The 72,089-nt window shown below is 38.2% G+C and overlaps 1 protein-coding gene across 3 annotated transcripts; it reads right to left on the reverse strand.

Moving 5' to 3' along the window:
• Positions 1–9,205: 9,205 nt before the first annotated feature.
• Positions 9,206–57,255, reverse strand: LYPLAL1 (lysophospholipase like 1). Of its 3 annotated transcripts, XR_009485697.1 has the most exons (9): positions 57,062–57,254; positions 52,739–52,838; positions 41,759–41,928; positions 31,428–31,543; positions 29,272–29,414; positions 15,461–15,623; positions 12,951–13,001; positions 10,513–10,615; positions 9,206–9,360 (listed from the first exon to the last, which is right to left on the reverse strand). XR_009485697.1 is itself a non-coding variant. In XM_059841010.1 (6 exons), the coding sequence occupies exons 1-6, from the start codon at positions 57,144–57,146 to the stop codon at positions 27,523–27,525; spliced, it is 687 nt and encodes a 228-aa protein (XP_059696993.1). In that variant the 5' UTR covers positions 57,147–57,255; the 3' UTR covers positions 27,215–27,522. The 3 variants fall into 3 exon arrangements, 2 of the variants coding, with proteins under 2 accessions (XP_059696993.1, XP_059696991.1); XM_059841010.1 differs by lacking the exons at positions 9,206–9,360; positions 10,513–10,615; positions 12,951–13,001; positions 15,461–15,623 and adding an exon at positions 27,215–27,595 and having other exon boundaries at positions 57,062–57,255; XM_059841008.1 differs by lacking the exons at positions 9,206–9,360; positions 10,513–10,615; positions 12,951–13,001; positions 15,461–15,623; positions 29,272–29,414 and adding an exon at positions 30,570–30,823 and having other exon boundaries at positions 57,062–57,219.
• Between the last annotated feature and the right edge of the window lie 14,834 nt (positions 57,256–72,089).

The raw sequence follows: 72,089 nt of genomic DNA on the forward strand, positions 1-72,089 counted from the left end.
TTGCAGATGGATGGGACAGTTGTCAGTCACCAGCTCTTGAACTCCCCCCTACACCACTGGCACCGGGATGAGGCTGAAATGCAAAGCTCCTGATGCATTTGGAGAGCAGATTCCAGACTTGTCTGACCCTGGGTTGATGAGACTCAAAGGAGTGTGCACTCACAAGATCAGAAGAACAGGTGCTGGGATGAACTCAAAATAAAGGCATCTTTGTCAATGACACCTTAGGCGTCTGCCACGTGCCTTCACATGTGCCTTTTCCAAATGCTGGCTCTGCTGGCAGACACTGCTGCCTTCGATGTCCCAAACTGTCATCAAGAGTGGCATCTGTGCTTTCTAGTGTTTGATGTTCATCATCTCCTGCAGGGCAGGAGAGTGGTGGGCAGAGCAGAGTGGTGGGCAGAGCAGCTTGTGCTTGGTTTGTCAGCAGCCTTGCAGCTGAAGCACAGATCAGCTGACAGCAGCACCAGCTTGCAGGACCTGCTTGCAGAAAAGCATTTCAAACAGCCCCACACAAAGGCAGCATGAGGCTGTTTGTTAGCTGGATCTCAGTCTGAGATGCTGCCAAGTGCTACACAGCTCATATGCACATTACAAAACAACAGGGTTTTGCTGTTCTCCTGCACAGTCACGATAGATCAGGTATTTTCCTGCTCAATCTCAAAGAAGAATATTTGCAAATATAGGAAGCCATCTATTTATTACGAATTTAATCTTTTTTTATTGCAATATTTCAACAGGTTTTTCTCCTTTAAATCTGTCAGTGTCACACACATGTGAATTTGTGTGTATTTATTTTTTTCACAGAATTCCAAATCATAATTTTGATGTAAGGCCATCAATAACCCCATGAGCTTCAGAGAGTAGGTAATCCTTTAGGAGTGGAAACAGAAGACAGATTTGCTTCCAATGGTGAGCTCATTCCTAGGTCACCATTGAAAGCTGAGAGAGAAACATGCTCCAAAATAAACAATGGCTTGAACTCAAAAGCATTTTTCTTTTAGGGTGCCCAGCTTTGCATGAAGGAATTCCTGCAAATTCCCCTCGACTGTTTTGAGGGTTGTTTTGCTTTCTCAGGTCATTAGCGTGCATTTCCAAAAAACACTGCAACAATGCACTGACTCTGTGATACACTTTGAAGAGGAGCATTTAAAAGAAATATGTAAACAGATCCCTCACAGGTTCGCAGCTGCAGCTACTTGGAGGAGTGGAGAACAGGGGGGTGGACACAAAACTAGTTAAGAACAACGCAAAGAAGGACCATGGCATAGTGAATGAGACAAACCCCAGTGAGTGCCAGGCAGTTTAATTTCTTCTAATCTAGAGTTTAGCAGCACCTGTTGGCTAGCAGATGACTGTGTAGACTGCATTTGTAGACACCTGGAATCCTTTTCCAATAAATAAACTATAAAATAAGCTGTATTAAATAAAATACAGTCCCAGGTAGGCAGCATTGAACCGATTAATGAAAATTCCAAATTGGTTGCCCTTAATAAAGCAAGAAAAGGCACCTGCTTGTGAAGGCCACACATGTGAGGAGTTATCAGGTTGAGCAGTACCATGTGAGGACTTCCTGGATGGACTCCTTACCAGACTGAGTGATTTCTGTGGCAAAGGAAATCCCAGACATGAAAAAAACCAGGCAGTTTTCCAGTGACCTGGCTTTCATTCAAAGGGATATGTGCCTTTTGGAATTCCAGGTCAGTGCCTTGCAGGATATGGGTTGCCTCTGATTTTATGGTAGATAGTTGACAACTATCTGCAGCAAGAAGCAGCAGGAGAAACCCCCACCAACAGAATGAAGTATTTGGCTTATAAAGGAGAATAAATAATTGGATGAGGTCAGATATTCCCAGTGGAGTGTATTCTCAAATACAGAAAATGGATGGACTCACCTGCAATGACCAAGCAAACCCATCCTTGGTAAGTGAGGTTAGCCAGGACCAAGATTCACCTCTAGACAAGCACATAGAGAGTGATTGTGGTGGAGTTGTGGTCCCTTCTCTGAAGGGATAGAAGATGGCAAGGAATCAACACACAATTAACTAAGTGAAAGGATTTTTATCTGTGTTCTTGGTGTTTAAAAATTAGGGCACTTTGCTGCTGTTGGGAAATAAGCAGTCTTCAATTTTTCCTTAGAGTTGGATGCCAAATTATGGGAGAGCTCCTTTCAGAAATAAGAGCAGAGATTTAATATGATAGGGCTCCACAAATTTGTCTTGGCTTTATGAAATTTGTCTTGCTGATTTTTTATGAAGTTGATGTATTTCTTTCCTTCATTTTTTGAATGAAAATGTTTTATTATTTGATAAGCAAAACTGCTTTTCATTTCAAATATCACCTCCTTTTAATAAGCAAACAAAACCAAAGTGAATTTGAAACAATGGAAAAAGAAGAGGTCAATGAATAAGAAAAGTTATTCATACATTTGTTTCAGAGACCTAAATCTCAAAGTACCTTCCTGATTCATGCTCAGCATTGTCCTGCTTAGGCAAAATATGCTCCAGGGGTTGAAAGCTGGGTCCACTGGGGGCCTCCTTCCTCCCTCCTGAATGGAGGCACAGGAAACTTGTCTTAAATGCATTTCCTCCCATCCATCCATCTGCCTCAGAGACAAGAGGTGGCCTCCATCCAACTCATTCAGTGATCTGCTCTCAAAGGTCTTTTAAAATATGCTGTCAAATAAACAAATTATTTAACTGCTGCTAATCAAATTAAAAAACCCCTAACTATTAAAAAGAGAAATACTTTCTCACATAGTGATCTTTTCATTCCCAGCTCTCTAACTACACCTACCATCACTATCTAGGACTTTATAACAATAACCTTTTTAAGAATAATTGCCATGATGAAGATAATTTTAACAAAATAATGCAACTATGGATAAAAAGTAAATCATAAATGCATAAACATTTAATTCAATAGGCAAGTCCTCAATGGAGATATTCAGAAACTATCTGGACAAAATCCTGTCCAAGTGCTCTGGGATGACCCTGTTTGAGGAGGGAGGTTGGACCAGTGCCCTACTGTGGCCCCTTCCAACCTGACCTATTTTGTGAAAAATTGTTTAAGAAAAATTAAGAATTGTTAACTTGCCTCCTCCCACCCCGCCCCCAGCTTCCCCTTCCATATTGGAGTTTAGACTCAGAGAGATGGCAGGGGACCTGCTGAGACCAGACAGACACTCTTCGGGCAGAGGATGGCTTTCCTGGCTAGTGACTCCCCTGGTTGAGACACACTGAACTGCTGGGAGGAGAATGGCTTGTCTTTGCAGTCACTGCTGGGACAGGGAGATGTGTCACTGGTGTCATAGCAGTCTGCACTGTCCTGGATGACTTGCCACCTTGTCCTAGACTTTTTATTCTTCAGGGCTTCCTTTGTCACCAAGGTCCTGCACATTACTGCCGGTCATGATTAGCTGCTTTTTTAATGCCTCACTTTGGACTGCAATCAGCCTTCTTTGAATCATTCTGATCACAGGAATGAAAACCTGTCATGTAAGCACTGGGGAGACACACTTTGAATTTCCCAGTATATGATATTTGGTTGGGTTTTGTATCAGTTGCCGTTCCATGGGGTTTAATGAAGAGGCCAGCCATGACTGATCTTTTTGTAGGCTCTTGGTATAGACCAACTTTGGCCTTGAGACCTGGGCTTCAACCTGAGCTCTCATTTCTCATGCTGCTGTGCAGGTCTGGTCTGCACCCCAGTGGGAATAGGCAGAGGCAAAGCAGCTTCTCAGACAGGCAAATAAAAATGCAGTTTTAGGACATGTTTGAAACAGATTGTTACTGCCACAATCTTTGGATGATCATATAGAGGATTTAAGAAGCTCATTAAGTCTAACAAGCAGTACAGGGAACATCATGGTGAACACTCAAAAACCCATTTTAAATATGTTTCTCTGTTCTCAGAGAAGACAGCAAGTAGGATTTTTTGCTTTCTAAATCTTTCTTTCTTCATTCTCTTCCCTGACTACTGTGAAAATACATTGAACGCTTACCTCTGTCTTCTGATGCTGGCCTCCCTCTCTCCAGAGAGTCCAGCCTTGACATTTGTACCTGCCTTTCAGCAGAAAGCTGGACAGTCAGCTGAACAACCCATGTTCTCTGTTTATTTACCACCAGAGTGCTCTTGGCAAGGTCACCACTGAGGATGAGGGGAGAGAGATTCACCCTGGAACCTCTGGCAAATGGCTTTATGGGTGATATAATCCAGTTGCAGATCCTGATTTATGGGAGGGAACTGGGCTGTGATGAACAAATTACAGCTCCCGGCACATATTCCAGCTTTTGCACTTAGGCAGGAACTTTTAGGGATGAATTTGTACTTTCCTGAAAGTGGTAACATTTATTTGATGGGGAATGGAGAGGAAGAGAGGACCGAGGACCTTTTTCTCTTACATTCAGATTTTTTTGATAAGGGGCTGGTAGGATGAAGAGAAGTTACTACAGTTCAGTTTTGGGGTTTTCCTTCTGTCCTTTGTAAGTTCCCACCAGTCTGTTATTTTTTCTCCTCATTTCCGCCTGTTCCTAAACTGTTCCTGTCTGCACCAGAGGATGAATCAGGCTTTTCCTTTGTAATTACATCTTAATATAGAGTCATGGGTACATTGTCTCATACTGTCCAACATCACTCTGAATCAACTGGCAACAACTTCTGTAAAAACACCTGAGACACCTCTAGGAAATTATGGCATGACAATGATAATAAGGGGATTATGTTCCAGTTCCATTCTGAACACTGGTGATACATAAGGGGAAATAGATCAGATCCTGTTTTACCAATTTCTGCAACCTCAAGTGATTTTTACAATTTGTTTCTACCTAGGTTCAGGACCAAAGATGCCACTATATAATGTAAAATTAATTTAAAGGTATTTTAGGCAAGGGAAACTACAAAGAAAAAGCCAGTCTCTTTTCAGCTCAATTACATATATAGTCTTAAAAAATCCATTCCTGGCTTAAGGGCACCTGATTCAAAAGGAGATTTAAAGGGGTGACAGACATAGTGACTACTTCAGGTTAGGGATAAGATATTAAAAATGAGAATATTTTTTAAGATTAAAAAATCTTGTACATTCACATATTTAAAAAAACCCTCTGAGAATTACTCATCACTAGTTCTGAGATCTACAATACCTGAAAAAATTAATATTTTCTACAAAAATATAAACATGTACTTAAAATTCAACAGTTATTTTCTGAAAGACAGAATTTGTAATGTGCTATTAAAAGCATACAAATATAACCCAAACCAAAACAGCAGAACCAAAGAGGTTGTTATTGCCCAACTCACTGTAACTATATTTCAAAGCTTCAGCTTAGCTATTGTACCATTGGAAGGTCAATATCTGGATTACAAAAGAAAAGGAAAAAATTTGAATAGTGAACATGGTTTCTTAAATGAAATTTTGCTTCAGATAAGAAATGATTGCATACTTTTTTAACATTTCTGTGTAGGAAGAAGTAAAATGATTACTGCAGCACTTGAAAAATAGCCATATGATATTTATTTTGGAAAAGAATCTTAATTTGATTTGAGCAATTAAATTGTGGTGGTAGCTCTGCCTAAGGTTAGTACATGGAGCTGTAACAAAGCTCCTGGTTTAAAAACCTGATTCCTCCTATGACTCACAGACAAGTCCTCCCTTAGTATTTTTATTCCCTCAGGAAATTTTGTAAAACCTTCCTTGTTAACAGCAGCTCTGGTAGCTGAGTTACTGGTAATTCCCAGGAGGAGGTGCATCTGTACCTTATTTTCCTTGTCTGCAAATTATATTATCATCTACCTCATGCAAATGTTTTAAAACTCAGCAGATTAATGATGGTATAAAAAATGAGGCAAAACAATTTTGAGTAAAGGTCAGATGAAAGCTACCACATGTGAGGTAGAAGGTGTTAATCATGTTTTATCATTAGTACTTCATTATTCACTTTGAAGTTTTAATAGTATAGAGCCCTCTCACGATCAAAGACACTATGAAGAGTTCAAACTGAGAAAGTCTTGTGAAGAACAGTTCAGGTATGGTCTTTAAATGAATGGAAAGGTTGGCAGTGAGTGGCTAAACCAAGACACTCAGCTTGCCTTGCGGACCAGACAAACGCTCAGGAAATGACTAAAGTGGGATATTCCCGCTCACAGGAACTGGCAACAGGGACAGAAGTCAATGGGCAAAGCTTCTGGGGTTTGGGTGACTGGCTGTGGTCACTTCACATTGTTTTCCATTACACTCACCACTTACTTTCAAAATACCCCATGGCACGCAACAGATAAATAAAAAATTAAGTTCAGAGCCTTTACAATAAATTCTAATGGTTAAACCAGTCCCTTGAGGTTAGGAATTTATTCACATTAGTTGGGGGCTGAAAATCTTCAAATGTTACTCTGTTTTTCTGTAATGTCTTCAGAAAGAATATGAAATTGCAGTTTCTGTAGGAAGAATGCAGTTTTTTGTTTTGCATTAATCCATTGTTTGTCAATACTGTACCTGTTCCCAGTAAACTATTCCTTTCACTCGCTGTCCTTGAAACATGCTGCTGAGAAGACAGAACAAATCAAAGAAAATGAATGCTGTTTTTTAAACTTTTTACATTGTAAGAAAATTCATAGCTCTGCATTACCCAAACAGTTTCAGCCTTTACTTTTTGAGAGTCCTTGAGAGTACTCCCTGAGGTGGGTGTTTTAGAATCCGTATCACCTAAATGGATTTTTCTTTTACCACAAGCATTATAGAATTAAACTCCTGCCAAGGCTGTCGGATTTGCATGAAAGTGACGCTGCTTTCCTTTTTTTATCAGACTTTGTAACAGCTCCAACAATTATTTGAAGCATTAAATACATGCTTGCAGCAAATATACTCCCATTGAAACAAAACATGTTCTGTTTGGAAGGTGGCAATTTTCTGATCATACAGAAAATCAATGCTACATTTTCATGGAAATATATAGTGTTTGTGGGAACTAGATTTTGAACATATTAGAAGAACATATTAGACTTAAATTTTAATATTTTTAAAGGATGCAGGCATGTTGGAGTAGGTTTTTCAAAAGTGTCTAACCATATAGGATCATTTCTCTGACAGAAAGTTTCATCAGTTAGTTTTCACTATCTCTGTCTCCATTAGTGATTGAACACAAAATTTAATCCATAAAATCTGGATCAACTGGCTCTCCACATAAAATATCTCAAAATATTTTGTAAGATACAAAATATCCTGTTCTCTTCCTCCACCAAAATTTCCTAGCTTCTGTGACCAGCAGAGTGAAATTTTGGGCTGAAAAAGATTTTCATCTTTATTTTATATTGACTGGGTAAAACTTTTGTTTTTATAAAAAAAAAAAGACAGTGATACTTAAAAACCTCAGCCTCACATAAATCCTATGTAATTTCAGCCTCTAAAACCTAAGGGAAGGGAGAACCTAGAATCAGAGAAGTGAGATGTGGTGTTTTCAAATTTTTTTCTTTAAATCATTGAATTAAACCTATGGGTGCCTGTCTTGAGACATTATGGATGTTTTGGAAAGATTTAATCAGGGAAAAAGGTTTATGGCAATACTACAACTGGATCTATGGCATGTTTTATTGTCTCTTCTTTGTCACTGTCTCACTCCTCCTTGGAGCTTAAGCAACACTCGGCAGTGCTTTGTCAAAATCCTGCCTGCACAAAGGCAGCTATGTCCTATTGACTGAGAGACTGCAGATCTGTTTTTTGTGAAGCTACTAATGAGCTAATGTGTTGTTGCTCCTTTAGAAAGTTGATATATATGCCCTGACACAGGCTTCAGCAGAACAGCCATGGGACTGAAGCTGCTTTATTGCCCTGATCAGAGGCTTTCCCAGGAAGGAGGCAGGCACACAATGGGGATGCTAATCTACTGTACTTCTGATCTCCTCTGAATGACCTAACTGCTACAGACAAAACTCTCTGCTTATTAATCCTTGCCTATGCCCAAATCATGCTTGGTTTTGGCTAAAACTGCTTTGAAGGGTATAAATTAGCATTTTGCAGATAACTGAGTTCATGATCCTGCTATTTAGCAGATTAGAAAGAGGATTAGGACCATCAGACAGAATGCATCTGCCATACTAGATGGAGACGATCATCATTCACAATGCAAATACAATTTTAGTAATCATAGTGTTGAAAGTTTTCATTTCACACTCTGCAAAAAAACATAGGTCAGGAAAATATCTTTGACTCTTTTTTTTTTTTAATTTCACCTTACTAAAAATTGAGAGCACTTGGCCAACAACACAGGCTCTTGGCAAGTTAACAAATATGCACAAGGCACAGAAAAACTTGAGGGAAAAGAAAGACAGCTCTCCTATCTTTTTTTCTTCCTTCTTTCAAACAATACTTTTGTTCATTGTGCCTTTATTCAAAAGTTTTGACTGTAAAATAATGAAGTGCAATGATTTTGTTAATTTGATTTTTTTGTTTAATCAAATAAAAAGATACATATGAAAAGCAATGAGAACCATGAAGAATGCAGTAGGCATCACCACCCCTGTTATGACACTGCTGCTGTTATTCTGCTCTCTTTAATACAGACCACAGACTGGGGAGGGTCTTCCCGGGCTCTTGGGCCACTCAATAACTACATTATATGAGCTCCTTTCGTAACTAACCATGTTCCCACTGAAAGTAGGTCAGTGTTTCACCCATTTCTCATGACTGTTCCAGACCCTGTATTTAAGCTTCTTCCGAAAGCTTCGTTTATTCATGAATTGTTCAAGCTCATTTGTTCATGGGCCAAGAATAACCTCTAAGTAATTCTTTCCTTTCCCCTTAATCCCCATGACTGGCTCTCGCAGATCAGTCATCATTCTCATTTTTCTGTGCTGGATAAACCAGGCCTTACCCTCCCCTCCCACAACATGCATGCTGTAATTTAATTAATCTTTCCAGAGCTTTGGAGTGCAATATTGATGTCAACTCACCAGAAACCTTCACAGTGCTGGTGGTGGTGTTTCTTCTATTTTTGAAATCCTGTGAAGCAAATAAGGTTGAAAGCTTCCCAGAAAAGTTTAACAAGGGTATCAACAGCATCCAGCTCCTTACAATCTAGGAAATTTTAGAATTGTGAATCCCTACTTTCTTGAAAATACTTTGTATAGGAAAGGGACATGGTCCTAACCAGACCTGTACTTAACTAAATAACTACTCCCATTATAGGCAATTTAATGCCTTTTTTCAGTCTTACCTGTCATTTAGCTGGGGGCCAGGAGCTGGAAGGCAAGTTTTGCTTCCTGATGTCTCAATGCTCCAACAGCAGCATTGTTTGAAACAAGTTCAGGGATTCATCTGAAGGTAGTTGCACAGCAATACTCAAAAATCCCTTCTGCATCAGCTCTCCTCTTAGCAGTGAAATTAAGGACAAAAAATTAGTTAAAAGGCAAATATATTCCAAGAAAATACTAAAACAATCAAGAAAGGTATTAAATAAAAAATAAAAAAATAGGATTCATAAAGATAATCCAAGTTCCACTGAAAACCTTTTCTCCACATAAGAAGCAATGCGTGTTGCTTCATTCTTTAGCTAAGTTTTTAAGACGTTATTTTTATCTTAAAGCTGAGATAAAATTTTAATTGAACCTTGCTGATGATTTAGTCATGAAATGTGGCTGGCAATGTAAAATGCAATGTAAAAATACATAGTATTTCAAAAAGTGACAAAAATGGGCATTTCTCAAAGGAAATCTTGCATTCAAAAATGTCTCATTGTGAAGTACTTCAATGTTTGCTAAATCATTCTTGTCCTCCTTGGGGTCTAAATTGTGTGGAAAAAAAATACAGCTGCTTACTTATCAAGAGGGCAGGAAAATGCAACTCAGCTTCAAGGTCATAGAATACACTGCCTGACTCTAGGCACTGACTTTGCTGCCATTTGAAGACCTCTGCAGCTGGAGAAGTTTGCAAATGTGGTTACAAAGCCCTCAGGCTTCTACAGGCAGCCTGCACAGCTGGGGGTTACCCAGAGAACATGGGGAAACCACTCATGTTCTGATCAGTGAACTGCCTGCTGAGTCAGGATATGGATTTTCTTCAAAGCCTGTAATCGGGAGAGCCAGTTCTAGTCTATGATGAGAGACCTAGCAAGATTTCAACTTTTAGTTCATTCTGGGGCTTTAAAAATATTTGGAGGGGTCTGAAATTTGGTAGAACCTTATCTGGAAGACAATTTGTTCTCTCATTACGTTGGAAAAAAAATCTGTATAATGTCCCTCAGTTAAATATGTATCCTCAATTCTTGTAATCTTTTGTTAACACTCTTCTAATAGATGTATGATAAAAACACCCCTAACCTGTAACAATAAAAAAAAAAAATAAACAAAAAAAACCCCCAAACTACCCCCCACCCCCGAGTTTTCTATTTGGCTCTCTGGTGTTCATGAACACAGGTTTTATGAAAACTGCTTGGTCAGTATATAAGTCAGGTTTGATTAGGTGTCAGTGAACAAATGGAAAATGAACACAATTTTACACATGTAGAAATCAAAAATACTCACTGTCAAGACTTGCAGTTGCAGTGTGACTAAGAAAAAGAGGTTTAAATAATCCTTTTTTGGTTTGGTTCATCTTCATCTGTATTAATCTTCATCTCAGATGAGGCTTAAAAATAGACAGAATTATATTTCTTGATAATTTGTGTTTTTTAAAGCATCTTGCCCTTTGTCCCCTTCTTTCTGAATTTACTGGAAAAAAGCCCCAGAAGCCATGGACTTCTACTCTCTTTATACCTCCATTATTTTCCTGGAGAGAGGCATTTCAACACAGAAAACTTTTCATGGGTTTCAAAACTTCACATCTTCAACCTGCTAAATATTCCTTTGTGGTCCTCGAGGAAAACACAAAGCACAGATTTTCAGTCATAAACTCTAACACAAAGCAGGCTATCACAGTTTAAAAATGGAAGAGAAATGAAAGCCAAAATCAAACATGGCTAAGCTCATGTCTAAGCTTGCCTCTTGGTGAAATGAGGTAAAAGAACACATGACAAATTAAAATTATGTCCTCCCTCACCATTTTTAAAGGACAGGTCCTGATCAGTCCTGGAATGAGGGGAAAACAACGGGATCCAAATTCAGTCTGAGGACCATCACTGTTATAGAGTCTATGGTGATGCTTCTGTGCTTGCCAGGGTTTTCTTTTACATGTCTATGTTGCACCAGAGCTTTATGGCAGAAGAGAGTGTGACTACTTTAACCTAACCAGGAAAGATCCTGTTCCGCAGACCTTAATGTTTTGAAGGGTTGCCGTAAGTGGATGAGTGTGGTTTTGTTTTAAAACACTGTTCCACAGTAATCAATGGATGAAAATTGGTTGTGGTCAAGAAATTAATCATAGAATGGTTTGGTTTTGAAGGGACCTTAAATATCATCTAGTTCCAACCCTCCTGCCATGGGCAGGGACTGCCTTCCACTAGACCAGGTTGCTTAAAACCACCAACCTGGCCTTGAGCGCTTGCAGAGATGAAAGAAAACACCCAAGCCTCAGAGTTGCTCCACTCATGCTTAATGCTGGGAAAAGATTTCACCTATGTACATATGTTTGGTAACATGGCTACTGCAATTAATTAGATTTCATTCTAATTTCTTTATTTGCTGGAGAAATCCTATGCATAAGCCATGACTCTGGCTTATATTTGTAAGACCAATGACAAAGAGAATAGTTGCTTAATGCTGACCCAAAGCAATTAAAAAAGTGAAATTCCAGCAGTAAGGAAATGATGCAGCTAGAGAGAGCACACAAAATATTCAGTACAGATGGGTGCATTACATGGCAGAAAGGGAAATTATATGGAAAACTGAAGCATTTATAATCCCTGCTTTTCTACAACTTAAAAAAAAAAAAAGTGATGTGTTTATAGCGATGTTCTCTAGTTCTCTTTTGAAATATTTTTTGCTCAACTTATCCTTCGTTTACACCACTTATGTGTAAGTCTGCTTCAAAAACATGCAGAACCAATGTGCTAGAAGGTTTTTTCTGCATCGTTCCAAGTAGTTACAGAATTATGGTAAGGTACAGTGGCAAATCTAATTAATGATTTTGAGGGAACATGTGGATTTCAAAGGAGTCAGAAGGCAATGTGTGCAACCAGCTGGTTCCCAGGGCAACACAAGCTTATTTAGTTTAGAGAAGATATTGCTGATATTTCAGAAAGACAAAATGAAGGTGACTGATTTCTATTATCAGTACAGAGATCCACAGAGACTGACAATTCTGTGAAGTTCCCAGAATTTTCTTCCTTTGGAGAAAGCAATTGAAGCTGCACCAAGCACACAAATCAACAACTGTCTATCACATCCAGGATGAAGTAAAATCCACTGAATAATAACCTAAGTACTCAAAACTAGTGAGAGATTAAGGAGCCAATGGACATATTAAGCATCTTCTGAAACATTTCAGAGCATCAAAGCACACATCAGAGGGCAGAGTTTATCAGTGCCTACTGCTGCGGATCCACTTCCAGAACTTGTTTTCTGTTTCTTTTGATTTTTGCTCCCTGTTGTCAAGAATGAACTCAAGCCCAGTGCCATGGTTCTTCTTCACTGGCCTTTGCAGTAATCAATCATCCTGTATTTCTTATTTTTCCACTTTGTCAAAGCCCCCCATTTTTGTTTGTTCTCAGCCTTCATTCTGTAACTGAGGGCTCCCCTGTATGCAACATCTCAGCCTCTATAGCCATATTATTTATCTTTCTCCTATTAGTGCACCCACCTTCATTGCAACAAAATTTGAAATCTGATCCTTTTCTCAGATCATAAACTTTGTCCTTTCCTCATCAAAAAGGCATTTGGCTGTATGCTACCTAAATCCATTCCTTTCTCAGTTACTGGAATACATGCCACTAAGTACTGGGAATAATCACAACTACAATAATTAACTGACATTCCAGTAAGAGTCTGGGTCATCAGACTGTGAGATAACAAAAGACAAGTCTTACCTGGTGGAGCTTGAGTCGAAGAGTTTAGTGAATGACATTAGGTAGCAAAAACTGCAGAGAGTAGAAGCAGAAAAGTAACTAAGGTTGTGATGCTGCATTAGAAGCAGTAATCTCAGAATTAACATTTCTGACATAGAAGGACAAATCTTGCTCTTATAGTTACATCCTATGTCAAGACTGATGAACCAAGAAAAAATTTGTGGGAAATTCTGTGGAAGAAGGTACTAAAGAGTCCCGGACTAATCTGGGTGTATCAGCAGAGACGCTGCAATGGCCACCAGAGCTGAAATGGGAAATGATGACCTGACACCACAAAATATAAGGAAGCCTAGACACAGACCAAGTTTGCTCTGTTTGGTCCAGAATAAATGCAACAAAGGGGATTATTCCAAAGTATCTTACTGTCATCAGGTAAATACTTTCAGGCCACAAGATCATGCTTTGGAGAGCATAAAGGCAATAAAAAAATAGAGAAAACTCTGCTGGCCTGTCCCACTGGTGTCTTAAGCTGACAACAGGCAGGCTACAAATACACATAAATCATATGAATACCACCTTTTATAGATCACTTTTTGCTGTCCAAGGGAAAAGTGAAATCACAATGAGGATCCCCATCATGAATGAAGGGCATTGAAGCGGCCTACACGTGCCCTGGTACTGCCGGATGACATCATAGCATAGCTCAAGATGGATTTCACATTGATGTAAAGCACTGCTTAATTTCAAAAGTGTAGGTATCTAACAACTCTAAGACTTGCTTCATGGATGTGAAAAGAAATGTTTACTTTTGCTAGCAATTACTTGACTTTCCCAATTATCCAGAAAAATGACCTCATTGTAGCACATAAATGTGCATTGGAGACTCTGTATGTAAGCTATAAAAAATATGGCTTTTAAAAATAGATATGCAACAGGACTGAGATACTTGAGCCCTAGACACATGCAGTAGTGTGAATAAAAGGAACTTTTCTAGAGTTGTTACCAACCAAACCACACTGAATACTTACAAAAACATATCTCCCAGAGTGTTTATAATGGTATCTGGCTTATTTGCAGATAACCAGCCAGGAAGGAGTAAAAAGACCAAGCTTTTGCACTGTCTGAGAAACAAGTCTTCCAACTTCCTCCTACAGCCCTTAGACAGCTCTCACTGTCTGCTTTGTGCTGGCACTTTGTTCTGCTTCACCTTGCCAGCACATAGATAAGGTTGTGGGATGGGACTTCCTTGGATCAGAAACAATCTGACCTACTGCCTCTCTCAGGCTCTAAACTAAACATAAATAAATAACCTGGGGCTTTCATTAATTCAATTTACCTTTAAAACTCTCTGCAGGTGACATTTAGTCATTCCTTGTTGCAGATTCAGTAGGAAGGCAAGAGCTGTAATGTTCTCCTGTGGAAAAGTATTTGGTACCTCATACACAGTTTGAAAGGTTGACAGGGCTTCTCTATTTACCATCATGGCAAGTGCTGTTTGAAAGTACATTTTTTGGACAAGAGGCTTGCGATAGAAACTACTACAAGTCTAAGTGAATGCCTGCCTGAAGTAAAATGAGCTTACCTGTGTATGAGCTGCCATAAAGTGAAGAGGCTAACAGACATTACCTATACATTTCTTTTTCCTTACTTGCAACCCTCCATCCTCCTCCATTCAGCCATAGCCTGTTTTGTAAATTCTATGGATTGAATCTGTGCAAATTAGGAAAGAGTGGGCAAAGGCTGAAAGACAATCACTGATTCCAGCTAGAAACTCCTCATGGTCCTCAGCAGCCTAAGAGAGCCACGTAGGCAGTAGGTGCCTGCATGCGCAATACGTGTGTGTGAAAAAAATGGGTTATGAATCAGCCTACTAAATATTTATAGGGTTCAGATCAGTCCTGTAGGTATTCATTCTTGCATGAGACATTGCATATATTTTCCCAAATAAAATAATACAGTGGAGACTGACGGGATAAACTCATGGGTGGCACTGAAAAGTATGATGCAAACATAAGCTTTCACTACTGTCACCTTCTAACGTCTCTCTGTAAAATATTAAAAGGAAAAATTATCATCAAAAGAAGTTTGCATGCAAGGTTTTGACAGAGCCGGTTAATATGCACAGTTGTCCCAATAAATCATTAAATGTGCTTGCAGTGAATTCGTAAATCACTATGTAAGGCATTGAAATAACTGGCACTACTGTTTTGGCTCAGTTACCAGTTTTACATCAGGGAATTATTTTCCAGTTTTTTTCCTCTAAGTCGCTGTAATCATGTGCTGCAGTTGAATCTAAACTGAATGGCATGCACAATAAATGTGGTCCCTCACTGAGATCATGCAAGCACTGTAAAATGTAAAAGAAAACAGTGGAAGGCACTGAAGTGGTTCACACTGTGACCTTTCATAAACCAAGAGAAAAATAGCAGAAGAGCAAAATTTGTCAGATTTATCTGCTCCTTTTGGCTCAGTAACAGAGACTATGTTTGCTTGTCTTGTGAGGACATCTATGGTGCAGGAAGAAGCCTTACCTGAGCAGAAAAGAAATCCCAGCTAGCAGTCTTCTTTCATCCACTCACAGATGCAACCCTGCTGTATCTTTTTTCACAGAATCTTCCATCCAAAGTGATGACTCTTTATGCCAAAGGAGTCACTGAAGAGAGCAGACACTGACTTGCAAAGTAAGCAACTTGCCTGGAGACAAAAGACTCATTCTGTAACTCAACAGCAATCCTGCCTGTCACAGCTCTGTTATTGCTTGATCTTATGCTATGCAAAATCCACAAATCTTAGAAAACAAAATATCTACAAATGCCAGAAGGGACATTAGCATCTCTCAGTCTCTTCCAAATGTAAACAGCTATAAATCAAAAGCTAATCTTACAAAGTGCTCTTATCAGTGTTTAAAAACAATCAGGATGCTATAACATAAGGTTATCTGTGTTCAGTTGATTTTGGTTCTTGTATTAACAACAAATACACAGAGCAGGACAGAGGAAAGTGAGTTGGACCAGCCCAGAGAAGACCTGGTTTCTGCTCCCAAATATGCTTCCTGTACAAGACAGGCTCTACCATGAGCACCATTGAGCAACTATTACTGTCCCTGATTAATTATTAATCTGATCAAGTCTGACTGTTTTGTAGGACAGGTGATCTCTTTGGCAAGCTTTAGAGTAAAACCAATGCAAAGTGACAAGGCTGATTGCTGTCATGAGGAGGTATTAGCAAAAGCCCAGTTCTCCATGTTTCTTACCCTCCACAACTGTCCTTCAGCTGAAGCAAACAAAAAAACCCACCTTAGTTTTCATAATGCTATATAATCTTTTGAGAGTTCTATTTACCTCAACATCCTATTTGACATCTCCATGCTCACAATTTTTAAGATGTAAAATTATGTACATTGACTGAAAATGCATACATCAGTTTATTTATATTTAATACATACACATTTACACAAAAGCTTGCAGAATTTAGCCTTTTTAGTTTTCACTGCATATTAAGAAAACATTACAATCATTCTCTGCTTTGTAATGGAAATATAATCATCTAAAACAATGGTTTACTTCTGAAAAACAGCAGCTAAAAATATTAAGCTCTTCTGATTTAACTGTATTTCTCTCTTTCAGATTATTCCTAATTTTATTGTCCAAAGGAAAACTAAACCACTAAAAGTAAATAGTTGGAAGCCTGTTTTTCTCATTTGGTCATATACATACCTGCCTGTTTCTCAAATCCTCAATTCTGCTACTTCTTTTTCTTCCATACTGATGCTCCCTTTGGTAAAATGAACTCATAGGAAAAAAATAGGTTGGAAGGGACCTAAGGAGGTCACCTACTCCAACTTCCTCAGAGCAATACCTTTTTCAGTGTGGGGTCTGGTCTGGTTGAGGTTCGAAAAGCCCCAAGGAGGGATTGATTTTTCATGGTGCTTTGCCACTTACATGATGAAGAATACATTCCTTGCATCCAAACACAATTTCCTTTGTTACAAATCATGATCATTGCCTCTTGTCTGTCTGCTATGATGTCTTTCAGAGAGTCTGAAAAAATCTCCAGAAACTCTCTTGGATAATGGAAGATGGCAACTAAATCCCCTCAACTGCCCATGACTAAGGAAACCAGGTTCCATCTGGTTCTAGTAGTTCCTAGAACCTCTCATGCTCTGACCTTCTAACCATCGTAACAGCTCTTCTCTGGACTTGATCCAGTTCATCACTTTCCTTACTGGGGTCTAGACACTACACAGCTTTTCAGATGCAGCTGCTGGAATTCACCTACAAAATTAGCTGGAATAGCTCAGCTCCTCGGTGAGGTCTAAAGAACTTTTCCTGCAACAGGTTATGGAGTTCTCCTGCACTTCCATCCAGTGAAGACCTACAGGTACTGTAACTTCTGGCAAAAGATAGGTACAACTTTCAGCCATGTCTGGACAGGAGTGTTTATCTCCTGATCTGGATCCTATTAAAAGGGTCTTTATGACCTTAAGGCTAACGTTCACCTGTCTCTTGTATCTTGATTTAAAATCATTCCCATTACAGTACAAGGAAGTTTACCTGCTGCTCAAGGAGAACTCCAGAAGTCCAACTGCCCCAAGAGCCTGCGGAGTTGTTACAGGGCTGAAGGCAAAACTGCCCATATAAAATAGCTAAATACAAACCTGCTAAGAATATACCATGTCCCTGACTTGTTCATGCCAGAAAGCACCACAAATCCATTGGAATGCAGTAAAAGCAATAATAATAAACAAAACATTTCATCTTCAAGGAGGGACTCAAACCAGAAAAGCAAGGCTGCATTATTTGCCTATGCCCTGGCCCCATAATTTGTAACAGGAATACCATGGGGCCAAATGAGTGGTGTTGCAAGTCTTGCCCTAAGGACTGAAGTAGCTAAACAGATCATTTGCAAACGGCTATAAATAACCCACATGTTGATCTTCAGCTTCCTGCAGCCTGCGCCAGTATAAGAAATGGCTTCAGGAATAATTCCAGAAAAAAGCCATGTCCACTTGCTGACATCCATTCTGCTTTTTGCTTTCACATCCACTTTCAGATAAAATTGCTCCGGTTGGAATACTCTAGCATATTGCAATGCTGTGAAAAATCACATTGCTGCTCTGTTTCTTCTGCCTTGAGAAAGAAAAACAATCCTGATATTACCATCTTGAAGTGCTTTTCATCCACTTGGTCAATGGGTTTGGATGGAGACTGACACAGTTTCTATTCTGCAGAACAATATTGTAAGAACCCTTATCACTTCACGTATTTTGTGAGTCCCGTAACGCTCATTCCAACCCCATTTGCTGTAAATTTCTTCCATAAATCTTCAGTGTAACTTTCCTCAAGCCAGCATTACATTCCCCAACACCCTCTGCCACAGAAAACAACACTTTGAGCATCCCCATTGGTAAATCTACCGATTGAATGAAACCAATGCAGAGTCAATATGAAAAAGTCCAATGGCAATATAGGAAGTCAGGAAACACGGGACAGATCCACCAGAAATTACTGAGGGGAAAATCAAATGCCTGTATGGAAAGTGTTGTAATTTAGTTTTATTCCAGGTCTAAAAGTGGAAAAACTTAAAGCTTCATACTACTTTACAGCAGTGCTGTTCAGTGTCTGCCAGTGTTTCCATTATGAACTGCAATTTTCAGGGGTTTATAACACAGCCATAAAAATTTGCTTTGGTATGAAGCTAGAAATAAAAGCTCTCCACCCAAAAAAATAATTCTCCTCCCTCCCCCCAACCCCCTTTTTTTTAAAGCAGAGAGTTAAAATGGATTTTGCTATTTTTAAGCCAACTCACTTAAAAAAAGGTAAATTTTTTTGTTACTTTTTGTACTATCACAAACTATAGATGATCTTGAGGGATTTGTCATACACCATATGACAAACCACATACAATTCACAATCAATACACTGCAAGAGGGCAAAACTCTTTTTGGTTTGCATTAAAAATGCGAACAACATTCCTAAGAAGTGGGCAGTGGTTATTCTGTGCAACTTTGCTATTGCAAGATCTCATCCAGGGGCCTCTAACCCAGTTAAAGATTGAGCAATAAAAATTATATAGACCTACAAAACATGACATAGGGCAAGGTGGAAGAACTTAGATTTCATCTAGGACCTGAATATCAAGGAATAAGTGACAACCATTTCCCTAATATGAAAAACAGAAAAAAAAAATGAGAGGAGGATGGTGATCAGGTTCACCTCAAAAAGCGAAGTAAAAAAAAGGTTTATCTGCAAGAATGAAGTTTTAAGTTACATGTTGTGAAATTCACATGGCAGAGAAGTCATGCAGTGGAATCACCCTCATATTGACCTGGTCATATTACTTAGCAAATATTCCTCTTGAGGCTGGATAATCACTTTGAAGCTGGTGGTGAAATGTAGCACCCAAACACAGGTTACTCACATACAGCACTCAGATACATACCCCGAGGTTTTATGACCAGCTTAAAAAAAAACCCAAATTATCTTTTTTACTAAAGATAATTCGTGTTTGTTTTTTTTTTTCTTTGCTTTGGATTTCTAGAGTTTTTAGAGCATATTTTCAATTTTCATGCAATTCAGATTAAATACTTGGAATGTCAATAAGTAGAAATTCTCACAGAGTCATGACTTTAAATGAGCCACAGCTTTATGAAATACATCACAGAATCATGACATTTGCAATGGAACAACACAAGTTTTTAGCTCTGCATTTAGTCCATTATGCAGCTGGTTTACTTTCCACATTTTATTTGGGACAGAGAAACTAAACAGAGCAGTTTCCTTTTTTTTTTACAGTGTATCTTTTGTTTCACTTTGCTAAACTAACATACCTTTCAAGTGTCTTTTTACCACCAACTTCTCAACTTTTCACCAAAGAATTAAACCCTATATATCCAAAGAGCAGTTATCCACACCAGTTGAACTGAATTTGGGAATCAATTTTTTCAGTCTTTTGGGAAAGAATGAAGAACTTCTTCTGAAATTTTAAGCAAGAAATATTTACTGGCTTCTAGTTCTTTATTTGGTGGCTTATCACAAAGGCTGGGAGTTTAATACAGTGTAAAAACACTGATTTAAAATTTGAAAGATTACAAAGCTTTGAAAAGCTTCTGACCATGTTTAAAATTTGGCTGAGGGATCAGCTGAAAATGCACTTTATTTAATGCACATCACATAAATTTTAAATATTTCTGATTCTTTCCTAAAGAGAAGCTTATCTCCAAGTGGTGGCTGGGGAAAAGATAGTAACCTTCCGTCTCTCTCAAAAGCTTCTGACATTTTCTACTGCTTCTCCTGCCCCTTAAGTATTACATCTTCTTTGAATGTGGTTATGTCGCCCAGAGCCTTTCCTCTGAAGGTTATTCACCATCTCTGCTGTCCTCCTTCACCCCCTAAAGCATCATGCCTGGTATCTCTGATATCTGATTCCCAAGTACTGACTTCCAACTTCAAACACTGTTCTGGCTTCCCTCTTTATTCACTGCTTTAGATACTATAAAACAAACAAACAAACAAACAAACAAACAAACAAACAACCCCCAAACTAACCCACAAAACAAAACAGTAGTACATGCCATTTGTCTTCCAAGAAGGTCAAATCCTCTGGGATCCTGTTTTATATCCATGCATACTGCTATGACAGCTCACCTCTCAGTGTACATCAGGTCTCAGGTTGCAACACCAGATCCAAACACACTTGAGACCTGGAGGTTTTGTCTCTGCATCTGGGCTGTGCCAGGAAAGCCCTGCTTATCTCTGAGTGAATGGGCAACATCACCACCTACCTGCAGCCTCCCAACCTCAAAGCATGTTAACAGGCTAACGTTACTCTGGTGCTGACCTCATACGTGACACCTTGGTCATCCATGTGCTAATTCTGCCCCTGCAGGTCGAAGAAACTTGAACATTTGGCTCCTGCCGTTCCATTCTCAGTTCTACTCTGAGTCCAGAACACTGTTCACACAAAACAGACATGAAGAGACCTGGGCTCCAAGCAGAAAACACTTTGGGAAGGGACTAGATAAACTCTTCCCAGAAAAGACCAAAGGGAACCTAGGGTGAGCAGCTAAATAATTTGGCTTAAACAATCTTTGACAGTACAGACTACAGTGAAAGTTTGGGTTTGCCTTGAAACAGTTCAGTCAACTGCTCTGAGACCAAAGTTCTCTTGCAAAAACATGGGTTTAAGTATAAGGCGCCAGACTTGGTGCACTTACCGGGTAAAAACAGAGCACAAAGTCCATGTGCCATCAAACACATGATGACTAAGCTTGGATTTCCACAGTGAAGTCACAGAGCTGCACAGATTCCTCTGCTGTGGATCTTGCTTTAGAAAGTGCTCCAGAGAGCACAGTGCTGCAGTACCCATACTGCTCCATGCTCCACACAGGACTCAGTGCCCACAGGCTGCCCCCACTCCTCATTCTCCCCTTCCCCCCAAGATTTTAACAAAATAGACAGCAGGCTGTAGTAGCTGCACAAAGCTCTGATTTTTTAGTCTAACACTTGAGGTTCCCTAGACCACATCTCATCTCCAGCTACGGAATTTTCAAGACAAGTAACAAAATGAAGCAATACTATTATAAGCAGCCTTTGGATGTGTTACAAGTCATGCTGCTGATGACTGAGTAACTTTAATCACCTTCAGAGCCCTGCAACTTCCCTGAAATAATGCAAAATGTTATTCTAAAATTGAATTTTTATGCAGAAAGCAAGAAAAACAGACTTTCTAATTTACCAGACTTACAACTATGATTAGGACTATAATGGTGGGTCAGAATGTTCTCATTACATCAGTGAGTCTATAATTAGCCCCTAACTCTGTTTGTGAGGGAGTAAGAACATCTTTCAGCTTGCCAGTAGTGGCTATATGAATTTGAACACAAATGCCCCCTCTCCAGCTGTCATCATTATGCCACCATTTCACCTACATTCTTTTGAGGCTTCTAAGAAAATAATAATTAAAAGCATACTACTGAACTTTTTGACATCATCTGTACTATCCAGGAGAAGCAGATCCTCAGATGACACGGGGTCAAGCCCCCAGTAGCTCCAGTTATGTAAGGACATTGTATTTTGTATTTTGTATTTTTGTATCTGATGTATTTTGGCACAGTTCAACTGGTCCTAAATGAGTTCCACAAATTAACAGAAGGAACTGGCACAGACAACTCTGCTCTGCTCTGTATAGCATTAACACGTCCTCCTAATTATTTATTGAAAGAACATTTTATTTTCCTGTGGCTGCCCTAAAACCAAGTCCCTCCAAGGTGGTCTCCATCCAGTGCCTGGAGCTGGATATTAAGCTGCTTTTGAATGCCTGAAAGTTCTGCGTGCCGCCATCAGCTAACCTTACCAGGTCTGGCCGGCCAGCCAGAAGCTAAATGTGTTCAGAGCTCCGGAGATTATGTTGGGCACAAATGTAGGAATACAGTTTGTGCCATTTAGTTGTCTCAGTAAGCCAAAACACAGCTTTGACTACAATTAAACTGTAAATTTAAGTAAATTGTTATAACACACTCACTGGAGGGAATTTGACAAAGTCAAATGAAGCCCATCCTTCTTTGCACCACTTCAGCATTTGATTAAGTATAAAGGGAAGGTTTTAAAGAAAGTGCAGTGAGTTAAATTTAAGTTACTTGAGGTAATTACAGTAATTTTTAAAACCTACTTTAATAGTGACTACTATGGAGGAACACTGTACTAAGCTTTGACCTTGAGTTTCACTACGAGAAGGGAATGACACTGATTTCAAATACTACTACATCCAGCAAGCAAAGCAAGTACACACAATAGCAAGATCATAGATGAGGATCTATGCTATAACTTCTGCTGTAAGTGTAATGTAATCTGTTGTGGCAGCCCACTAAAGTCCTGTGCTTAAAAATATGATGTCTGAAGCAGCTTTGTCAATACCATTTCCTGTTAAAGAACACAGACTATCACAACTAAAAAAAAAAAGAGCCAGTATTTTCTGAAAAAATAATTTTTCCAAATTCATATATTCCTAAAGTAATAATTTAAATTATTGTAAAGATGTGAAGACAAGAATATTTACCTGTAATACTCTGTCTTCCATTTATCTCCCCTTATATCAATTTTCCCTGGTAAAAGGAAAGAGCTAGAAGAGAAATGAAGACAAGAATCCCCAAAGGAATCAAGAACCTTTGTGGCTTTTGAAGATAAAATAAAACTTTTCCACGGTGAAAGGACGGTTGTTGGGAGGGAGTGATAGAAAAAAAACTTTAGTGAAGCAAATTTAAAAAAACCACCCCAAACTGACAAAACAGAAATTGTTGCACCATTAGCTGCATTTCAAACCTCATATAATAAGGGCAGCCAGCCTGCAAATCTGGAATGGAATTCGGCCCATGTTATTGGTGGATGATTTCAACATAGCCCCAAGGGAAACGCATTTAAAGATCCATATGTTTGCTTGGCACCAAGCCAAGTTCCATTAAATAACACTGTATTCAGCTACACAACAAATTTACTTACCATACATTTCATATGAGAACTAATTTGTTTGATACCAATATTGCTGATGTTTATATTGGTTTACTGTAATGAAAACAGTATTTTCCAAACTATGAACAAATGCATACCAGTAGTTTTACAGTGGCTTAACCAAAGTACTAGTAGTACTTCAAGAAGGGAATTTATACAATATGTACATTTCTCAGTGCTGCTCATACCAAAGATTGTAAGGGGGTTCCACTATGAGGATGGAACTTGCTTTTGTCACCAGCAGAGCTGATCTAAGTCCCTTCGTGAGCCATGGGGGGAGCTGCTGAGGCCAGCAGGACTACAGGCAATTCCAGGCTTGACAGCTTGCTGGGTCCAAAAATGACTTCAGGAAAACAAAATATTCAGAGCTGGTGGAGTGGAGCATGACACAAGGCTCTCACTTCTCATGACATTACAGAAATTATGAAGGCAATCACTTAACCGCTCTTTCAAGTGAATGTTAAACCCCTAACTGCAAATATGAAACCAAGGGCCTTTATATAAAATATGAAATTCATGTACCATCATCTATTTGGTCAACAAAGCTGCCAAATATTTTCATATACACAAAAACATTGACAACCGAGTTGTGCTATAAAAACACTAAAACATCTTGAGGATTTCACTCTGTAATTTCATGCGGTCTGGCATTAATCAGTTGGACATCTTCAGAAAAAATATATTTTCTTAGTAAGGAAAAAATCTAGTTCTTCCAATAAAGTCACCTTCAGTGCTTCACATGTTTATATTTTTGCTTAGAGAGGCATCGTTTAAAAAAAAACCAACAACTGAGAAGGAGCCAAGGATGATTTAATGATGCACTTACTGAAACCTCTGCAAATTGTCTTTTTTGTCAGCTTTTGATATACAAAACCTGCCCTGGCACTTCAATATTAATATCCATTCTTTTCACCAGCACAGTTCTGACTTTTGGTTATCATTCATACTAAATTAAAAATACAAACAGAATAAGAGGCCATATTGTTTCCAAAAAAACATATGAATATATTATTATAAATTCTGTCAGCATTATTTGCCATCCAGTTCATTTCTCAGGAAATTATGTTAAATTAGCATGTAGCACTCCCCACCACCTCTGTACATGGTGGAAGTGACCCCAGTACGAAAATCTGTATGGTTCCAAGTGTAAATCTGATGTGATGTGTCATGAAATGAAATGTTTCTCCACAGGCTGATTGCTTGAAAGGAGAGGGAACCTACTTCTAAACAAGCTTCCTGCCCCTCCCCAAACCAGTGGGGAAGGAAAGGGGGCAGTCAGACCTGTAAGTCTTAGAGTAAACGCAAAGTCCTAACTGAAAAATACTCTGTTGCAAACCAAAGAAAAGTTTAATTCTATTTCTGAACCCTGAGTTCCTCACTGACCATTTATTTAGCCAACTTAAGAGTAACCTGTTCAGTGGAAACAGTGCAAAACATTAATTTCTTTGAAAAAAAGCAGGCTCGAGGCTTAAATCAAAATGGGTCTCTGGGTAAACCTGACTTAATTACCGTGTATTTGGAAAAATCCTAGTGATGAAAATGCCATAGTTCTTGCCCAGAAGGTTATCAGTCAGCCATTACTATTGCTGCAGTGCAAAGACAATGAAGGAAAGCTCTCTTTTAAGAGTAGATGAAGTTAGTTGCCTAAATCATGCATTGCATTAACCTGCAAGACATTCCAACTTCCACTTCATAAAAAGGCAAACACAGAAGAGAGTCTCTCCTCAGATACATAAACATACCTTATGTGGACTACTGATTAGCAATAGAAACTATGGAAAGGGAGCATGGTTAGCATTCGACCATTCTTATTAGTCTGGAAGCATTAAATCACTGCCTTGGCAACTTTGGCATATTAGTGTGACTAAGACTCATATTTTGGCCTCTCCTCACAACACCATAGCTAAATTAAGAACTTCACCTCAAATCCTCCAAACTCAAACAAAACAAACTCCATCTTTGAAGCCAGGTTTTCTACATAGATCCATCAGTTGGAACCATAGGCTCTAAGGCAGCAGAATTCATATTCACATGCTTGAGTATCAGTATTTGGCTGATAAAATGCAGAAAGCATTTTTTCTGCTAAAATCAACTATGATAGCAGGTAACGCTTGCAATCTGATTCATTTCTGCTTATTTTAAAAGTCAGGAAGCAGCAGAAGTAATATTTTTTTAAATTTTCTACTGTATACATGACATAAGGTCTTGATGGCTTGCTTGAGTCAAACTATGATCTGACATACTTGATGCCTATCATCGTACATTGTTTGTGGTGACAAACACCTTTAACCAACCAAGAGAGCACAAGCAAGCAATTAATTCTTCTATGCTCTCATTCGGAGTTGCAGACTATTAGATTATCACTGCTTCATGTTGCATTTAATTTAACACAGTAACTACTTCTAAGAAGCAGAGTAAAATATTCACCACCAATGAAATACTGGCCCTTTGAAGTGGTGGAAGGTTCTAAGTACACTCTCTGGGTCTATTTTGACAATCTCCACTGGGTATTAAGACACAGGTTACAAAGGCTTGTTGGCTTTGTACAAAGCCTTATTGGCTTTGTTGTCTGGAATCGTGACAAATTACAAATTCCTTGTCATTAGCAATTAATGGTTCAAGAGTAATGTTTAACACTCATTGCACAACTTTTTGTAAGCACTTAATAAGGAGATACCAACTTTTCCTTGCATTTTTAAAGGATCCTACATATTCACACACTGAACCTACAGAAGATTTTAGGTGCCTCCTCACCATAGCAGTGCCTACAGCCCTCACATACTTTACAGAAGAGTGGGATTTCTGTCCTTCAAGCTGACAAAACTTATCTTAAGGACAGCAGGTTTGCTATGGTACTCAGGCTCAACACCATGTCATGGGTAATAAGAGGCCTTCCTGGATTGATGACACTGACTCTTCTAAATTATGATTTTTTAATCTAACTCTTCAGTAAACACAGAACTCACCCAATGCACAGCTGGGTGCTAAGTCACAGTGCAGTGTGCAGAGAAATATTTGACCAGATGTGATGTTGAAATTAGAACTGCTAGATTCTCATCTGAGTAGTCATATCAGGTTCACACAGTGGAAGAGGATTTGGAAAAGAAACAGAAGTAGGAAACTGAATTGGTAATTATTATTTCCTTTCTCCAGAGCACCCTTAACCAGCTGCATCTCAAATGAAGGTTGAGTCAAGCTGGAAAACTTATGGAACAGGTTTTTTTTCTATGATATCCCAAACAATCTTCGCAGCTGTTCTAGAACATGTGTCAACTGCAAAGTAAACTCATATCCACTTTCCTCCATCTATGTCTTAACAAATTTTGTTCTAACATTGTCCACTAGGTTTCCATTTCCATGTTTTGCCATCTGGATCTCATCGTTATAAATACAAGTTACTTTCACCCACTTGGCTCACTTCATCTGTAGAGCCTTTTAAAATGGCTTTAAAGATGATTTACTAAAAAAGCAGTGAAAGATCTAACATGAGAAGAGATTAACTTAAGTAGAGAATTTTTTGCTTTAATGTCAAAATTAGGTTACCAATGACTTCTGGCTTTTCACATTGTTCAGCCAATTTCTGCCTTATTCATCTTTGTTCTCTGGCTTTATATATCTACACAAGCACATGAATTTCTCAGAAGGCACCCACATTCACAGAAACTATCTACTCACAAATTTAAACATCTGAAATACAAATGTGTAGTGTCAGAAAAGCAGAAAGAAGAAAAGGTCCAAACACTACTGTTTTTTTTCTGAAGCACAATGGAACACAGTAACTAAGCCCAAGAATTAAAGACTTTATTAAATGAGTTTTCTTTTGCCTACTGCATCGTGTATTTCATCAAAACCGGACCAAACTCCAAGAAAATAATATCAGTCTTAAAGGACTTAGTCAGTCATTCCAGTTACATTTTTAAATGGTTATTAAAGTTAGTACTTTAAAGCCAAACTCTTATCTAACTTTGAAAGGAAAGAAAAAAAGAGTTACAGTAAGAACATAAACCAAGCATTGCCAACTAATTGCTCCTGCCTTTTTCCTGGAGCAGGACAGAGACACCTTCTTTCTAGGTTATGTTCTCATATCTTCAGTAGGTACAGATCCAGGCATGGCTCTTAAATTTTGCAATATCTTCCTCAAAATGCTGTTCAGGACTGTATCTTTAAACAGGACAAAAACATAACAAAGCTCATGTACAAAAGAAAAAAAAAAAAAAAAAAAAAAAAAAAAAAAAAAAAAGGAAACGCTCATCAAATTGATTCTTCCCAAAAGTGAAGGACATCTTTTGCCCTTTTGCCTTAAGATTTTTGTATGATCAGGAGTGAAACATTAGGGATGAACCAGAAAGGTTGCATTCTTTATCATTCTCCTCATCTGAATCTAAATTCAGCTGGTAAGACATAACCAGTTCAGGACTCTGTATGCCCTGGCACCTGGTACAGGAAGTCTGTCCCAACAACAGGCAACCATTTAGGCAAAAGGGAAGTCTTTTTGATTCTTAACATCTCTAAGAAGCACTTTAAACTCTATCCAGAAATTACTAGGCAGCTCCTGGAGTTGCAGTGCCATAAGCATTGCAGAGATGTCCTTTTGGCAAATAAACCCTCACCCTATTTAGAGAAATAAATTAAAAATTATTTTTTAAAAGTGTAGTAAGAAAGGGCCAGGTTAAAAAAAGAGGCAAATCAGTCAAAAAGTTGTCTGAATTACTTTTGAAACATGCTGTTAAGCAGCTGGGCTAATTTCTGACTATTAAGGTTTTCATTTGACTAGAGATCTAACAGCAGGCCCACTGTCTTCAAAGACTAATATTGCCTCTGGCTGCTTCTCAATACCAACCAGCAACCCAGATTTTTCTGGGCTAAACTTCAATCTGTTTGTCCAGTATGAGCTTGGCACCATCTGGGACACAGAGCCACACCATCTTCAGCTAAAGGGACAGGAGAGTCCAACTGTGCTCACTTCCGGCAGACTGAAGGAAAACTATTGAGTTCTCCAACATCCCAAAAGTGACCTCAAAACCTCTGAGATTTGGGACTCTGTTACAGCATATACCTAATGGATTTCCACTGTTATGTCACAATGCATCTCCTGATTGGTTGGCGTTTCACTGACAAGCCACGAAGATGGAAGAAAATAGATGCAAACTGGGGACTTACTGTTTTCTAAGGATTGGCATGACATTTGTAATTCCTTCTCAACCTATAACAAGGGAACTAAGCCAAACCCTGTATCCACTGTATTTGCAATTATTCACATTGCAAAAGCAATCAAAAGAGCTGGGTTTGGCTTGGTAGTATTATCTATTTTCTCCACGGTACTCCTTCAACTGTTTTATGCTATTCTCTGACGCTGTTAAAAGCCACCTTGCCAGAAACATGCCACTTTCCCATGTGAATGCACTTGTCACCAAAATTAATTGCCACCTTGCATTAGTGGTTCAAAGAGCCTCCTGATAGGAGCTCAGGAAAAACAGAAAATGGGGCAAAAGTGATGCATTATCCCTAAAATGCTACTACTTCACTTGTCAGGGATTGCAATTAGAGTTAGGCCAAGGCAATGTTAGCTCAGCTGCATCTGAACACACCTGTTTCAATTTAATTTGCAGTAATTAGGAAGCCTAGGCCACCAGGAAAAACTGCTGTTCACTCACTGCTTCAAACAGCTGAGTTTTCATGTGTCATTTAAAATGCTGTTTTTCAGAACATACTGCTGACTTGCTAATGTTAGGAAAATGAAATACAGCAAAATATTTTTAGCAGCAGGAAGTTGTTACTTGCTACTGCCAATTACATGTCTTGTACTTGAACAGTGACATTATTTTCCCCTTGCTTACTCTTCAAGATAGGTAAAAGCTGGCTGAGGTCTCAGGGCATGAGGATTTGAATAAAACTTAGTCCCTGGGAGCTGGCTGATATTTCTGGAGGCATAGTCAGTACTGGCAGCAATCTGCTGTGACAGAGCGTCCCAGATCCACTCCTGAAAAATGGGAAAAAGAGAGGATTAAGCAAGAGACTTGGATCTATTGGCTTTGGCAAAAGGCTGAATAGCTTGTCATGCTAAAAAAATTACTGAAATTGGTGAGTAGAAAATGGGGCAGAGGGGGGAGAAATAAAAAAAGCATTACAATTACATAAGAATAGATATTTATACTCTGAGTTAATTTATCAAACTGACAGAGAGATGAATCATGCACCATTAAAATTAGGGGATACAAGTTTTCTTTATATCACAATCATTATTTACAACTTTTAAATATTCACGGAGGAGTCAAGTATCCTCATCTTTTCATTTAAAATGTGGTCATGCAGGCCAAAAGAAAACTCTTGGCAAAAATAAGTTTCTACAGGAACAGGGCCCAAAGAATGATTTCCTCAAAAACAGGACAGATCTTAGCAATCAAGATGGTACTTTTTTTTTTTTAAATCTACACTGAAAACCACAAAGGGCTCAATAACCTCACACAAACCTAGATCTCTGAGTAACAAAACAATGAGAAAGGGCAATAATAAGAGCCTGTGGTATAGCTAGACACAGCTACTTAGGACTTTTTAAAATATATCACAAACCTGATTTTTTTTCAGGGGACATACAGCTCTGCTTTGAGGCAAGTTCATTCCCTCATGCTGAGAATCCAATTGAAGCCAATACAGTGTCTCTCATTAAACTAATTTGAATAGATGCACGCATTTGTACAAGTAAAACTGTATTATTTTAATAACTGGCCTTTGTGTTGCTGCAATGCCATTAGAAAATAACATGCCACTGTATATTTATCCATCTTAGAACACTTTCCTGCTCACTGCCCCCCCCAACCAAAAAAAAAAAAAAATATTATCTGGGAGATTCACAGCAATGCCTCCTGAATATTGCTTTGATTATTTTGGAATGCTTTTAATATTATCAGTCAGTATTTTTTGTAGACTGACATGTGCTTAAAAACTGGACAAGAAAACAGAAAAAGAAATCCATATAATAAAATGAGGTTTAGTGGTCAGCACCATTTTTTCACCTCTTAGGTGAACTTTATGGAATATAGAAGTGTCTGCCTGAAGCTGTGCTTATATAAGGATATGGGACACCCATATATATGTCACACATGATATTAAAACTATGAAAAATCAGAAAGCAAGAGGCTGTATCTTTGTTTATTCATTTGCCTTTGGTGCTTAAACAGGCAATTTCTTTACAATCCAGGATTTTAATTTTTCTATTTCAGTTCTGTTCAGCTCATGATTGAGGTTTGGAAAAGTATGAAGTGATGTTGATACTCCCAGAGACTTTAACATCTTATTGGTCTCTTCACCCCATGAGTAGAGAACTAGCTCATCAGCAGTTCCATGGCACTGAAATAATTCTGGAAGAGCACTTTCATTTCTTTTCAAAGCCTAGATGGAAAGGAGACACTGTCAGACATACTGCCAAAAATTTAAAAGGAATATTTACAATTACATGGTGACAATTATTGCACTTACTGATCTACACTTTAGGGGTCATGTTGTACTATCTCTATAGAAGTAAACAAGGAAATACTGGAAAAAACTGCCCTTCAAGTTCCAGTATAATAACTCTTGAAAAATGATAGGGTTTACTTTAAGGTCTATACCCCTCTCCAAATAAGAGAAACAGAAAAAAACTCGTGACAGCAAATGGAGCATGTGAGTATTATAATGCATCACACATTTTAAAAGAATACTTATGGTTACACAGACTATTTAACAATTAAGGACAACTAGTAAAGCATTTAATTTGTTAATCTCTTTCTACACTTTAATATTGTACTGTCTGTGCAAAACAGTGCAATAAAACATTATTTAAAGACAGCTTTAAAGCCTCACTGTCCTAATATTCTGGTTATTTATTTCCTGGAAATGGCATAAGTTTAGAATGTGAATCAACTGCCTCAGACATATACACACGTATATTGACTTTTAATCACCATGTTTTCCATGTAGCTAAGCATGTTTTCTATAATATCTACTACACACTTACCTGGTAAACAGCAGAGTCTTTATTCAGAAAACTGGACAAGGCAAAGACTCCTGCCAGATCCTGATGAAACCTAAAGGCCAAATGCATTGCCATTCCACCTCCCATTGAAAAGCCTCCTAGGATGCAACAAAATAAACAAAGATGTTTCTATAAGTCTTTGTAACCCAATGTACAATTTAGTATGTTCAGATTTGTTTTATACATAATACAACAAAAAAAATACCCATCCTGAGTATCATAAAGGTTACAAAGATTTTAGAATCACAGAATCACTTAGGTTGGAAAAGACCTCTAAGATCATAAAGCCCAACCTATGACCCAACACCACCTTGTCAAGCAGACCAATGCACCAAGTTCCACATTCAGTCATTTCTTGAGCACCTTCAGGGACAATGCCTCCAGCACCTCCCTGGGCAGCCCATCCCAAAGTTTAACAAGCTTTCTGTGAAGAAATTCTTTCTGACATCCAACCTGAACCTTATGTGGCATAGCTTGAAGTTTAAATCAAAGCATGGTGCAATTAAGATAATGGATAGCTAAAGCAGTGCTGAAGATTCATTACTGAGAGAGGACAAAAGATGCCATCATGCCATTACTTCAGAAGCCATTTCTGTATGGTCCCTAACAGGTAGCTGAATACTGTAACCATGCATACTCTGACATTAATGAAGTAAAACTCTGTGAACAGGTAATTCTCTCTGCTTTTTGTATTTCAAGTTATTTCGCCCCTAGGCTAGCAGCATTCACACATGAAAGATCTCTATTTTACATAATCAATGAGCATTCACATAAACTAGCATTGAGGATATTTTTGTTGCTATACCCTGGGATACATAATAAATAGGGAACAAATGCAATGTATTCCCCTGAGCTCTAACAGGATTTCTGAATGAATGGCCTTCTGTGGTCCATATGTCTCTTCAACTACACTAATTCCTTACCAAAGATAATTCCTCAGGGATGATTTTTATATGACAAATGCTTATTCAGTAGTAAAGAAATCCAGATTACCACATTACTTCACAAGGACACAGCACACAGGCCATTATATTGACTGTATCCAGATAATGAATAGAGTGAAGCTTCCTTTATTTTCTTATGTACAATCTGGTCACTTATTTCATTTCCTTTTGATCATTGTGAAGAATGCTGTCATCCCCAAACCCCAAAAGAAGCACTTGTACTCCAAGAGACCATTTTGCATATTCTTACAAATAAATACAGACAATGCTTTGTCAACAAATAAGATGAAGTCCATTCCAAATGAAGTCCAATCTGTATTTCAAATTACAGGAAGAAAAGCTGCATTGAAAAGTCATTACTAGTTTGTAAATGATTTAATTTTAAAATTTTGTACCCAGTTAGTCACAATCTGGCACACTGTCTGCAATTACTCACCAGCAGTCTTTGACAATGCAGTCACCTTCTGTTTAGAAGAATATTAGGTAATGGTTCTTTTATGTGGCTCATACTACTACAAGAAAATGCAATACAAAGGACTAGCTCTTAGAATTTGATTTGCATGGGACTACCTGAAGTTTATCACCTGATACCACAACAATCTCTGAGTAAATGCCATATGCTAAATGCTTCAAAACCAACAATTTGAATAAGCATTTATAGATGCAGACTATTTTTTCAATTAAAATAACCATTTCAGTATACGTGCATGTTTGACGTAACATAAAAGACATTCTCAGTCAAGAACTTCTCAAAGAATTCAAATTTTGGATGAAGGAAATATAAAAGGTGAGTAAAGATATTACACAAAGCAAATGTATGAAATGACAGAGTGTAAACAAACCATAAAAGTACATGTATACAGATGATCTCAGCACGAAGAATGCATAAACTGTACAACATCATTAAGCAGATCGTGTCAGGAGTGTTAGACAAAATCAAAATGACACAGCAACTTTTCATCCTTAGATAGGCAGAACACTGCAAGGTCTTCACCAATCTACTTCTCTACTTGAGACCAATCTACTTCTAAGACACACAAAGACTGTGCACAAAAATTCAGAGTTTGCCAGTAGGTCTTAAATTTAGAAGTACGTTCACTTTCAGTTTTCCCCTCATGCCTATTTTAATGAGAACTGTGATTAATGCTTCACAACAGTTAAACAGGGTTAGCTCAACAATGCTCAGGATGCCAGTTCAGGAAAGCACCTAACTCTTTGTGTTAACTTCCCTGACTCACAAAGGAGGTTTATGTGTAGACTAATAGGGGAGCACACACAAAAGACTCAATTATGTAAAACACTTCCCGTTGCAGAGAAAGTTCACTCAAGGATGCATTTATCACCTCAAATCTGCTTCAGTGGAGTGCTGATTTTTAGGTAACACTCCTCTGAAATAAGAAGAAAGCTGCTTGTGACTCACCTTGACAGCTGAGAAAGATCTGCTGAAATCAGACAATCATCACACTTCCAAATTAAAGAACCTGAATCAGCAGGAAACTCCCATGCAATACTTTACTAAAACTAAAACATTCTTTTCTGGAATATAATCTGTAACTAAATTCAGGTAATCTCAGGTATAGGATGATGTAACACAACGTGAACAGAAACTGAATTTCTCATATGGAATTTATTCCTGATTGAATGAAACAGAAATACTCACCACAGTTGCCACTTTTCAGTGATAAAATATTTCTTTGTAAATGGTCTTAGGAACCTTTTAAACAAAACTCCAGTTCATTTTTGTAAAAGATCTTAATTTGTATTAATTTGCTTCCCATTTGTATTTGCCTGAAATGATAGTCTGGTCCATGATGACACTTGAACATTATATGGGGTTCAGGAAACCAAGTATTCACCTAGAGACAAGCTTTAGCTTTCTTTGTTTCTTTATATGTTGTCTAACAATGTCTGTGTTTGCATCACAGAAAAGACTAACTTTATTATCCAGCACAAAGATTTATTTTGTATCTCCTGTCCTGTGTACATAAGAGAATGCTAAAAACTGCTTTCTCCCCCATGCATCACTTTAGTGGCTGCAATGAGCTATTCCTGAATTCAGAAAGTTCTTTAGGTGTTCAGTCTTCTTCATAGAAAAAACAGCTCTCTAGCACACACAGGTTTGACATTGCCAAGTGCATCCTAAATCATACAGGCCTGACTGTAAAATACCTGTAAAATGTCCATTTGTTATAATGATTATGGAATTAGGAAACAACAAACATCACTTTTTCATGCTTTTCAGTAAAACTTTAACATGTGCTCAAAGCTGCTTGCCATACTAGAAATCACAGCCACAGGGGAAAAATAGTTATGAATTATATCTAGTGCACAAATTTTGAAGAAAAAAAGGAACAGGAGAAGTTAAATCCCAGATTTTGACGAGATTAGGATTTGGACATGGGTATAAAGGTGTAGTTTGGGGTGTTTGTTTTAAGCAATATTTCTTTGCTAGTTTCTCTGTACTAATTGTTCTTCATCTTTTCTGTATTTCTTCCCATTTGTCAGTACAGCTTTGGTAACAAAGTGGCAAGAAATGAATCCTCCAGCCCAGAGTGCCTCTGCCAGCACAGCACAAGACAAACACTCTTCTGTTGCATAAGGCTACACAAGCACAGTCAGAAATTGTCTTGGCCTGTTCTGATATTATTGCAATACATTACATACTCTTGCCTCCTTTTCATTCCATTCTCACAGCATTTTTCATTCTCAATTTCTCCTTTTTTAGTATTTCAACTTAAGAGTTGCTTTAATCAGTTTGTTATCAAGAATTTCTCCCTAAAGCTACATTCCAGTTTACTTTCCCTCTCCCTAGGGACTTTGTGATTTACCTTCTACTAATGGTAACAGCACAACCTTGTTCTACATCATCTGCAAAGAAGCTGACTTTCTGTTTTGACCCTCCATTTTCATCAATGAATGGAAGTATTATATACATTTAACAGTGTTCACATGAATATCAGCAAAGAGTACAAATGCCAGTGGAACAGCAAACTCCCTTCTCCAGAGAACTCCTGAACACTGCTCCTGTGTTAAGTACTCAAACACTTGCTTTGTCTCAAGTGAATTTCCTCACAGCAGTGATTTTCTCCTTTTACTCTTTTCATGAAACTTCATCAAACCCAAACCTTGCACACCAGCAGAACTGCAATGAATGGTTTCCACCTTTGATAGCCTTGTTATTCTGGTTGTTACTTAGTTTGAGCAACAAACTTGAGAGTCTTTACAAGAACAAAGGCAACTTCCCTTGAGTGGCTCAGCCACTTGCTCTTGTTAGGAACATGAATTAATTTGCTCCCCAACTTTCTCACCGGTCAAAACACATTTTCACATGCATATTTAAGTGGTACAACTTTTACCACTTTCTTGTAAAAACAAGTATACTATTGTTTCTAACATATCAACTGGCAGTAAAGCCAGAACCAGTTACATTTTATTTTCAACTCTTACAGGTAATAGAGGGGAACCCAATATGTGTACCTAAGGGGTTGTAATTTTTTGCACTGGAAGGAAAATAAAATCCATGAAAATCTCGAATCAATTTGGCTTGCTTCATTTACCCAGTGTGTTTCTTGGTTGTTTCTAGAGAGGACAGCAGCGTCCTGCTGCAACACTTACCTGATATTTTTGCAGTCAGCATACCTGCACAACATGGGAAAAAGGAAGAGAACAACCTATCCTTTATGCTCACAGTATTTGTGACTCTAAACTGAATCACAGGAAGGAAAGTGGAAATTAGCTCTCTAAAGTAAAGAGTGATGCACAGAAACAAGCTGCTGTTCTTCAGAGAACCTTCTGTTAGCAGAAGAATTTAGAATTCAGAAAAGCAATGGAAAGGATTTGCCTAAATAGAGCTGAGCCTGTACTGGCACATGACAATGGAATAGCAAATGTTGTGAAGTCTCACTTTTCTATGATTCTGTTGGCACAACTGTGAAGAAAGTACAGGTTAATTTGTACCCTGTGGCATGTCTGCACAACTCTCAAGCATTCTAAAAGCCCATCCATCCATTTAATTTTGCACTGAATTCAGGCGTTTATTAAAGATGAGTAAGAACATGTCATCAACAGAGTTCCTAGTAAGGCTGAAAAGATCAGAACTTGATTCACTTTATTTTTTTACCAAAGTCACTATCTTATATGCAAGGACAATATCATGATTGAATTATTTTTTAATTATTTTTGAATTATTTTATTAGTTTACTTCTGTGAGTCTTATTTACTCCTAATTTTCACTATCATTGGCTAAACCAGTCATTCACCATACTGGGAATGTGTCATCTTTCAGAATCTTTAGATACATTAATATTGACACCATCATGTGTTGGGAAACAAAGTAACAAGTAATGGTCTACACTAGGTTAAAATTAGCACTGTACCTCCTACCGAAAGACTTACAAAGGAAACAGAAAGATTAATTTGTTAATGTCTCTTTTTACTTCCTGATGTGTGAGCTAGAGTAGCAGAGAACCAAAAGACACACATGGTCAGTTCAGATAAAAAAAAAAAACAAAAAAAAAAAAAAAAAAAACAAAACCAAGAGTAGCAAATATTTACCCCAAAGTATAAATTCAAGGCAAATTTACACTGATGCTCTGAAAATTAATAAAATGTTGCAGGTATTATGGGGCAGATGGACTAACAGTACTGCTTTCAGCCCAGCATCTTAGGCACAATTTAAATGAACCACAAATACATGAAATGGGAGGAACAGAAAGAGAAATCTCATTTGAATTGCAGAGACAAACAGCAAAATAAACCCATAAATTTCCTCTGTAAGAACAAGGCAGTAGTACCTCTGAATGGAAGACTGTCCTCCTAATAAAGACAGAAGATACAAGATAGGATGAGTGACAGCAAAAGACTTAGAAGCCAAAAACATAAAGTGCCAAGATTGTGGGTGAAATAGATGGCTCAACACTTCAACAATTTATTGTTGGAAGTTTTTATCTCCACGTATTTATAGGATCCACTCTCTGGGGTGTCAAAGCCAAAATATTTCCCCCCCATCCCATTTTCACACACACTGAGAGAGAAGGAAATGCAAATATTTACAAGAAGCACAGGGCTTTCATGTTACTTCCACCGTGGTTCAGTAGCTATGTAAGAAGTCTAGCAATAAACAAAAAGTGGTTGTGTGTCTTGTGTTATTGTTACAGCACAAGGGGTCAGGAATCATGCATGTGTTTTTTGGCATTTAGTCAAATCTACAGGACTGTTATGGAAAGTTTATTTTCACGGGCTGCTTACATGAGTGACTACAGGTTGCAAAGACCAATGCACTCGGATCAGCACTTCTGCACTACACAAAAAGTGACCTGTGAAAGCAGGAAACCAGTGCTAAATTAAGAACAAAAAAAGAACAAAAAGACTGCCTTTCACCAAAGTGTAGTTGACTACAGTAAGCCCTAACAAAATGCTCAAAAAATGAGAGGGCCATTTCTTTCAAGAGCTTCTAACATATTCTTGAATAAGACTGTTGAAATCTTAGTTTCCACTGAAGTGGACTTATTTTACAGGCACTGTCACTATGGAAGCAGTTAAAAAAAAACCAAAAAAAGGAACAACCAGCAGAAGAAAACAAAAACCAAAACCAGCACCACCTGAAAACCCAACTTAGCTTTAGATAGAAAAAGAAATTATTGTCCCACATTTTAAACTGTGACTTGTTTGGCCAATTTAGCAATGAATTCAGGCATTTATAAAGAAGAAACATATTCTGTTTTTAAAGAAAGAATATTATCAAAGCTCCAAGTGTCAAAATTTGAGTAAATTTATAACACTCTTTTATCTCCAAAGTCAATACAAACCTACTTACAGCACTATTTACAAGGAGTGCTTTAGCCAGGAAGACCAGTAAGAGTAACTCAATAAGAATGTCTGGCTAAAAACTAAGTACCATTATCAAATTCTGGGGATGATATAATTATTTTTTTGAATAATTATGTATTGCTGCTAGTCTCCCTTCCTTCCTCCTCCAAGGTCAGGGGAAATAAAGCTTAATCAGAAGTCTACTTCCTTCAAAAGACTTGTGTTAAAAGGAAAGTAACTCATGAAACAGTCAGGAGATAAGAATGGGTAGATAAGCCAAGTCAAAAAATTAATACAGATATTTTAAAAATAAGACTTCCTTTAGATCCAGCAAACTAAGTAATTTATTTCTTTAGAAGTAGATTCATAGAGCAGCTGTTAAAAGCAAGGCTGCACCAGCATTTTCCTTGATAAGGAAGAGAGGAGTGGCACTGTACAACCTGGACTCCATCCTCAGCTTTAGAGTTCTGATCTGCAAGCAGTCACTTGTGAATTTCAGAGGTATCAAAGCAAACAACGCAGGCTACAATTTCTTTCAGAGAAAAAGCTCTTACTGTCCCTCTGTCTTGAGCTTTGTGGAAAGTCTGAATGGCTCAAGAAGGGGAATCATCCCCCAGAACATCAGGTGCTAGCCTTCTCATTTTCCATGTTTGAGACCCCACTGTTGCTCTCTGTCTCTTCCCACTCCCTCACCTTTGCACAGTGCTCTCTCAGATCTTGCCTTCTTATCCCACACCTCTGAGCTGTCAGCAGCAGCCCACCTTCCTGCTTGCCTAACACCTCGCTCACCCTCATCCAACAATATCTGACACTCGCCCTCAGCCTGTAATTTCTAGTCCTCTATTCCATATAAAACTATAACCTTCAATCTTGTTACGCTCCTCATACTCATTTTGTTTTCTTTCCAGTCATTAAAACTCCCACTTACTACAAAATGGTCACCCAGCCCAATTCTCCTTAACCCTTCAAGGAGCATTTCATTGCCTGTAAATACCTTCATACAACTGCTCTGCTCTTTGGTTTCTATGACCCTCCCCAAAAAGGCCCCCACTGCTCTTCCCAGACTCCCAAGTTCTCCAGTTGCTTCTCTCAACTATTTTGTCTCCGCTTTCCATAATAAGACATGTACCATTATGGATCTCCAACATGACTCAACAGCACTGAATGCACTATGAATTCATAGCAAAATTTCACCCTGGCTTCCCCTGCTATAAATGCCTTATTTTTTCCCTTTACCTCACAAAGGCTGCCTCCTCCAACTCCATGGTACCAGCAGTGACAAACCTACAGTCTGCAGACCATCTGTTACCTTAGGCCTCATCTTATTGTACCAGATGGATATTCTTGACATTTTCCAAGAGAAATCTAAAAAGATCTGAGAGAACTTAGTTATCTGACATTCTAAGCAAGTAACCAACCTTCCATTATCTCCTGTACACCAATCTTCTAAACTCAGAAAAATTCCAGGCCACACATTTCTCCTTTTTGAGTGGGCATTACACTATGGTGCAGACATACTGACTTGGCCTCATATTTTCTTTTGATCAAAAAATCCCAGAATGGTTTGGGTTGTAAGAAATTCTAAAGATCATCTGGTTCAAACCCCCTGCCATGGGCAGGAAATCCTTCCCTTAGACCAGGTTCCTCAGGGCCCCATCCAACCTTGCTTTCAACACTTCCAGGGAATGGACATCTCCAGCTTCTCTGGGCAATCTGTTCCAATGTGTCACCACACTCAAAGTAATGAATTTCTTTTTAATATCTAATCTAAATCTACTCTTTTTCAGTCTAAAGCCATTCCACCTTGTCCTATCATTACATGGCCTTGTAAAAAGTCCCTCCTCAGCTTTCATGTGGGACCCTTAAGGTACTGGAAAGTGCTGCAAGACCTCCCCACAGCCTTCTGTTCTCCAGGCTGAATACTATAAATCTGCAGAGTACCTTTACAAAAGTCCTGATTTCCTGTATGAAAGAATGCCAGAAGTTGGGCAATTATTTGCACAAAGTCCTAGGATGATTAATGTCACCTTTATGCTGAGAGGATCTCTAAGTTTCATTCTTCACTGCATCACACACTGGTTAATCATCAAAAACAGCACAGAAAAGGCACAAAGTTCTTGTGGAAGAACACTTAATCTTGCACAGCCACAAGTGATACAACTTTCCACTACCAAGTTCCTTATGCATCTGCATGAGTGCCCTTCCATACTTTGGACGAAGTAACTCTGGCTGCCTTATTTTGCTTCTTGCATAAACATTGGACTGAACCACAAGGATGTAGGCTTGTAGTCTCTGTCAGGTGGGGAAACAGAGCTCTCAAGAATGACAAAACAAGTACAGTTATTTCTGATTTATATGTGAGGAATGCAAACACACAGAGATGGGAACTTCCAAAGAATCTACGGGATGAAACACTCAGTACATGCCAGCTTCCTTACTCTGCTTATGACTTGGAAAACAACTTTCATACTTTGCACTCTGGCTATTTCTAATTTTGAAGGCTAGAGAGGAAAGGAAAACAGCCTAGTAGCACACTGGATCTGTACATAGAGCATCTCTCAGCTCACTCAACAGCAAAGCACCTGCACTTCTCCAGCTGCTTCCAAGACAGCAGGTATAACAACACAGGAAAGACAGATCAAAGGGACTCTGTTGACAGCTATCCAAAACAAGGCACTCTGCAGCCAGCACAATGAGCCAGAAAGGGAAAGGAAGCACAGGCCTTCACAGAGCAACATGGGGCTAGACCAGGAAAACACAACAGGCTGAATGGTAGTGGCTTGGCCACACAAGATCTTGATGGCATGACTTAGCTGGACATACATTTATAAGATCCCACTTACGGAGTTTTTTTCCCAGCCCAAAATAGTTTGTGATCTACAGATGGGACAAGGAGCCATGGACTTGTGAATACTCATTCTCTCTCTGCCACAGGCTATTTTATCACCCTCAACTCCTGTGCCTCAATATCTTACCATCTATTTCACTGAAGTACTGTGAAAGTTACTGGAAATATGTGGAAAGAGAAATAAAGATAGACACATATGAACTAAGCTAATACTTCATTTGTTATCAAGTGTCAACCTTTAGTTCTATGTAACATGCACATTTTTCCTGCATGAATTAATTTAACCGAAAATGATTAGAGGAGTAAGGAAAAGTTCATGATTATTTATATGCTACATCTCTATTCTCCAAAATGCACGTCATTTTTGGAAAGTGTACTTTTCCATCCTTGAAAAGGGCTTAAAGGAAACAGTAAAACTATGTACTACTCAAAGTAAATCACTGCCCATTCTATTTTAAATAATGATTACAAATGACTGCTGAAAATAAAAACAGTTTTACATTTTAAGGATAGTGCTTACAGTTAGCCACATTCTCCACCTGATACGGGTTTAAATAAGGATTCAATATTGCTGAGGATAGGCTACGGAAGAGGCTGTTCAGCAGTTTCAAGCCATGCTCATGACCCTTCAGGATAGAGCATATTCAAAGAAGATAATCTCTTAAACCATTAAAAAACCATTAGAATAAAGACATTATAAACAAATCTCTTACCTATGAGTATCCTGCTCTTGGCAATGCCATTCTTAACCTCATCATTGATCAGATCTGTAAGGCCCCGGCACATGGAATCAATGCTTTCAATGTGTTCAGGACAGTCATTACAGATCTTATACCTGTCAAACCACACATTGGAAAAGGCTCCTTTCATAGGTGTATACGGCCTAGAGTGGTGGAACAAAAGAAAACAAAGATTAACCAAGCACAGGATCAAATGACTTGATCATATGCATTAAATAAAAAAAAAAAATCAGTGTATCTCCAGCAAAGGACAGAATAAACCTCTTTGAGGTCTAACTCCATTTACATCCAGTCACTTGCATTTCCTTGCATTGAACTCATGGTCCTTCAAGAATGAAGCCAATATTTGGAAGCTATGTAAAATGCGATTTTCAGCCAGTTCAAGGTTAAGGTCAGTTTGGTCAGCTAAACATTTTAAAGCTTAAACCTGTCAAAAAGTTCTTAATCCTAAACAAAGTTAGGGTTGAAATCCATGCTGGAATATCACAAACTGAAGTAAGTTCTAAACAAGACAGCTTTGAAGGAGCTCACTTTATAAAATTCAATTGCCTAATGCTTGACAAAACTGACAGGGGATGGGTATTATGAACCTCTAGGTATTAAAAAAAACCTGCCAATTTTTCTTTCTGTCAAATAAATACAGCCATCCTCATCTTAATGGGGCAGGTATCTCATAAACATAACTGAAAGAAATGGAATGTGCTTATTGGACTGGTGCACAAACAAGAGTTATGATACTCCTCACCATAATGCTGTGTTGTCAGAATGTTATTTTAAGTGCTACAACATGCTGCCCAAATCCTAGATAATCAAGAAACCTTCAATTCAGAGAAGCCTTTTCTTTGGTTTTAAATATAGATGATTAATTGAGCCCTAAAATCCCAAGAAAGGTGATCTAATTGCCTTGTAATGGCTCTACAATATATTAAAAAACATACTGCTATGAGATCGATCATCTCAAACAAAGCCCCTTGAAACCCTTATTTGCTATGCTCAAACAAGGCAAATTCTTCACTTTTACTTAAGGTTAGATCAGATTACAATCATCATCCACAAAACAGACAGCTTTTGATACATTTCTGGATGGGAACACACTGAAAATGCTAAAGTTGACTTCTGTGCTGTCTCTGGAATTTTTTCAATACTAGGATTAAACAAAGCCACAACTAATCTACAATGAGAAAGCCACTAATTCAGTTATTATTAATGAAAGAACAAATTCTGCCTTTATTAACACCAGAGAGGCCTCACATATGCAAACAGCTATTTCTAAACCAGTACTGCCACTAGCATGATTGTTAAAGATAATACTATTTGGACTATTCAGTCATAAAAGCAAAAAATGAGAGAACATAGGTTTTCTTCTGCCTGTTGTCATGAACACAAAAAAAAAGCCCATGACTTAAAAATTGGTAAGAAAAATATACTGAAAGAGGCAACAAACAGCAACAGATAGGTACAAACAGAAACGCTTGAAAAGATGAACATAGGTTCATCCTTTTCAGCAGAGCTTCAGTGTACCTAAAATGTACTGTCATTGAAAGTGCCACAAGTATGTGGTCAAGTGCCTTAAGTAATCCCTCATTTCTTTAGTTCAAAACAAACTGTATACTCAACCACCTGAATTTTAAAAATTTAGCTATTTGTTTTCAAGGTAGCCCTTACTTGTCTATTAAAAAGCTAACTCCAAAATTAAAGGAAATTCTGTGAAAAATCTTGTACACCCAGCCACTTAAAGCTGTGTTTAAAAAATAGTATTAAAATTATTTGCTTTCTTGATTGTCTTTTCTTCAGAATTCTGTCTCCAGAAATGAATTGACCAATACCTAAGAAACAAGATTACAAATATCTAATTTACAAAAGTCAGTTTCTATGAGCAGACATTGCAGTCAAATCTATCAAGAGCAGAATCAATGGAGTTTCTGGAAGTCACTTGGACAATGTGACATACAACAGATGAAATGCCTCGGTAAACAGCATTTAATCCATTATTTTAGCTTCTCTCAAACACTTTTACATCAATCCTGGTTAAAATGCTTAGCAACCAGAGTGCTTCATCTTCTAGTAAAGTCAGAGTACCTAATCTTTGTGTAAGAAAAGATGTGAAAGGTTTTAGTATTACTACAGCAGGTTGACCTAGATTTATTATTACAGTAGGTTACCCTCCAGGATTTATAAGGAACACAGATACATACATATACTGTATTACAGCAATTTACTTTTACATTCCATAAATATTAAAACATGTTTCCCCACCAATAAATGACAAGCTCATGACATTTAAAACAGATCAAAATTCATCATGAGATTATAATACTTGATCAGATGTTGAAACTCAGGACTTCTACCTGCTGTCTTTGCTAATTCTTCCTAAGACAGATGAAAGACCAACATCTTTCAAGACCACAGGAAAAGACCTCTTAGCAAACAGACAAGTGGCTTTCAGCTGCCCCAAAAACATCCTTGCAAGCACTCTTGATTTCTCAGAAATGCACTAAAAATAACCTTTACATAAAGCTGAGATGTAAGATTCTTTTAATGGTTCACCCAACTGGCACATCTGTTTTAGTCATTCACCTTTTTTCTTTAAATAATCCCTTTATTAGCTGGCACACTACAACTCAGACATTACCACGGTAAACAAATATGTTTGGCACAGAACCATCCGTACAGCTCCAAGAATACAGCACCAAATTTTTTCATACAATTAAACCACAAAAAAAAAAAAAATTCCTATGTTACAGTGACATGAGAAGTTGGACTGAAATATGCAAAAGCAAAAAAAAATACAGAGTGCAGTGGAAACTCCATCCAACAAGATCAACATGGTCAGTTAAGGACAATGTCAGACCAAATAACCAGCTTCAACTTTGGAATTTTTTTTGCTCTCTTAAGTTTAATTAAAACTCATACCATCAGTCCATCTGTGCCTTTCTTTATTCTCTTTTAAAAATTATACTAGAAATAAAGCTCAGTGTCCCTAAAACTGTGTGCTGTTGAAAGTAGAAATGAAAAGATAGAGTCCTCCAAGCAGTGTGGACTTTTTTTCTTATTTGGTTTTAAGGGGTGTGTGTGAGTATGTTTTGCTTATTCTGGATAATAAAATAAAAGATTCAAATCCATGTAAGAAAATAAGAATCAAGAATCCTCTCTCTGTGTAGATCAAGCTTCCAAACTTGTATCCATTTTTAAGAGACACTTGAAAGAAAGTTCAATTTGTATTAATTTCTTTCTTAACATTTAAAAGTTAGGAGAATGGACCGCAAAGGAGACATGGCTAGTATCAAACATTGTTTAAGAAACAATGGTATTAGGAGGATTAGAATCTTTAAAATGCTTCCCAACACCCCCAAATCACTCTAAATCATGTTTTCTGATAACTTTATAGCTCCTATTTGTAAGGGTGTCATTGTAGATTAATACGCCTTGCATGAGAGTGCAGTCTCAAGAAGATCCCACACAACACTTCAATGTCTTAGAGGAAAATATATCCTGTAATATCTTTGTAGGTACTTACCATCCTTTCCATCTCAGACAAAAGTAATTTTCACTGTTGATTTCACTGCAAAGCTTCCAAGCAATACATATCATTACAGATTTTAAAAACTCAAGATAGATTAGCTTCTGCTAACCTGAGTTCCGTAGTAATGAAGAAAACATGATGAAAAGTAGGTAGGAGCAACACCATCTTAATGAAGAAAACATGATGAAAAGTAGGTAGGAGCAACACCATCTATCTCCACCTTTCTAAAGCACAAATATATCCTCTAGACGTTCTTACTCATGTTTAGAATTGTGCCAGCTAGTCTGAAATTATCTTAACAGAAGGGGAGAGCAACCCAATGATGCTACACAAGGTTCAAATTCAGATCTCAAACCACGGCAAATTCCATCTCCAAAATGATGCCATTAGCATAGTGATTCACATAAAACAACAGGTGGTTTCGTTCATTACCCAATAAATCACTGTCCCTATCCAACATTTTAAGTTAGAAGACAAGCCAGCAGTTCTAGCTGCTTTAAATGAGACAGCACATTGATAAATGGCAAGTATTCTTCCCCCAACTCTTTCTCCTGATGCATGATTGTATCACTGCCTTCCTGCTCAGCACTATGATCACCCTGCATTAGCAGACACATAAACCCAGACCTCTGGTGCTGGCTTACAGGCTTCTAGACAGAACTTCCCGAAATGTCAGACAGAACTGGAAATTTATAGTGAAGCTGGGCCTCAAGATTGAAATTAAGACAAAGAAAGATAAAGAATTACTGAAATCCTCAATTTTTCCTGCTTCCCAAACCCATCTCCTCTCAGTTAGGAGGTAGGGCCTCTCAAATTCTAATGTTGTCTTTTGGAAGACTGTGCACCCCTCTGAAAAAATTTACAGGGCACACTACCACAGTAGTTCCACATTGCTCTGCTGAGACTCCAGCTGGATTACTACATCCAGTCCTGGAATCCTTAGTACAGGAAAAACATGGACCTGTTGGAGCAGGTCCAGAGGAGGGCCACAGAAATTATGAGATCACCTCTTCCCACAAAGCAAGGCTGAGAGAGTTAGGTTTGTTCAGCCTGAAGGAGATAAAGCTCTAGGGAGACCTTATTGAAGCCTTCCAGTACTTAAAGGGACCTATAAGAAAGATGGGAACACACCTTTTAGTGGGACCTGCTGCAATAGGAAAACGGGGAATGACTTCAATTTAAATTGGTTGGATTAAGACAAGATATAAGGAAGACTGGTTTTTATAAGAAGGATGCTGAAACACCAACAAAGTTTAAATAGAGGTGGCAGATGCCCCACCCGTGGAAAATTTTTAGGACAGGCTGGATGGGATTTCAAGCAACACAATCTAGTTGAAGATGTCCCTGCTCATTGTTGGGGGGGTTAAACTAGATGACCTTGAAAGGTCCCTTCCAATCCAAAATATTGAGTGGTTCTAGAAGCAAGTCTTGACTCTCTTAAAGCTGATGGCAGGTTTTTACAATGAAAGGATATTACTCCCTAATCTCAGATTCTCTCATAGCATAATGTCACTGCTGAATTTCAGTACTACACTTCAATAGAAAATTTAGGTGCAAAATATGCTTTTTAATTCCCACTGTCTGCTTGAAGCAAAGAGCAAATTTTAAAAGAAATGGGGAGGAAAGCAGAGAATCCAGCTAGTCAAATAAGAAGTATAAATCAGAAACTCTAGTCCAAGGCACATCTTGTGTTAAAACTGAGGGTCAGCATATCTTAAAAATGATGCTTTGTGGTATGGTAACAGAGCATATGATGTGTCCAAAATTCAAGCAGCTTTAACTTAGAACTATACTTTAAAAAAAAAAAAAATTACCAAAAGGAAGGGAAGGCAAGAGTAATCTCCATGAGGAGAATTTTGGCTGTTCTCCAGAAAAGGCTGTGCCTGTTCACTCAACCACATGTAAATGCTTTTGATAGAGTTGTTCTGGATGCACATTGTCTGAAATGAGAGCTGACTGAGCCGCTACAGAACAGTTACCTGAAGAAATACTATGCTGACAGCTTTTGTTACTTGAGACAAATCTTATTCATTCAAGACAAAGGGAGCTGCAATAGAGTCTGGCATAAAAGTCAGTGGGAGAAATTAAGTTTGTCTCTGTTTCTTTGTTTTTGTGGTTTTTCTGGGTCGGTTTTGTTGTTTGGGGGATTTTTTTTGGAGAGAGTGGTGTAAATTTTGGGGATTGGTACTAATCAGAGAACAGCAATAATTTTATGGTTGAAAAGACCATAAAAGACCTTTAATACACATTGCCAGTTCCTCAGCAACCAATAGTGGCTGCCTTAAAAATTCACTGAAAGAAAGTGGCAAGAGGCAAACCAGGGTCCAATCTGCATCAGTTCTCCATTATGGGGTCTGAAAGGCACTCTGGGATTCAAAGTGGCATTTTTCACAAGCTGGTGGCAAACAACACTGAGGATGGATGAATGACACTAGCTAAGAACAGAAACCTTTGAAAAGACTGTAAAGCAAGAGCACAGAATGGCACATAACTTAGAAATCCACAACTGCTTGAAGGAAGGGTGATATAGAAACGACTGTCTCCAATTCTTCTGTACCGGAAAAGGGTTGAGAGAAGAAAAACAAGATGAAGGATGCCTTAGAGCACAGTGCAGTAAAAGGTATTAGAAATCCAAGATTATTTCCATCGTGTTTTCCCCAAGCATGACTACAGTTATCTCTGACAAGTGTTTAGTGCATCCCATGTGCTATTTAGCATCTGATGTAAGCATTAGATATATGCAGTTTTCCTCACCTAATTCCAGAGTAGAAATAAAAGGAAAAGACAAAGTTCATCCAAGCATACTTCAAGCATTATTATGCAGAACACACTGAATTTCTACTTAAAGGAGATGAAAGAACTACCCCGTGATACCAACCCAAACCTTTCCCATTTCTCCCTCAAGCTCCCACCTTTAAAAAAGACTCCTTTGTGTTAAATTTATGAATGAGGTTAGGGCTTACAAAAGTCAAGGATTAATAACATTTGCTTGAGCCAAAAACAGTATGATAGGCACTGTGCATGCTCCCCTCCAATCCATCTCAAGTCCGAGCTAAAGTACCCCTGCTGCTTTTCCAATCCGAGGCCTCTCACAGGCAGAGGCTGCCAGAGGAGCTGAGTGGTGCCAAACTGTCTGGTGGTTTTGTGATAGAGCCAGATGGGGACTATGGTGAGATGAAGCTCATTTCCACCCATGAGCTGAGCAAAGATGTGAATTTTAGGAGAAAAGATGGAGTAGTGGGCCTTTTAGTCCTTTAGCCTTTTAGCTACATAATGATAATGGAAATTAGAATAAACTGGGGCCCCCGCACCCCAGACAACAAGTTCTGCACAGAAACTTACATCCCACAGAAAGGTTTGTTGAGCAAATGTCAAAAAGATCCATAAAATAGCCAAAGTAGTATTTATAGTTGATTTTCTGACTTGCAAAAGAGAAGGACTGTCAGAATGGAATGCAAGACAACACAAAGAATCTTTGGCCTAGATTTTTTCAGGGAATTATAGAAGGCAAGGTATATGTATTAAAACAAGCAGAGCCTAAATGGTTTTAGATTTACCACGTTAGCTCCTGCAATGCCAATTTAAACTATCACTTTCTATTAAAAAAAAAAAAGTTTAAATTGGGTGGTATTCAGTTCTGATTTAGAGGCTCAATAGAAACCTAATGTTTAAGTCACAATTGCAGCAGCTGAAACAGTATTTAAAGTTGTAGGCATCCTGACCCAAATAAAAAGGGAAAAAGGAAACCCTTTCCTTTAAAACGATTAGTGTAGACGTGGCTTTAGGGATTGCATCAGCTACTAGGGCTCCAATTTGAACTTGTTTTTTTTTTTTTAAAGATATATATAGGCATTACAATGGAGAGAAAATAGAATTCTGTTGTTTAAAAAGTTTAATCTACGTGCAGAAGCACTAATCTTGACAGAAAGCTAGACACAGTTAAAACTGCTCTCTACTAATTTTTAAGTATCCCAGTACATTACAGAAAAAAAAAAATCTAAACCTCCAAGCAACGTGTAAAACTTTTAATTTGTAAACCAAAATTTTTATACCCCAGGTAAATGCACCTTATTTCCAAACTTAATTCAAATTCAGGTGTCAGAACTCTCATACATCACATCAAGTCTTTGAATCCACATATTTTTTCCATTTTTATTGAAGCATGCTTTTTGCCATATGCAATTCACTTAGTATTTTTGCAAACTTGTCTTTTATAACTGTAAATTTCACTATCCACATTCTGCTATTTTTGCTCAAGAAACAAGCAAATATGAGACTCATTGCACTTTCCAAAGTGATGGGGAATAAGTGAGACAAAATGCTATAAACACTACCTGTCCAGGGGACATCAGATCGTTCTCTGCACAAACTCTGAATTTCACAAAAAATTATTGAAGTAAATCACTTTTAAAAAAATAAGTGTGACTTTTTACAGAGACCTATAGAGAAGAGTAAAAAACAGTTTTATAAAATGTAGTTCAGTAACATTCCACTGCTTTTACCCATAATCTTCTGTATTGTTTGTCGAAATCAATGCTAGTGAAGCCAAAAAACATATTTCAGAATTCTTCCTAATTATATGTTTTCCAAAATAATTTTCAAATACATTGACTCTTGAATCAAAACATGTCTAAACCTCTGATTCTGTACAAATTAAAAATATGCATGTTTCAACACCTGGGATAAAATCTAAACAAAACATAAGTATAACCCAAATCCATCCTTCACAAAAAGAAAATAAATTTCAATGTTGTATTGAAAAATGTGAATTCCACAGCTTTTCAAAACTCTGTTGAACAGACATGAAGAATGTACATCTATGGATCTATTAATTTCCATCAAAAATGCGAGGAGGTATTCCTGACCTGCAGTTTATCCTGCTAAAGCCCCCAGCTTTGCACTTGCACCATCAAACCTGCTTCTACTGGCATAGCTGCCTTAACAGTGAACATTCACTGTGCATGTGCAAAGTTATCCCAGAAAAGACAGGAGCTCAGAGTATGAAGTACAGCCATATTAACATTATTTTGCCAGAAGAGCACATCAGCCAATCCTAGGAGGGTGTTGCCAAGCTTCCAGCTTTTCTTTGATTTCATCATCAGCACGAGAACCTGCAGGCATATTTTGCACTGACAGTGCAGTGGCAGGTTAGAGACCCACAGAGGCTCTCTCTCAGCAGCTTGACTTTCAGCCAGCACATTCCTCAGCCTCTGTGGGCAAAGAATCTGGTTTCAGAATCTTCTCAGCCAATCTGTATGTCCATAACCACCCAGCTATAGGTCTCATTAACAAGGATGCTGAATTCCTTCCCTGCTGCCAGAAATATTTTGAACTCTTATCAAAATATATATGCATATAAATATACACATAAATAAAACCAACATATATACTCAAGTTTAATTACTTTAATGTCAGCCATTCAAGTTTGGAAGTCCTAGGCCTTGCTTTTATTTTTTGTGAAAGAAAGGAAGACAACTGTTACAAAACCATTTCAAAAAAGCAAAATGTGGTTTGTTCTTGAATACTAAAACAATATGAAATAGGTCTGTAAACACTTTGTTATTTTGGTTTCAACCAATGACATGTATCATCACCAACTTCAGCACTGCTGCAAACAGTAGCAAGCTGCTTAGGAGCATCTGTTTTGTTTTACTGTGTCAGCTAGGGCTGTTCATCAGCAAAGAGGGATATACACAAGAGTGCTTTGACAATGAAAAACAATACTACTTTCTGTTTTGCTAAATGCCACTTAATCAGCTCATGATTACTCTACCTGCTCTAGAAAAGAACAAGAATAACCCCAACTTAAAAAAAGGAAAAAAGAGAGTGAAATAAGCTGTTTATTTACATATTTCAATAACAACAGTATCTTCCCATCTGTTTAGCAAAGTACTGAAATTCTAAGTCCTAAGACAAAAACAAATTCCTTCATTTGAGTCAGGAGATGTTGCTGGTTAATCATTCATACATCGTTTACATCTGTAGCTACCCAAAGAAACCAGAACAAATAAGAAAAGGACTGGACCTCAGAAGTGCAGAGGGATGGAAAAGTCAAGCACTGACCCAGCAGATGTGGTCTGAGGTGCTCTGACTGCATATAACAGAAGGGAAATAAAACATTCTCCAGGGGAGCAGCTCCTCCTGTATTTCCCCAGTATCTGCTGTGCTGGGAGGGAAGCAGCGGAGCCACTAAGTGTGTGTGATGTGCCACTGATAACTCTAGCATCACTTCAGCCTGTCATCAGTGAAATAACAAGTACATTATTTACAGAAAATGGGACTGACTCCCTGCTAACCCAGAACACAGTGCTTCAAAAGCTTCCACTCACAGGCTTGATTTTTCTGTAAAACAGCGAGTACATTCACCACAATCTCTCAGTTGCTTTTCCTGCCCAAGTAGACCATAAAAAATACATGGTCAAGGAAAAGGGTTTTTTTTTTCACTTGTTTATACCCTCCAAGAATTTTTTCCTGACTTTGAAACCTCTGTACCTCAAAATTCTATGTCACAATTTCCTTTTCCATTCAGCATTCATCCACACTTATGCAAAAATTCAGAAAGAAACTCAATCCCATTACCTTTCAAGGAAATGTTTTCCTAATTTAGAGCCACAGACACATTAAAAAAGGTTGTATTAAGAAAAATTAAACACTTTTGAAGTTTAGTATTATATATTTAATATATGTTACATACACAATATATGTAATTAATTATATATTCCATATTTAATATTACCTTTGGATAGCTATGAGGGTAAGTGTCTAACTTTTACTCTTTTCGTTTGACCACACAAACTTTCAAATTCCTGCAGGAAAAAATTTTTATATATATATCCATCTACCACTGAATACACAGTGTCATTTAATAACAAGACTTGAGCTCACAGCAAATGTTGAACTCAAATCTCTTTGAAATACTTGGGCCAGGATTCAAACAAGAAGTAATGTGAATTTTTGAATTCCCAGTCTTTTCTCCAGGAGCTGAGGATCTTTGACATCCTACTTGCCAAAAAGACTGACCCCCTTCAGTACTGAAACCTGGCATTAAATAAAAAAATAATATTTTTAATTTTAATATGTGGGAATTATTATGGGTACGGTTGTGATCTGGATCATGACTCTCTAATGCCACTACAACACACATTGCAGGATCACCTTCTACTTTATGAAGGAAATGGAAAGCGACTATGAGGACAATACCCAAATTTCAAATAGAAGCTGTGACTTCTGGGAATCATTTAGAGTCTTAACCACTTAAAATCACAGTTTCTGGACAACAATGCATGGTTGAGTTTCAGTTTTGTCTAAAAGGATATACATGAGAAAGAAGAAAGAATTGTTAAGACAATTTGTACTAATATCCAGTACTCTATTTTATAGCACTGGAACAGAGGAACTTAATCCTATGGTTACAATATAATAAATGGTACCTGGCAGGAGCCGTGGGGTAAATTACTTTTATATGTTGGAATGCCATGTCTTGATTCAAAATTTGTTTTATCCATGCTCTTGCTCCTTGGCCAGTATCACCTGTATCACACAGAAGAGTGCAAGAATTATTCTGTGCATTTAGCAAGAAAATTATACAATGTCAAATATACTTCAGATTGACTTAATTTCAAATTATGAAGTTAATACACTAAAATACTAAAACAGGGCTTTCTAGAACAACTTCAGTCCCCTTTCCAATGGATTCAAAACTTCCTAGAAAATAACTACTTAAGATATGCCACAACATAAGTTTAATCAATACCTTACTACATTCAATGACTTAAGCATCTCCCAAGCAGACACAAGGTTATTTGTGTCTTACTCTCTTACTTACAGTTTACCATAGTTGCTCTGAAGTGATAAACAAAAATCTTGATGAAAATCTAAAAAGTGAGGTAAAATAAATGTTGTTTTCCTTAGAAAAGTTAGTAACTTTTACTAGAGAATTTTATGTTAACCCACTTCAGAACCCAGTAAAAAAGATCTTCACATTTAATTATGCTAACATTGCACACAGGCTTTACGAGAAAACGCAATTTGTAGAGATAGGTTCAGCTAAAATATCTAGCAGACTCTTAAAGAAACTTAAACCACACAGTTCTGTTTGAAAACTAGTTGAGATCCACTCCCAATCTGTTTTTTTCCCAGTCTTACCAACACAGCCTATGGCCAAAACCCCTGCAGACTGAAGTACTACAAACACAATGAATTCTTCTGCATTTGCTCCTTTTAAATAAATATACATATATACACCAGACAGTGTCTACAGCTTGTCTTTGCACCACTGGTATCTTCAGCCATAATTTCACTGCCACCTCCGTCAAGAGCAGGCACAAATAAGTCCTCAGTGTAATACAATACTTCAAGCTTAAGCAAATTGGTCCATCAAGGAATATATTTTACAGAAGGAAGGATGTTCAACCTAAAAAATTGAGTTGCAGCTCAGCAAACTGGAATTTCACTACTGCCACTCATGCCACAGGACTTCAGTCTTGCTTGAAGTTGAGGTTCCCACTTATTATCAACTCAAAATGCTAAAATTCTCTATTATTTTAGCTCAAGTTGTTTAGTTTGACTTTAGAACTCGCCCCATTCTTTTCAATAAAATGGCCAAGCCAAAAAATACCACTGCCCTTAGCCAGGCTTACTGGCACATTACATGGGCTCATGTGAACAATGCCACAGGAATATACCAATCCATTGTTAAAATTGTTGTAATTCTCCAATGGAGAAAATCTGCTCTTAAGCACTCTAACAAAATTCAGATGGTTTTTATTTACAAACATAATTATGTATCTTCAAAATTAAAATAGAAGGCAAGAAGGATTCAAATCCAACAATTTTCTTCCTGTTAAGCACAATTAGCATAACTAGAACTGTTCTCTGACCTAAATACTCCACATGACAAATAAAAAACAAGGTTGCAAAACTGACACTAATCTTACCCTGTGCTAAGTTAAACAGTAAAATCAAAGTTACTTCCTTAACTAGATACTTCAGAACACACCCGCAAGCACTTTGCCTATACAAGTACTGTGATCTGAAGTCCAAAAGCACCTCTGATTCTTCTCAGACACTCCTGACACACAAGAGTTTCCTCAAAGTTCTTGTCGCCTCACTTATAATCAATGTATCTTAGGGGAGCTTGAACTAACACTTTTTTTTCCTATACACTGCTTTTTTTTTTGTTTGTTTGTTTTTGGTTTTTTTTTTTTTTTTTTGAGTTAGAAAGCTAAGGTCTAGGCCTTGCAGATACTTGCACAGAATGAACCTCAGGTAAGTCAACCAACTATCTAAATGTTTACACAATTGGGACTTAGGTCTTTACAAATTCCTTAATGATGTAGGATAAATCATTATTCAATTACTTATTCCCACCTCTTAAACTTCACTAAGATCTTCAGAAACATTTACTGTTATTGAAGACAATTTGTCCATGAAAAGGTCACAGAAAACTCAGTAAGAGAAAATTTAACTATGACCTTCTGTGTCAAGAACTGTTAGGGTCCAAATGCTACTCAAATGTGAGTACTTGTATGCTCAGATAATGTATTTTGATTTGCTAGGAACAGAACTTGGAGGAGAGGGAGGAGAAGAGGAGACTGACATCAAACAAAAGCCAACAAACCTCCTGAAATGGTAATCTTTCAGGCTTTTTTGAAATTTCAGCATTATATGTTCTGAACACTAAAAAAGCAAAAAAAAAAAAAAGCAAATGATGGGTGATTCTGCTATGAGTCAGTTTACAAAGTTAAAAAAACTGATGGCAGCTATATTCTTCTCCCTCCTTAAGTAAAACATGACTTTCTTTCCTTTCAAATATAGGCTGTATTTCCAAGTTTTCTTTCTATGCAAAGTTTAAATTTATCATGTAACATGTAGGCTGGACATTAGGAAAAATTTATTCACCAAAAGGGCTTTCAAGCACTGGAACAGGCTGCCCAGGAAAGTCACTGAGTCACCATCTCTGGAGGTATTCAAAAGATGTGTAGATGTGGCACCTAAGGACATGGTTTAGTGGTGGACTTGGGAGTGTTTGGTTAATGGTTGGACTCAATGTTCTAAAAGGTCTTTTCCAGCCTATGATCCTGTGCTTGTTACAACTTGCAAAGTTGTGATCCTCAGCCTAAAAATGTATTACATACTTGCTATGTCCAGTTGCCTTCCCTGCTAAGTTACAAATGGAACCTCTAACTAAATCTGATGTATAGTACCAGGGTTGTTCTAATACTTTTCTCTACCATTTTGCATTTGCATTCTGCACTTGTTACAGTTTGTCTAGAGCAAGCATTACGTAAAAAACGGATTCATGCCATTTGACCACCACTTTCTATCCCAGGTGCTGTACAAAAGTTTACAACTCAGGTTTACAGGCCAGTGCACAGCAACAGCACTGTGGCGACTTCTGTTTTAAATTCTATTCTGGAACTGCTAGAAACCAAATAAAACCACCCCATTACAAACATTATGAACAAAATAATATATATTAAAAAAATAGAATTGTAGAGTACTTTAACCACATGTGGAATCAACCTCTAACCATAATCTTCCCTTACTCCTCCAACATTACAGAAAATTATTTCCTCAAGCATTAAAGCATTAGCATTAACAAGAGAGCTGAACACATAAACTCTTTCACTTTCATTCTTTTACTCACGGAATTTTTAAAAAACATGATTACACTAGATTATAAAAATGAAACTAATTTAGTAAGGACACACATCTTTGTTAAACTAAACAGAAGCACCAGCTAAAAGTAAAAGGAAGCAAAAGACAGGGAAAGTGTTAAGCATGTTGCCATATGCACATGGCCAGCTCAGGATTATTGATTCTCAAGGCCTTGCTTGATCTAGTAAAGACCTATGATTACTGGTTTTCTTTTTTTTTTTTTTTTCCGCTACACGTGTACCTTGTTGGTATTTAGCTCATTAGAAACAGCTTTTAAGGAATTAAACCCAACAAAACACGTGCTCCCCTCCTGCTCTCAGACCAGTCACTGATGTAGGTAAATCCTCTCTGCAAAGCATGGCCGTGAAGCCAGTGTGGACATGGACAATCAGAAGCCGGTAAATGAACCCTGGCTTTTAAAGGGTGCCAACAGTACCCTCATGCCGATTCTAAAACAGCAAGAGACAATTTAACTGTGAAAAGTCATCCTCCGAATGTGGCTACTCTCTGAGAAGGGCAATTTAGGGAGTAACAGGACTAGAGGAAACGCTACGAAGTGTAAGGTCGGGTGTCAGAAAAAGGTTCTTCACCCAGAGGGTGACTGGGCACTGGAACAGGCTCTCCAGGGCAGTGGTGACAGCACTAGGCAGCCCGACAGAGTCCAAGAAGCCTTTGGACAATGCTCTGAGGCACACGGTGTGACTCTCGGGGCGTCCTGTGCAGGGCCGGGAGTTGGCCTGTGATGATCCCGATGTGCCCCTTCCAACTGAACCCGTTCTGTGATCTCCCGGAACGCGTGTGTTCTCACGGAAGCCGGTCTGGTGTGAGCCGGCGCCGTCCCTGTGGGACCCTCTCCGGGCACCCGCACACAGTTTGGCCGCCCACCGCCTCCACCTTGCGGGCCCGAGGAGGGCAGAGCCGCGGGGACAGGGTAACCTCAAAGCCCTTCCCCAGTCCTGGCGGCCGCTGCGGCCACCCCGCCCCGCCGCCCCCCTCTCGCAGCACCGGAGGGGCCGACCCTGCCCGCTTCACCGGCTCCCCGGAGCGCCCCGTCCCCACGGGCAGCGGGGAGAGAAGGGAGGGAATGCAGGCACCTGAGCCGTGCAGGAAGATGAGGGAGGCGGTGTGCCTGCCCGCGGGGGACACCACGCTCCGCTGCAGCGCTGCTGGCGCCGCCATGCCCAGCGCTCTCCTCCTCCTCCTCCGGAGCAGCCCTGCCGCTTCCGGGCCTGCCGTCGCCCTGTCTCCGCCCCCCGCGCCTCTGCTGAGGCACCCCGGGCTCTCCTGGCCCCGGGTAGGAAGCTTGGCACTCCAGGCGCTGCGCTGGGTTAGCAAAACTTGTTTACAGGCAACGCGGAGTGGCTCCAGACGCGGTATTTAGCAGTGCCCTGTGACAGGGACCGATCCGCCCCTTAGGTGTCACACGTGAGAGAGAGAAAGCCCTGCGGGCGTGTGCCCCAGTGGACTCCCTGCCTTTATTCGAATAAAGTTGCAGGACTCCTTTTTGGACATGAACCTCTGGGTCTGTGGATTTTCCTGGCACACGTTTGCGGGGGGGTGTCGGGCTGCAGCTCCCCTGGAGCAGCCCTTCAAGGGCACGGCGTGGCTGCAGGAGAGCCGAGGGCAGGCGGTGGCATTGGGGGCTCCTTCGAGCCGCTGCGCAGACTGAAGGACCTGCAAGGAGCCCCATGCCAAAGGTCCCGCCGACATTTGACGACTTGTCCGACTTAATCCCTGTCTAGGCACAGCTATCCTGATGCTTTCGCTAGTCTCTACTGAACTGCCATAAGAGTATAAGGAGTAGGAGCTTACTTCTGCACTTTTAGGTAACCTACACTCGTCCAAGGTCGTATTTTTTTATTTTTTTCTCCCCCACTAGTGCTGTGCAGATTAGCCACCTGCTTTAGCACTTTGAGGTCTGCGACAGTGGGACGAGGATGGCCGGCCATAAACTGCACTGTTGCCATTTCACTGGCCAGGTGCAATGCGACCCGGGGTGAGCGGCGAGTGCACGGATTAGTTTTGCAGTTCATCACAACGCATTTTGGCAAGCCATAGGGGCGCACCTGCTAGTTCTTAAAAATGTAATGAAACCCTAGCCTCTTGAGGTAGCACGTTATTACCTTCAGAATGGCCTGTGGGTTAAGTAGATGAAACATCAGTGTGTGTGTGTGTGTGTGTAGTATGAGGAGGATGCTGTGCTTGTATTTCTGTTCAAATTACTGTCGTGACTACTCTATTCTTGTTTATTTAGGCCATGAAATATTAGGGCACTGGTTATTTTGCCCCTCTAGAATGTATGAAGCTGTATTTTTAATATATCTGAAAGTGTTCTGCAGTCAGGCCAAGAAGTGAGAGAAGGAAAAAAATCTGATAGTTGGGGAAATGAATAAATTGCATGGTGGGAAGAAATGAAAAGTAAATCTAAAACTTTCTATAGTGTCAGTTGTCCAGTGAAGAATACAAAATCTCAGCAGTGTAGTGCCAAAATGAACAAGTCAGTATTGATGGTGTTTAGTAGCTAAGCCACACCTTTCTTTTCCTTTGACTTCCAGTACACAAAAACAATTTTGGTATTTGAGCCATTATGGCTCACTTATTTTATTAACTCGAAGGAAATTTAGTTATTATTATTATAGGACAGAATCACTCATTTAATTATGCCTATTTGCAATTTTTTAATTTGTCTTATGATCTTTCATGAGCAATGTAATTTTTTGAGGATTATTATTTGTGAAGAGTTACTAAACAAAGGTACATGAGTGATGTGTGGCTTTGGAAACACTCTTCTTCACAGTTATGGGAACAAGCCAATGTCAAGTTTTTTTAAAGCTTGTAAATTCATTCCCTGCCTCTGAGTTACAAGCTTGGAGGTACAAAATTTCTTTGTGCCAACAAATAAAGCTTGATGCCAGGAACAAAATAAAGAATAAAATATCACACTTTGCAAAAACAGTACTCAAGCTTTGGAGGATTTTGTATATTGGTTTTTGTTTGTTGTTGGTTTTTTTTTTTTGGTTTTTTTTTTTTTTTTAAGAGAAACAGTCCAGGCATAAGATTTATCCTTTTTTTTACAGTCAGAAAACAAAGAAAAATCTAACTTAATCTTTTCCTGAATAGAGGGCACTACAGGGCTGGCTTCAGGGAAAAGACTAATATTTTTTTTAAAAAGGATGAAACAGAAATCTTCATAGAAACTTGTGAGTAGGAGCTTTGAACAAACATAAATGGAAAAGTGGTGTGTTACAATTCAAATGACAACAAATATACTGTAATAACTTGTTATTTATACCTGAGGAAAATGTTTTCTTGGGTTTCTTTGAAGCGTATTCATTATATTGAATATTAAAGATATTAAATGGCATTTATGATTTATGAAATTTAATTAAATTTTTAAAAACTCCCCAAACTCACTCTTCATACGGTAATGGGTCTGAATCATCTAGCCAGTAGATGATTTTATTGTTTCTGGGAATTTTCTGTTGTTAGAGGAATTAGAGCTCCCTTCCCTGCCAGTTTTGCCTTCTACCTAACGGGGTGGCAGGAGGAAATAAGCATGGAGTAAGAACTAGAACAGGGTTATAAGTCTTTTCCTGGACCAGAGCTGTAAAGCCAATGAAGCAGAGAGATGTAGCCCATAGAAATCATGGCTTCTAAGAACCAGCCTTACTAACTGAAAGGACTCTCCTGAATTAATTAATAGTATGTTAATAACTGTAGAAGATTATAGGCAATATAGAAATACCTTGCAAATTTTGTTAAACTAACATATGCTTAAGTTCTAATGCTTGTGGTGTTTTACAAGTCGTTCACTGCTGACATGTAACATCTCCAAAAGGAATTTATTGTGTTTCACAGCGTTAATAAAATGTGATCCCACACACTTAAAAACCATATTCTGTTGCAATTGTGTCTCTTTTTATTTTTTTCTGGTCTTTATGAAATAAATGTATCACATTGTGACTTAAATGTGAAATAAATATGGAAATGTAAATATTTGGCCTTATTTAAGTTTTCCAAGAAAGTACATGTTAAGTGTGAGCTTTGTTTTGTTCCTTAGGATAGGCCCTTGCTCTAAGTGCTCACTGATTAGGTTCTGTTCTCTCACAGACTCTGCTCAGAAAAAAACAGAAGACTTTAATTTACTTGAAACCATTTTGATACTTTTTCTCATTTAAAATGACTTTGCACTTTAGAATTTACTTTTGCTGGAAGGAGTATGCTGCAGAGTAATTTTTATGTTCAGCATGGGTACATATATAACATCCAGAAAAACTGCTACAGCTGTATATGCAGAGCTAAGACTCCTGCACTCAATTTTGAAAAATAGTTTTCAGGTATTGTACAGTTACTGTTGGGTTTTTTTAGTAGGTGAATTAATCCACAGATGCTTCACTGGTGGTTACAGAGAATTATATCTAATTTCTAATTGGTTGTATTATTATAGAATCCTTATGATCGTATTACTATGTAATTATTATATATCTAGGTGATTTTGACAGAAGCAGGAATTGTAGTGTGGAAAAAAAAATCAAATGTTTGAAGCTTTTCAAATCCCCCCTTTGTTTTCTTTCTCAGTAGTGTGGCATTATTGTCATCACCATATCAGGAGATGGCATAATTGAGTGAAGCTACTTGTATTCTTCATTATTGAGGATTAAAATTAAATGCTCAACTTGTACATTAAATGCTCTTTTGTACATTTCTTCCCTCTCCTACCCTTCTTCCAGGGCTCAAGGGTCTGTCCTGTGTTTTTTAGACCTTCATGCCAGTTACTGTGGTCTGATAGAAACAAGAAACTGTCCTCTAATTTGCAGGTGGTTTCATGTATTGGAACTCAGTGGCTGTGCTTTGACATGGAATTTATATTTTTATGTTTCTGCTTTCACTATACATCTTGGCATAGTTTATTCTGAAAAGTTCTTGTCAAGAACTCTTTGCACAACTTTCACAGTAGAGGTAGGAAGTGCCACTGAAATTACTATTCAGGCACACAACCTAGTGGTCCATTTATCATGCAAAACTAGTCATACTCAAACCAAACAAAAGAAAAAATGTATTTCCATTCATACTTTTTAAATAGTTGAGTCTTTAGCAAATGATCAACTTTCAAAATACATAGATTTTGAAAGGTTGTTTTCTGTCCAGTCAGGAGTATGTCTTGGGGCTGCATTCTCCTGTTTCTTAGAAAAAAAAGACCCCATGGTTGGGCTTCATCAGTAATATTGTGCATCATAGTTAGGATTTAGTGTGGAGTTGGGTAAGGGTTATCAGTTCACAAGAGAAAAGCAAATATGAATGCTGTCTGGCAACACGAGGTCTTGACCCAATATTTCTAGTTACCAGAGCAAGGTAAACAAGTAATAAATAAATAGATCATGTTCTTCTTGGCCTAAGAGACAATCAGTATTTAGGGTCCTGAGAGATAATTTTGCTAGCAGGAGCGAGATATTTACTTTATGTCATCCAGTTTGTTTAAAAACATACAAGGACTCTGTCCCAGGGACAACAGGAGGCTGTTCCCTTCTTCAGGAGTTTGAGCCTGCACCTAGCCAACAAGCTGCCAAAGCAAACCCAGGCTTGGCTATGTTTGTGGTGCCTGTGTGTTTCTTCTGCTTATTTTTTGCAGCAGGTTTGCTATTTCTGACTCATTTGGAAGTCCACTCAGCTGCTGCATCTTCAGACACCTTTCAGGCAAGCTCCTTGGCCTATCTTGTTTAGCTCAGCACCTGCTGGAGCCTGGAGAGATGTTCCTTGACCTGACCTCCCCAAAGAATTTCACAGACATGCTCAAGGCTTACCAAAATCGTATTAACAGTGTTCTCAGCAAATAGTGGAGCTACTTTCTATTAATATGTGGACTAGTGCTGTCTGCCTTTTATTTAATATGTTGTTCTGAATAGTTTTACATGGGTTTGAAAGTTGCTAGCAGAGCTGCTTTATGTATCAAACAGTATTTCAAACACTCTCCTCCTGGGCAGTGAACTCACCTGAATGTGGGAGATCTGCAGAAGATTGAAGGGCTGTGGAAGGATTTGGTTCCATGGGGAATTAAAGATCCTTCATCTGTTTAACCTGTTTATGCGGCAAGTTGGTTACACCTCATAATTTTGTTGTGTTTTGGTATTTCTCTCAAGGACCAGTGTTCTTGCATATATTTTACTGAAGATAAATCTCATGTTCTTGTGGCCTTAAAAGGACATAGGCACTATAAGTGGAGAAAGAAGCTGTGAAAACATAAACCTTAAAATCCAGGCATGCATGAAAATACTCCCAAGACTGCTGTTTTAAAACTCCTAAAATTTGGATTCAATTTTTTAAGTTCTGATTTGCGAAACAGAAATTCTTGAAATTATTAGGAATATTCTAGTGAGGTTTCTGCACTGAAGTTCATAAATGAATGTGCCCAGAGCACTGCCCCATTTTGCTTTCATGTGTAGATGAATTGAGCATAATGAACATACCACACTCTCAAATAACACAGCTATGCTAGAAATCTCTCTTGATTTCTCCATAGAAATGCAATCTATCCAACTGAAGCATCTTGTGCCAATGCGGAATGCTTTTGCCAGTATAAATTGGAAGTCTGAAAGAGAGCTTTGCTCATATAAATATATTGGCAAGACTTAATACAGTCACAAGAAAATCTACATTTGCTTTCTTAATGCTAAAATCTGGTTTTGGTTACCTTACTGTCAGTCTAGAGTAACTCTCTGGTTGATCCAAAGGTAAGTTGAATGCAACAAAAGAATCTTTTGGACTCACAGTCTTGTGATGCCACTGAACATGGAAGTGGCAAAAGGTGCTTTTTTAATATGCAAGTAGAAAGTAATTGTGTTCACATTGGTTTTGGTTAATTTACCTTTTCTGAGCCTGAGCAGGTGAAATCTAGAAATTTATATCAACACTGGAAACATACCACAGAACTCCCTGACGGAACTGTTTGCTGCTTTCTTCCTGCTTTCATACCAGTGGGACTTTATATGGCTTCCACATTTTGGCTGTTATTTGTAAAGATTGGGGCGTAGGTGTGATCAATTTTTGGTGCCAATTTACATGATGCCATAAAGCAGTGTTTTCCTTTTTTTCAACACTTATTAGCTCAGCTCCTCAGCTGTGCATCACCACACCCTGGGGTGAAACTTATAGAGGGATAATTCTGACAGGTTTATGTTGGCCTAAATTTGTAGCATTTCATTTGGGAAAATTGATATTTTGTTCACATTTCCAGTACAGTGTTTTGACTATTTGACAAGCTCAACCACCAAGACCTTTGGAAGACTGGAAATCAGAGGGTGTCCTTAAGATACAGTTCCACTTTCAGACAGTGCATTAATGGAGCCCCTATTTCTTTAAGTTTAATGTGCTTAGTTTTAAATTACTTTGGTGTCACTGCATCAAGTTCTTCCAAAAAGTGTGCAGCTTGTTTATACAAAAATACGTATGTAATACTAAGGTAGGATGAAATGTTTTTGAGGTAATGTTTATGGTGCTTTAGAGTAAAACACTCTGGTGAGTATGTTTTGTCAGAGACCAGAGGTAACAGAAGGACATGCACTATGCATCAATACATTTTTCCAACAAGTGATTTTATGCTTAAATACAAAAGCAGGGTGCAGAATGACTATGATATATAGTTTTTTATATTTTATTTAATTTTGTAAAATTAAATATCCCAAAAGAGTAGTTCTGTAGCTTCTCTTAACAAGTTCTGTATGTACAGTTTTTTCTGTGTGCTGAGGATAAAATCTGTGGCTGGTCCTTACTCTTTTGTTTAGTTCGACTTCACATATCTTTTTCTGAATCTGTAACACTGTCCCCAGTAGAGGCAGTGAGCCTTTTCTGTGGTCTGTAAAGAATCCTGGTTTCAGCTATGGCATGAGCTCAGCTATATCCACCTGAAATATGGACATCTTAAGTTAGGTGAGATTAAACACATCCTAAGTTTCGGCTTTGGTTTTGTATTGTTGGATCCCATGTCATGGGCATAGCATTATTAGCAGGCCACTGAAAATTATGTCACTCAGAAATTCAATTGGGTCCCGGTTTGGATCTGTAAACACTCTTGGTTGGGGTGTGGTGGCTGAGTGGCCACAAAATAGTTAAGAGCCAGTTCTGCCATATCTGAAATGTACCTACATTTTTCGAATCAGCACCATCAAGCTAGCAATAACAAGGGTTTGTTTTGTTTCCTGCAGCAGAGGAACTATGCAATTGGCGTATGCAAAATATGAACAGGTCACTGTAGAAGGGTTATCCACGGGGTGTTGGATCTGCTCTAAGCACACCTAGCTGTAGGGCAGATTTTCCATTACATATCTTAAAGAATTCTCACATGTGAAATCTGCAAAATCAGCCACCTCTGGATAACTCTGTTCTGAGTCGATTAACACAGAGAGGATTATGTAGAAAATTAAATAATTCTATTTTCAGGCAATGGGAAACATTGTAGATTATGTTTGCATAACATTCTCGGTGTTTTTAGAAACAATTGCAAAGAGACCTAGGCATGCATTATATGAAGAAATTTGGCACAAAGTATTCTGTGTTATATGGGTGCAGATTGCTAAGTGTTGTCTTGAAATGTGGACTGTATTAGATACCTGTGAGTTACAATAAAATTTAATATATTCATGACATTAGAACCACACTGGTTTATAAGAACTGACTCAAAAATAATGAAATGTTCTTCATTAAGAAGTTCCTTGTTTAGATTCCTATGTTTTCCATTATACAAAATTTAGCCAATATTTTCAAATTAATTGCGTATTCTTTCAGATTTGAAGGGAATTACTCAGTTGAATAAATCCTGCTGTGAGTAGGTCCTGTCCAAGTGAAAGCCAGTATTATGTGAGAGCAATTACTTTTCATTGTCCTTTGCCTAAACCGCGGGATGTTGGGAAGTTCTGAGTGTTTGAATATGCTAATTATTCTTCCTTTTGCTCAGTGGTGGATGCTGTTTTGCTATGCAAATTGACTCAGGAATCTGCATGTTTTTGTGATGTTCTAGTTGCCATCTGCTTTGGAGATATTCCCATGCATTTTTGTAAATGGAAGAGCTATAATGTTTTCAAATGTTGATACTATGAAAATGTAATGTGATTGGGCTTGGGCAGGTGCCTTAAACAGACCACCCATCATATTTACTTTGCTGCCAGTCAGAGCAAGCAAACTCTTGGGTAAAATGTTAAAGTTCTTTGAACTTCCCAGATAGATAGTGATGAATTTCTGATTCCTATTCAAAGACATTTTGATAGTCCTGAAAAAGTCCTGCTTGACTAAATCCACCATTAAGATGCAAATTTTCAAAGCTTACTATTTAGTTTGATTTGATTCTTCAGTTTCATAACTATTTTAACAAAAAAAATTTGACTAAGATGCCTTTTTTTGATGGTATAGGAAAAAAAAACTTGTGAAAGAGTAAGATGGAACAGTATAAATTGATTAACATTATTACTCTAAGTCAAATGCAGAGCAGGCAGCTCTGTTTATAAAGTGACTAGATTTGGTATAAAAGGCACATCAAAGATTCTGTATACATGTGTATGTAAACAAGAATGTTTAATGTAGGAACAGATGCTTAGATAAGGTGTGGACACTGAGGCGTAGATATTTTTATGTCACCAACAGAGTTGAAAAATCACTGGGTTTAGATCCAGTAAGAACATTTTACCTCTGCCAGTTCCAGAAAAATTGCAAAGTCAGGGTTCAAGCCACTAGTACAAACTACATACACAGTAATACACACTCATGCACGCCTTAACCTATTTAATGTCTTGGTTTTGCCTTAATGGTAAACAGAAGCAAAAATTTTGACTGGAAGTCTTAACTATTCAAGCATTCGTGACTGGAGGTGACTACTGGAAAATACCTGTAGAAATATAGGGTAGAATACAGGTGGTTGAAGGAGATTGAAATATAAGAGATCACAGTGCAACAGTGTGTTATCAACACAGACTGGAAAGATTATCTAATATTGGATACAAAAAAATGTATTTCACAACAGAAAGGTTTCTTGTGGTAACTAATATCACTATTAACAGAAATGGAGTAATGGAATGGCAAACAGAAAAAAAAAAGATTGAGTGAAAACTAGCATAGCAGAGAGACAGGATCTTGTTCTCTGAAAGGTTAGATGCAATTAAAAGTAATTCACCTAAATTATGGCACTGGAAGATTGGCATAAATGAATGGAGGATTTATGCATGGTCACTCCTGCAAAAATCTGAGACTTGGAGTTTAATTTTTAGATGACCTTATAAAAAGAGTATGCTTCTTTCACATAAATGCTCAGCTATCATTCATGAAAAAAAGTGTGCTGTAGAAAAGGTTTTATCTGTGAAGATTCTCATGAGGTGCAAGTGAATCTTTAAGGAGCCTCAGAACTGTAACAACATTTTGAACTTCAAATTGGCTGGTGTGCCAGACAGGAAGCGAAGACTTAGGTGTGGTTGGGGTTTTTTTCTGAAAAAGAGATAGTGTTGACAATTATTAATAGGAAAAATGTAGCCTCAAGAGAGGATGGCCTAATGGCAGAGCTATTAGCTACATCCAAAAAGATGGTCTCACATCCTTGCTGAAATGTTCAAATTTCATGAGAACACAGTGTGCTTTCCCAGATGGGTGAAAGAGAAACATAATCATCTCTGCCTTTAAAAATGATGACAGAAATAGCTAAGAAAATTATACCTCAATTATCTTGATCGATCTTGTAATAAACTCTGCACACAATCTATCTGTCTTTTCTAGGAAGAAGGTCAGGAAGAAAAAATAAGCCTTTTTTTCTTTTAAAGAGGACCAAGATGTACTTGGGGTGAAATTTTTTCCTGAGTGTATCAATTTATTAGAGATACTGTGGAAGCAGATGTGGCTGCTATACCATTTTAAGCTAAGCAAAAGTTCAGTACAGGATCAAGTAAGAAATTTTTGTCATGGTCTTGTATTATAATGAATAAAATCAGCCTTTTGTGGTGAAGGGTCTTGCCCAAAATATTGCAGTAACATCTTGCACAAGCAAATCCTGATTTACAATTGCTCAAGCATTGGTTTGAATTTGTAAGTATTTCAATTTAGTTTTGGTTACTAATCATCATGTGGCTTTTATATTACATGTTTTTCTATTCAAATACAAAGAATGAAAAAGTCCTGAGGCCCATAAGATGGTGCAAACATTTACCTTGTGTAGGCAAGACTGGTGCAACTCAGATTCTGGTGTACTTTGTACACATATTATGTACACGAGACACAGTGACTGTAAGTGCAAATTTCCCTTGTGCTTAACTTAAAGAAACACTGTAGGTTTTGAACTCTTTGTAATCTTATCATAGGTGATTGTTGATAATTGCTTGATGGGTAGAGAAGTGGTCTAGAGACCTTTGGTGTGAAGACAGTACTCTTCCCATGAAACAGGTGAATTAAAAAATATTTCAGAAAAGTAAATAAGGAGTTTGAGGTACTGAAATGATTTTACAAACCAGGTAAAAGCTGCAAATGAGAATGAAATGTCCTGTTATATCTCTTTTAAATTGGTATTATAGGCAGTGAGCTTGAGAAGATAGGATTTCACAGCAATGGAACATGGAAAAAAATACTTTTCTCACATCATCACTTTTGCTTACTTTTGTTCCATGAGATCATGTGTGAACTTAACCTACTGGACTGAATAAAGAAATTAAAGATTTAAATGTAATCTTTCTTTTTCAATAATGGGCTGTGAGATGTTTTTGCAGAAAAGCACTGGAAACATTTGCCTCTCAGACCCTGATTCAATTAGCTCAGAATGCTGAAATTAGATTGTATTGTCCTCAAATGGGTAACTGAGAAATACAGAGCAGGGATGTCAAGTACACACAATCATTGTGTGTTTTTCTTTTTGTTTGAAACAATAAATATAGTCCTGTTGGATAGATTTTGGAGTGAAATTCTCTTCTACACCTCTCTGTCCTGGTCACTGCCATTCCATATGGGAAATATTCAAAATACTAAATGGGACTGTTTGGCAAAGGTTTTTTCTGGTTCTTACATTGTATGATCCTTCATAGTTCTGAACTTCAAGTTTAGAAAGGCTCCAAAAATCTGGGCCACAATTAAATTATTATACTTTTGAATCAGCTGAAGTATTCAATTTTAGAACCTTTTTGATAAAAATGTGGGCGCGTTGCTGTTTTAGACACCCTGATTTCCAAGTTTTGCCAGCATCTTTCCACCTTCTGATATATGAAGATGGGCATATATATTTACTAAAGCTTTTAATTTTACTATATTTTATTAGGGGAAAAGCAAGAAAACTTTAGTAATGCTCAACTTTGAGTAATGCTCAAATTCTCTGCTGCCTTCTCTTGTTAAAAAGACGGGGGAAGAAGGGGGAAAGAAACATAATGGACTGTGAGTCAAAACTGTAGATTTGGATATACTTTATGGGGCATAAAAGTATTACTTTTTGATATGTTGTGTTTCATAGTGGCATAGAAAACACCTATCAACATTTTTAATATCAAAGCAAAGCTTTTGGTTGATGAAGTCACACCCTAATATTTTAGCAGAACAGGAAACCTACAGTTTGCATGTCACCATGTACCAGAACATTTGATAACACTACAAAGGCATCTGTTTTACCAAGCTGGTTCTGATCCATGAAATCTCTGACTGCAAATATTTCCCCCTTTTTAAATTCCTAGTGATTATTTTTTCTCAATACTAGTGTTGTTATATTAGTTTCTTAAGGGTATCCAGGTGTTTTCACTGGAATAATGCAATTTTGAGAGATTTATTTTCTGCATGCCGAATTCACTGAATTAATCACTGTGGGCGAACGCGGCCCAGCACTGTCCGGCAGCAGTAATGAGATGCAGCTTCTCAGTGGATGGTTTCCAAGCTGGCAGAGGGCAGTGGGGAGTGACAGCCATCGCCATCTTCTACTGGTTTGGCTCCTGGACATGGGGCCAGAGCTGGAGCACCCTCGGGCCAAAACATGGCCCAAACCCCCACATCCACCGTGGGTGGTAATCAGCACTCTTCCAAGCAAAGCACTAATGAAACCCTGTTGCTTCTTGCCCCGAGACACAGTCTTTTGAGAACAACATGAAAACATCTTCTGAAGACTGGGAAGAAAACTTGGGCTGAGGATTGTCCTCTGTGTAAACACAGGGCTGTCGACCAGCGTGCTTGGGCAGTATCTGAATGTGTGAGCACTGTGCTTCAGGGCAGAAATTAGGAGAACTGAGGAAGCCTGGAGGTGTTGAAGGAAAAAATCAAATAAACTTCCATATTAAGTGATATTAAGGCTTTAACACTCCTTTCAAAGGTGTGTCAAAATGTATGTATATTGGGCACAGGATATGTGTGCTTTTTCAGCTCATCTTTAGAGAGCCACACACAGCAAGTGTAAATCAATGTGGCTCCAATAAAACTGAGAATCAGGCTCAGATCAAAATTAGGGACAGAACCACTCCTTTCAGGTTTTGGATTTGGGCTTCAGAGATAACTTTAAGTAGAGCAAATCAGTTTTGAGAGGTGAGGCAGGTTTTTCAAACTAGGAAATATTCTTGACAACAGTGGTCTTATTTCTGAAAGGTTATCTTCCTTCCTGAGTGGTCAGGCATAATGTGTGCCAACATCTTCAACATGATAAAAATCAGGACTTGCTCCTGCAGAACTTATAAGCATGGATGTACTTAATTCCACTGTAAGTATCTGGCTTTGGCTTCATATACTTTTTGTATTAGAAGAATGAATAAAGTAACAATAATTAATAATAATGAACAGTTGCCTTTTCCCAGTTGCTTTTATTACATATGCAGCCTGCTCATGGATGTGCTCAAGTGTTTTCATTTTCTGGTCATATTTATCTGATTTCTGCTTTTCAGTGATTTATATTTTTATTTACAATACAAAAATACTTAGAACATGATTGCAATTTCTTATTGTCCTGTGCCACCATTTATTCCAGGTGTTTCATTATCTTAGTGAACTAGGTTCTTACTGGATTTTATTTGTGTTTATGTTTAGAATGTTTCTGCCACATTTCATGGCTGTTGTGCTTCTTGGATGGGAGGATATTTTACCATATACATCATTATCACTTTCTTCATTGTTTTGTATATCTCTGTTAGGTCATCCTAAATGGTTTTTGTCTTCAAGGAAAATATACTTAACACACAACAGGTGTGGAGCCAGATGGAGAGAGAGAGCATGAAGGAAAAATACTAGTTTATCCACTTCAGGGTCTGTCTCAATCAAACAGCACAAGCATTTATTGATGCAAAGGGAGGGCAGTCACCATCAGAGCCCACTCCCTCTGTAAATCCTCTACAGAAATGCTTAGCTTTGAAGATCCATATGACAGAAGAGAGTCATGTAAAATAAGGAAGTCTTCCAGCTCCAACAATTCTAATCACTGTCTGTCTATCTGCCATTCATTGCTCTTCACAGCCTGTTATGTTATACTGATATTTAATATTTTATTAATGCTTTGGTTTATTTTTTTCCTTTCACAGACACAAGGTGTAAACAAAGTAAGTAGGGAGTTACCTAAGTGTTCCTGAGCTGCCTTGGGATTTCTCTAGAATATGGGTTGTTAAATAATGTTGCAATGGCTTTATTGAGAGTGCCCTGCTATTTGGCATCAAGTTGGGCTGAATCTTGTAAGTGATCAGAAAAGAATGAGTCCAAGTGATTCGCAGATACCAGAAAGGTAACTTTAGGATCACTGTGGCCGGGTGAAATTTGTAGGAGTTTCATGTCTTCTTTTACAAGCATAGGAGCCTGAGCCAGCCCCATTATCACAATTGGGAGAAAAAGTGTAAAAACTGGTGTGCTTTGTCCTGCCTTTTGTGTCTTATTGTCTGCCTGGTGCAGATGAATGTCTACCCATAAAAGAGCAAAGAGTTGCATTTCAATTCCTGTAGGACTGGGCTCTGAATCAGGAACAGTAATATAATTCTTGTTTTTTCCCTTCCTCCTCCTTATTATTATTAAACCTTTGTCCCTGTTTCTCATTTTTTGTGCATTTTTAGGAGACCACTATAATATTTTCTTTTTTCTTTAATGTGAGTATATCTAAAGGGCTCATTGTTGTCAGTTGAAATATTTATGTAGTTTAGCATTCAGTAATTCCATTTGCTCCTTTAATTTGATCCTCTAACTTACTTCTGCTTGTTTTTACATACAGTTCCTCCAAATCCTTTGCACCAGATTTGTTTATATTTTTTAAAAGCTTTCAGCTTTCTGCTTGTAAAACTCTTTGCATTTCATTCCTTACCTAACCACAACAGCCTATGTTGCACTTTTCCCTGTTTAGATTGAAGGGGGAAGAATTTCAACTGCACTCTTTCCAGCAGTTGCTTAAACAGTTCCCACTTTTCCTTTAGTAGCTTTCCCACAGATAGTAGAACCCCAATCAAAAGTACTTTCCATTCTTTTTGAAGTCAGCTACTTTATTTCTCTTATGCTTTCTGGTAATATTTTGTGCCCACCTTTGACATTTCTCAGCCATCAAAATTGTTTGGAAAAAACATTATATTGTGTGTATGTGTGTGAGTAAATATGCACATGTATGCACAGAGGCAACTATATTTAACCTTTTTTTCCTTTCTTTCGTCACCTCAGCTCTCAAAGTTCTCATATCGCACTGTTGTGTTTTGGGGTGGATTTTGTTTTTTAAACCACTGCGCTCTTTTTTTTTTTTTTTGTGTAGCAAGAACAATTAGTGGGAAGGAGAGACATCTGATACAAGGCATTTGTCCAGTCCCTGGGGATATCTGACTAATTGGACAACTTGGTGTGAGTTCTGGCACGGTCCACCACCCCAGATGTTTTGGTGGTATGTGGGACAGTGAGAAAGGAGTGATGTTGATCTAAGGAGGGAGAGACTATAAACAGAAAACATTGGATTTGTTTTTCCTAAACAAATGAGTGCAGAACCGAAGCTGCCTTTTAAAAGCAGAAGTCAGAGAGTTACAGAAGGCTGCCTGGTGGATAGACTGTCTCAAAATCCATTCACTGAGTTACCTGTCACTGTAACACTGCCACTGTCCCGCAGCTTCATGTCCCAAATTTCTGGAAGTCAGAGAAGTTTCTGCAAGATAAACACATTTGATGCTTAATAGTAACAGGAACTGTAAA

The sequence above is a fragment of the Haemorhous mexicanus genome, chromosome 3, assembly GCF_027477595.1.
Source record: "Haemorhous mexicanus isolate bHaeMex1 chromosome 3, bHaeMex1.pri, whole genome shotgun sequence".
Taxonomy (NCBI): Eukaryota; Metazoa; Chordata; class Aves; order Passeriformes; family Fringillidae; genus Haemorhous; species Haemorhous mexicanus.

Coding starts and splice junctions, on each gene's coding strand:
- LYPLAL1 (XM_059841008.1), bottom strand. CDS start 57,146: ATGGCGGCGCCAGCAGCGCTGCAGCGGAGCGTGGTGTCCCCCGCGGGC. Junction 41,929..52,738: donor TACCCCACGGCTCCTGCCAG/GTACCATTTATT, acceptor CCACCACTCTAG/GCCGTATACACCTATGAAAG. Junction 30,824..31,427: donor AAGACTCTGCTGTTTACCAG/GTAAGTGTGTAG, acceptor CTTTCCATCTAG/GCTTTGAAAAGAAATGAAAG.